The sequence below is a fragment of the Sciurus vulgaris genome (assembly GCF_902686455.1).
Source record: "Sciurus vulgaris genome assembly, chromosome: 3".
NCBI classification, from domain to species: Eukaryota; Metazoa; Chordata; class Mammalia; order Rodentia; family Sciuridae; genus Sciurus; species Sciurus vulgaris.
The window spans coordinates 156,537,112-156,606,873 of record NC_136463.1 but is presented as its reverse complement, the minus strand read 5'-3'; the positions used below and the strand labels follow the sequence as shown (position 1 = coordinate 156,606,873).

The window sequence follows — 69,762 nt, the reverse complement described above, 5'->3', positions numbered from 1 at the left end:
GATATCCCCTCTATATACATATACACTGATACTGCCTGTTTCCTCCTGTCAAACTCCTACTCATTCTCTAAGGCTCAATTCACATATGATTCGTTAATTAGGATTCCTACTTCTCTTGTATCTCGCAGCCTGTCAACTATTTAACACTTAATTTTCACCTAGCTTAGGTACTTACTATGTTCTACATTGTCTATTTTATCTCTACTAAGCTGTAGCACCTTGAAGGTACTAATAAAGAATTACATTTTTTAGTCTCTGTAGCACCTACTGGAATGCTTTGCATGCAGTATTAAGCAGGCTTAACTTTTTTCTGGAATAAATAAGGAAATGGAAGGAAGAAGTAAGGAAGACATTATACACGGAGTTCTCCTATGGAGGAAGGTTTGTTTTGTGTTACTCTACAATGAGAATTGGAATCTAAAAGTGATCTTACAAGGAAACAAACCTCAGTTCAGTACCAATATTTGGAGGTTTTATTAATATTTGGAATGGGACCCCATATGACAGTGAGCTCTCTTTTACTAACTGTGCTCAAGCAAAAGTTAAAAAACTCTTTCAACACTACTCTAGAAAAAATTATAACATTGACCATAAGAGGTTAGACTAAACTAGATGACACATCATTTCCTTCCTATTTGAACATCCATCGACAGTCACCAGTTGACCATTGCCCTTGATTGCCCTTTATTCATGTCCATTTTTGTTTTATGCCCATCTTGCAGCAAAGCTGGAGTATATCCCAAACTGCACTGTCGGGTTCTGTCCTCCTCCTTATTTGTTCCCATATATCTAACTTTTATCTTCACCATTATCTTTCAGTTACCCAGAACAACCCAGAATATTTCATTAACAGGTGCAATATAAGCAAGTAGGCATGAAGAACAGCTATCAGGAAATAGTAAAACAGAAGTAATTATTTATGAGAAAACTATTGGTGCATTTCCACCTGGACCAGGAGCTAATTCAAACCAGTGGCCAGCCCAGAGCCTGAAGATGGGCCACATTACTACTGATGGTTTAGTAAGTAGATTATACCTGCTGGAGTTGTGGTGTGAGCATAAAATATAGATTCTGATAAGGATGAATTAAGATTTTGAAACTTTAGTGAATGACAAAAAGCCCTTCTTTCACTCCACACTTACCAGAAGAAACCCTAGGCTAAGGATTGTGATAATTGCATAATTATTATAGCTCTTGCTCAAGTTATGATAATTGCAAAAATCTCAGATTTTAACGAATTCAAGGAGTAGCGGAGCTATAATTAAACTCAAAGGATTTAGTCTAAAATGAAAAGGTAGGTTCATTCCCACAAACACTTTCATTAAAAAATAAAAAAAGTTGTTAGTCACAGCTTCTCATGTGTGGAGAAAAAAAAAAAAAACTTTGATTGAGGAAGGTTGTTTCACTCATGTCTCTTGGGTCAAGGCAGAGTGCAGAGTTGAAGAATATTGGTCATGTAGAACAGGGAGGCAGGGGAGGGTCAAGTTTTGGTGAAGAACAAGAAGGTTCTTCTCCCATAGTTGGTTTCCCAGACCCTTTCCCTGCTTCCTTTTTTTTTTTTTTTTTTTTTTTTTTTTTTTTTTTTTTTTTTTTTTTTTTATCCTCATCACAGTCTCTTCCTGTGGCTGAAGGAGAGAGGAGATAAAGAGAGGAGAATGGATATTTAGGGAGGATATAGGGTTATGCAGAGTTGGACTGGGTAGGAAAAAATTAGGAGAGAAAGAGATATGCAATCGTTTCTGCCCATTTCTGATTCTTACTAGGAAAGCAACCACAGGGAAATCATTCCACATCTTTGGGGCATCTATGAAGTTGGGCTGGGGAAGCTCAGGGAGTCCGTGGTTGGGAGGACTCTTTTTGGTTGAGTTTTGTAAATGTTTTTCCTTGATTGATCAGATTTGATGTCTCAGACCTTGCTTTCTCCCATGTACAACTGATGATTCTAGACAGTAAAAATTCTGAATGGTTAAATTTCTTTAGTACTTTGCTTAAAATCCAGAATTCAACATAATTATTCCTTTAGGATGAGAGAGTGGAATTAGGAAGGGAGGAGAAGCGTGGAAAGACAGTCTGATTATTTTAAATCACTCCTTTGATCCTCACATACCAAAAGGATTTGCTCTCAAAGCCTTGTTTGGGAAAAGTTAGACCGGATCCAACTTCCAACTGGAAAGCAGTCAGTGGTTCCCATATTTCTCATATTCATTCACTTGGGTTTCTTTCTGCTAAGAGTGCTTCCCAGAAAGATCTATTTTTCTTGACCATTGCAAAGAAATAAATTCAGACACCATAGCATTTAATATATACCATGGGAGAGAAAAAAAAAATAGAAGATACCCACCCTGATTTCCATTAGAAAGGAAACTCTGACCCAAAATAATTCAATTAAGTCTAGTCTACTTCCCACATTAATAAAGCAAGCAAGCATTAAAAGCTAATGTCGACTTCTCTTAGGATTTTGGCAAGCTCTGCCAGATTCAGCAAGAAAAAAACCTTACTTCAGAGAGATGGGGACCCACTGACATGCAGGGCAGGACAGGCTCCAGACTAAGGGAGGCAGTTGAGTCTTTTCTTAACAAGGGTTCAGACCATACTGACTCTTCAGTATAGTTTCATCTTCAGGGATGTGTTTTCTTTATTAACTAGCAAATAAATCACTGGGTCTGCAGCTCCTTTTGGTAAAAGTAATGAAAAAACAACTGGCATTGAAGTAGTTGAGTTCAGTGTCAGTTGCTCTGAAGCCCATACTCCCTGTCCTCCTTCTGCCCCAGCATGTGCACAATGAGCAATGGGCTTCAGTCACCCGGAAGGCTGAAGTCTAAAGCTCTGCTCATGACTGTAGGACTAGGACTCAAAGCATGGCCCCCTGGACAGGAAAAGATTCTAAAGAAGATAATAACTAGAGCTTTCCCAAGAAAGGGTGTGGAGTTTCTGAACAAGAGTCTCAGAGGAGGTAGGCAATCTTAAGAACAGAAACCCATACCAGGAGTGGGAGGAAGGTTCAGAGGTTCTCCATCCCCTCAAAAGCTCCAGTTTCCAGGTGGCTTTCTTTTGAAATTCAAGGTATAATGTGGTAGGCAATGTTATTTGTTATAAATCAAACACAGGGTAAGAAAGGCAGTACTTCCAAGGATGTTGTGACAGAATGATCTCATGTACCTGGAGCACGAGTATGTAAGACATTAATAGAGACAGCCTAATGGTTAGGTTACAGAGTAGGCTGAAAAGGGTCCTCAAAATATAACCAGATCCAAATCCCTGGAACCTGTGAATTTTAACTTCTATGGCAAAAGGGACTTTGCAGATGTGTTTGCTAAGGATGTTGAGATGGGGAGATAATTTGGGACTAGATTAAATATAATCCCAAATGCTGTTCCAAGAGGAAGATGGAAGGAGATGTGACTATGGAAGGAGAGAAAGCAATGTGTCTATGGAAGTGGAGATTGGAATGACTTGCCACACACTTGGTAGCCACCAGAAGGTGGGAAAAGGAAGAACCTCAAGAAGAACTGACCCTGCCAATCTTCAGCTCAGTAAGACTGACTTTGGACTTCTGACCTCCAGGACTGTAACAGAATAAGTGTGTATTTTTGTTAAGCAACACAAATCACCTAGTGCATAGTCATAGGTTACAACGTCATAGGAAACCAACACAGGGACAATGTGAATAGGAAAAAAAGAGTACACTAATTTATCAGCTGTTTCTAATGGGAAAATGTGGGAGGAACTGAAAGAGGCTTGCAAACTGATAAGGAAAGGTGTTAGAAGAAAACTAAGAAGGAGGTGCTTTTCAAGAGCTACCTCCAAGTTTGTAAGGGGTATTTATAATGACAAAAGGGTTTCTTTTTATTGTAAGGAGGTCTTCTGTTTTTTGTGCTCCTGGGGAATAGAGCCCAGGCATGCTAGGCAGGTGCTCTACCAAGGGGTTGCATCCCCAACCCTTTTTACTTTGTGTTTTGAGTCAGGTTCTCGTTAAATTGTAAATGCTGGCCTTGAACTTGCAGTTCTACCTCAACTACTGAGTCACTGGGATTACAGGTGTACACTGCCACCACTCCTGGTCTGTAACAGAGTCTGTTGCTGTGCTTTCAAGATGAAACCCATACCTACTTTGGCATCATTTTTAAAAATATGAAAAAATAAAGTCTTCAGTTTAATTTTATTTCTGACAAACCAAAACTCCAAATGGATTTAGAGGCACCTGGATTTCGTACTGGGGATTTTGCAGGAATTTATGTGACATTTTGAACTGTCTTAAGAAAGCATTTTCACCACACTATTGAAATAACGATGGAAAAGAAGTGCCGAGTTCATTATACATAATCTACAATTGCTTTGGATTATTACCATTCAGCCAAAAGAAAAGAATAAAAAGAGGCCATATTAGGGAGTAGTCCCATTTTAGGATTCAGGATTTTTGTCAAAGAAGCATACTTGGATGCCATTATGCTATTTATTGACCCTGAAGATGAAAGCTTCTTCCATATGAATCCAGAAATTCACTTTTAACCCTCCTCAACAGTCAGATACCCTTTTCTAAGGAGAAAGAAGGACAGACATCCATGTTTTAGCTGAAGGGTTTTCCCAATTCTACCCTCAGAGACTTTATTTCCCAGTGAAACTGCCTGACCACACTTCTACCTTCTTAAATATTAAACAAAGAAAAATCATAGGAGCACTACGCTAAGGAACCCAAGGGAGAAGAGATGGCTCAGAGTCCTTGTTAGAACATGTCCCTGAAATGACACAAGAACAGACAGAGTTTGAAAGACTGCGAAAGTCAAGTCCACAAGGACTGGTAGTAGGGGTTATTTATAGATTTGATCACAGACTGTCTCACTGTCTTGGACAGAACATATGGCAAGGTGGCGAATACTTAAAATTCATACACTGAATTCATGAGCACTAATCAACAAGGTAGAGAGAGAGATAAAACATGGCCTGGAGTGAAAGAGACGCAGGCATAGTTTTGCTTTCTTGTGACAGAAGACAGGAATTCACCATCTTTCTCATCTCACTGAGAATGCAGACCCTGGAGGAGGAGATTACATGTTGATACTGATGCCTTCCTCCTTCTGGAAAATTTCAAATTCCTCAGCTATGCTTTTCATAGAACAATGGTTGACTAACAAATAGGCTGAGTAACAGCCTGGCTTCTGTGGGACCAGGGGACTTCTCATCTACCCACTTAAAAAAGTGGGGCAAATGGAGAGGGTTGACGTGAGATGAGGACTTGAATCACACAAGGAAAAGCTAGTCCCCTTTTGTGAAGCATGTGAACTTAATGAAAGATATGACAACAATGTAGAGAACATTATTCAACAGGATTCAAGTTACTCATTAAAATACGAGGTCTCCGTGTCCCAGAGAAGTGGATGTAGGAGGGAATGGAGTAGAGGGAGCTGGCCACATTTTGGTGCCATTCAGTGATAGGTTCCACAGATACAGATGGAGTTAAAAAGCCAAATGAAAAGGGTTATTAATTAAAAGACAGTTTCCAAAAGTGTGGAAGGAGTCAGTGAAGAAAGAAGGACGAAGCACCTTTCTTCTACAAGGGTCTAAAAGCTATTTCCCCTAAGCCTGAAGGAGCAAAAGGAAGGTTTCCATTTGAGTTCCTCCAAATACAGTGAGATGAGGATTCCAGGGTAAGTTGTTCATGAGACAGGGGAAGAAAACACTGAGAGGAAAGTTAGGAAGTGAGGCAGAGAAGGAACAGCTACCAATAAAGAGGTAAGGACAGTTCTTACTGTAGGCCATGGGAACTTACACCATATGCATGCTCTGCAAGCTGGTATAAAGCTCAAGCCGTAAGACCAGACCTCTGGGTCAGGGGCTGCACTGTGTCATCCAGCAGGGCTAAGAGCCCAGGATAAGGAGGGCATCCTCATGGAGGATGGCATCCTCAGTTGAGGATGTGAGAGCCCAAACAGGGTAGAAAAGGCTTCCATGGAGCAGGGAAGCCCACTGTGGAGAGTCAGAGCCCAACAAAGAGACTAAGGAAGGATTGAACAGCCTGGAATGAAAAGTAAGAGCCTCAGTAGAGAGAGGAGGGTACTGTACTGGGTGGAGTGGGTGGGAGGGTCAGAGCCAGCTCTCAGATCAGGGATGAATCACATAAATAAATACACTAAGGATCTAAAAGTAAGGTTTCTCACTGACAGAAGGACAAGTAAAAGAGAGAGATTAATCTGGAAGAAATGGTGTGGTGTTATATTGGAATTAATGACAGGGTATGAATCATGGATTTCTAGAAGGACTCATAGATACACAGAAACATGTGTGCAAGTATATATAGATATATACACATATATATTTATATGTATATACATAGATACATATACATATTTACATCTACATTTATATTTATACCTTTATCTGTCCATCTGTATATCTACCTGGATAGCTATATATCCCCAGCTTTGTCCACTAATTGGCCTAGGAGAAAGGAAATTCTATTAGCAATGACTAACACCTCAATCTTGGATTCTAAAAATCACACTCCACTCAAGGAAATCAGGGCTTTTGGAGAAGCAACTGATCCAATGCTGCGACAAGGAAAACTCAAGCTGAGACCAGAATATATTGTTCTGAAAAAGAAGCAAGGAAGTCCTAAAAGAATGATGGACACAAGACCCAGCTTGACCTGGCTCCCACTGGTTGAGGATAAGATAATTTCAGCATCAAAGCATAATAATGATAGGAGCAAACTTTTACTCATCAAATAACATGGGAGACCATGACACCATGCAGATATAAATGAACAAATGGATAACTTGAAATTCTGATGAGGAAGAGAAGATATACGAAGGTTCAACCTACTTTCCAACAATATTTATTAACTAGAAAGGAGAAAAGGGATGCTTTACAGTGAAGAAGTTTGGCAAACATCTCTTTAGTCAAGTAATTAAAATGAACACTTACAGTCATGTAACAAATGAAAATTGTGTACTTCCTGATGAGATACAATTAAAAGAGCATCATATTATTTCTGTGTTATTTCTGACAAAGATGAATAACTTGATCTTGATCAGGAAGAACATATCAGACTGACCCAAACAAGGGACATTCTATGAAATAACTGCTTGTAATCCTAAAAAAAAAAAAAAGAAGGCCACAAAGTCTAGATGGAGGAACTGCCCAGACTGAAGGACACTACAGAGACATGGCTACTAAATGCAAATGGAAGTCCTGAGCAGGATCTTTGGCTACAAAATACATTGTGAAGACACATGGCAAATCTCAAATGCAGTCTGAGAATTAGATGGTAGCAATGAATTGATGTTAAAATTCCAATATTGATGACTGCAGTCATTGCATAATTGATGACAGTCTTGGAGGACAGTGTTCTTTTTTGCTGGAACTACATACTTTTCAGAGGTGATAAGACATTAGATCAGAAACTTAGGAAAAAGAGCAGTCTTTTAGCTGTAATTCTATTTTGTAAATTTGGATTCTTTCAAATTTTAAAAAGATGAGAAAAAGCAGCAGTCCCACTCATTGCACAAGGTCATTCAAGAACAAGGTCAAATTTGCAAGCACTAACTAAGGTCATCATTTCCCTGCCCAAACAGAATACTGTGAGGTATTTTCCAGATGCTGTGTATCCAAAGCATATTCTTTAATTCCTACTACTGCTAAGATGTACTTCTCTTAAAACCAGTTTTTATTTCACAGAAGTTTAGTCCTTTACCAACTCATTTTGAAATGTTCAATGTTGAGATGAGGATACTGTGTGGTACACCGTAGGACAGCCAAAGCCATGAAGGCTGTCCTCCCCACCCTCACCCCCCACAACCAGCTCAGGGAACACCTCTGCAAAGCCAGCCAGGTGGCCAACTAAAAACAGAGAATACCATACTTGATTCAAATTATAAGTTCAGTACTATACTGTACACATCAAGCATTACACACGCTTAACACAATATAAGTATGCATAATGACATATCAAGTCTCACTTTTAAAGTAAACCAGAAGCAGAAACAACAATGAGGTTGGAAACTCATAAAAACTACCTAATGAGGTCCTCATTTTACATAAAATTATAAATTTTGTTACATACACACTGGCTGCTTCAGAAGCCTTAGGCATGTGGGCAGAAAGTGGAAAAAAATATTCCAGCTAAGAAAAATCCCATGTTACATGTATTTAAGAACCTTTCCAGTCAAATCATATTCTAAAGAAGATTATCTTAAAGGGTCAGGGCCAGTTTCCAGGCTGAATGCATTATAAAAGGAACTGTCCCTTAACCCATGTGTACTTCTTCACAGGTTCTGGAGGTACGAAGCTGGAGGAGATCTATTCTGATTCCCAGGGTGACTTTAGTCTCTGGGGTAAAGCAGCTGGCTGTCCCTGGTTCAGAGGAGTCTCAAACCTGGAACTCTGCGCAGGTCCAGAGGGCTGCTCTAAGCTCATGGGGACCATTCTAACCTGTCAAGCCCAGAGGCAGCATGACTGCAACTTGACAGCGGCCTTCCTGAACTGCAGCTTTCAGGCTAAGTGAATTATTCAGTCTACCCCAGGAGAACACTTGCTGATTAAACATGGTTTTGTTTGTTTGTTTGCAATTTTTATATGATCCATAAAAATAGCCAAACTTGTGATTAATAGCACCATGAAAACACAGATAATGGTAGAAAACAGGGTAATAAAATGAAGTTGCTTTTGATTCTGGGCATGTTTCCTACCACTAATATTAACAAAGTAAACCATTTTAACTGAATTTGGGGAAGTAAGATGTTTTTCTAGAGAAAAAAAAATCTTCTTGTAGGGTGAATATAACACAGAATATAATTTTCCTGTATTCTCCCTACTATATATATATATATTTGTGTACATGTGTGCTTATGTGTGTATACAATTTTATTAAGCAACAGAGGAAAATATGTAGACATAGCTTCTATTCAGAATGGTGCAAGCTGTCAAGTAAGAATGTAGATATATTTTTAAAAGGAAAATTGAAGGCAAGGAAAGACATCTGAACTCTTGGTGGAGTGGTCCAACTAAGGCCCAGAAATTGGAAGAGAGCACTATGAAGGTGCTAATATATTGGAACAATATAGTATACATCAACATCCCAAAAATAAAATAGCTACAGTTGTGAAGCATCTCCCTCTACTGTCTGATTTCAAAAGGAATACTCATCCCTACAGAAAAAAAGAGGTAATCTGTTCATAAAATGAGGACAGATGCTGGCCTTTGGCTACCCATTAGCTTTGCAGATTAATACCCTTGGCATCTTGAATTTTTTTTTTTTTTTTTTAGATGCATTTGTTTTACTAGCTGGTGCATTGCTAGGAGCAGATGCAGAGAGGCAGGGACTCTATCCCAATGTGGTCTGTTTGTCGAGCACACATGAGCAGGGCCTTCTATAAGGCTAGTTGTGAGAGGGTGTTTGTTTTGAGTGAACCCAGCAATAGTGAGGCAGTCTGTTAAAATCACTCTCCACTGATAGAGTCACTGATCCAGATTGAACAAAACATCAGCAGAAGATAATATGTCATCAAAAACTGTCAGATTCTCGGTGGTCCAGGAAATGAAGGCATCTTGTACTTCAAAGTTGGTCCCCCAACCAATGTGGTTCATGCCTGGGTGCCAGAGATTATGAGGTCACATCTGTAACAAAAATTAAGTGTAAATTCTTTAAAAGCTGTGTACATGCCAAATCCCTTCAACAAGTTTTCCCCTTTCCCTCTCGTACCCAAACCCACACACATAGACACACCATCTGAATTTTTCTTTATGTTTCAAGACCGGTACCAGTTCCTCATTTTTAAGTTTTACTCTGCCCACTCTCAAGGACTATAAGACATTCTCTTAATACTTTATTCTAGCTGCTGCTGGCAGGGAGGGGGCCACTTTCTGCACATGTTCCCTACTCCGGTTCAATAGCCCCGCTCTGCATCCCTCTGCTTCCCTGCTTTCTCTGAAGACCTGAGAACAGGCTTATCCCAAGCACAGGGCACATCTCAGGGATGAGGGCAAGCTAATGTCCCCAGCAGGCAGCTCCAAACCAGTGGTGATAGAACCAGTGGATAAATGCCCCACTTGCCTTCCTTCAGGAGAACCATTCTGGGGACCTCAGTACATTTTGCAGACATCTGATGAAGTCAGGCCCTGTGGCCTAGAGCAATGCACCCCCAACTGCCCACTTGCCTTTTTTCCTTGTCTGTCTCATTCCCTATTCTGCTCTGTCACCCCTTTTCCTGGGTTCACCTCCCAAGTAAGACACTTGCAACCCAAGTACCCATTTCATATTCTGCTTTCAGGGACCCAAACTAAGACAGAACACATTATTATGAACACAATGATTGGAATAATTTTTTTTTTCAATTGCAATGTAACAAAACAAAGTTCTTTGCAACCATCAAAGCTACGGTACTGTCTAGAGAACCAAACGTGATATTGAACCCTATGGGCATCAATTTTTGTTATCTAAAAAAAGGAGGGGATGGACTAACAGTGCGTTTTTAGCTCCCTTTACTGCTAAAATTCCATGACAACAGAAGCTATCTCTGTGCCTTCAGTACAGTCCTTCACCACCAAAGGTGGCAAAAATGCAGAGGCTCCTCTTTCCTTACACACTTCGCATCATTCGAGCCTCAAAGGTGTAAGACATACAAATTTTCCACAATGGAAGCTCCAGACTTTTTGGATGCTCCTCAAAGTAGGGAGCACCCAGTTCTAACTCTCAAAAGAAAAGGTCACTTCCACCTACCTAAGATTTCTGAGGCCATTCGTGGTTCCTAGCCTTGCCCTCTCTTTGCATAGATATACCCGAATGTCTTCATTAATCTCTCCTTTCCCATCACCTGTAGGATGAGTCCAGGTCTCTTTTCCTAATCTCGGTGTAAAATTCTCAAACATCTATGCAGTCCCCACAGCACCACACTCAGAAACTCACACTTAACTCACACGTCAATGCTCCTCATATGACCTGATGAACTTTTCAACAAAGAAGATTTAGGATTTCCAGTTTTTTAAGTAACACTTGGAAAATTACCTTGACGAAGTTGTGGCTTATGAACTTTTTAATGGGTTATTTATTTTTAATAGTAATACAGATTGTGTTAAATATATTGAAAATAATATGCTGCAGAGGGCCTAGATTCTGTTAAGGTAAAAATTCACATTTTTTTTTTAACAGAAAATACTAAAATGAGACCTTAGGGATGTCTACCTTTCCTTTAAAACAACCCTCTTCTCTCCCCAAACCTCCAGGTGGAGCCGTACCTGCAAGTCTGGTTTTTTTCGCTGTGTGCACGGCTGCCATGAACATGTATTCACTGTTGGGGTCATGCACACTGGATCCGTACTTCTGAAAGAAAAAGTCAGAAATGTGGTTCGTCATCTGCTCTTTGCCATTTTCTTGCCTATTTTCTATTCTTTGTTGAAGAGATACATGACGAAAGGGTGATCATGAACTAATTCCTGGTGGTGGGTTAAGTATAACGGTACTAAAAAGACTTTAAGTACTAAGAATTTTCTGCCAAATTTCCTTCCTCATTTTTGCCCCTTATTGTTCCTTCCCCAATCAACTTGGATTGTGGCACTGCCTCAACTTAGATTGTGGCACTGTCTCTTCTTCCTTCTTTCCTCCTTTTCAAATTCTATTCTGGCACAGATACACACACCACCTGGCACGCTGTGTGTGCATTTCAGTATTAGCACACGTGCCTAATATGCAGAATGACATAGGGTCTCTGAGTCAGAACCTGCAATGTAAAAGACTAAAAAGAATGTCCTACAGACATTCTTTAGATTTTTTTTTTTATTTTGCTGTTATCTTATCTCTATGAAAAGATTTTCAGCAGTTTTCATTAAAAGCAAGGAGTCTAGTAACTTGCCAGGAAAAGAAGCTAGCAATTTCCTTCTCAGCTACTACTGGCACATTGTAAGATTTCTTGCTGGTATTCTTAATTTATCATTTACGTGAGACCTACAACTAATTGTTTCATCTTTTCCCTAACTCTTAGGAATCTTAGATTCAAAGCTATGTTTAGTAATTTCAAAAATCAGAGACATCTATTTGAATATTTTAACCTCCTTCCTAATCTTTTGTCTCCCTTGACCCCAATTTCCTATCTTTTTTGAATAATAATAATCATAACATAGCTCTATAAGACACTGAGTCTTTTTGGAATGAGGTAAGCTATAAAATGAACAAATAAACAAGCTCCATTCCAACTTATTAGTTTAATTAGTAGGTATATCTTAGAGAAAAGGAATTGTCAACCTTTTGATCAAATAACTCTGGCAAAGAGCAATGTGTATTTTTGATGAGTAAATAACTACTCAGGAAAGCACATGCAAGAAGAGATAGAAATTTCTTACCTTTTTTGTAAACCAAAAAATAAAAAAGCATCCAAAAGTGTATACAACAATAAAAACTGCACATCCAATGGGTAACCAGAACTTCAGTTGGCAACAAAGCTGTGATTCTGGGTTGCAAAAGAGACACGTTAATTAAAAAAAACAAACAAAAAACTCTGAGAATCAAATCTCTTTCAGTACTGAATCATGAGTTCTTTTATAAAATTTAAAGGAGACATTAGTCATATAAAGTTTTTCTTCATTAACATCAAGAAATTCAGTAAATGGTAGCTAATATCACCTCAGTATTATAGCAAGGATCCAGAAACTAAAACCTAAGAAATCTACCAACATATGTTTACAAATGTGGTCAATACGGTATTTTTGCAAAAGAGTAAGTAGGAAAAGTAATGGTATAAAACCATGATTTTTAATCATTCTCACTTCATTCACAAACTCAGCAGCAAAAAAACACTTTATACCTTCCATTAACTGAGGTAACCATGATTAAGCCATGAATTGGGGTATTTGCCTTAAATTGTTCTGTTTTTCATTGGCATGTGTTTTAAAGACAACATGACCTAATTCTAAGTCAACAGTGTCAACAGTCTATGTGATTAAATTACATATTATCAATAATACCAATTATGATGAATAATAAATCATCTCTTGTATATTTCATCAAAAAATGATCTGCCATCAACTACACCTAAATGAACTCTAACAGGAAAGGTACTTGTTTAATTGTTTTCATTAGTGAGAAAAGTTGTCAGAATGTATATGTACTCTTAAGCCCCAAACATAAAAGCAATGTCTTACCATAAATATGCAAATATTCTCTGCTAAGAATCTTTTCTTGAAAAGGAGGAGGATCAAAAATTGATAGGTTGCAGACGTAATAGCTGCCATGAGAACTGTCCAAGTTATTTAGAAAAAAGGAGACACTGTTGTTGGATAACTGAGATTGGCAGAATTTCATATTCCTAATGGACACCATGTTTCCACTTCCCTTTATCTTAGTGAGATCACAGAGTACTTGCCTCCCTTTCAGTAACTCCATTTTAAACTGCTGGACAGTCTCAGGGTATTTGCATAAAATTTGTACACCTCCATTGTGAAATGTAAACATATCAAACTTGGCAGAATCATTGATTTCTCCTGGATAAAAAGAAAGAAAACAAAGCAAAGTGACGTTTTGTGAATATATTGCCCTAATAATTATATTTAAACATAAAAGTAATCTCTTCATAAAGTCACCTCTATTGTACCAAAATGAAAGATTTTCATGTACAGGCTAACAAAGAAAAGAGTATAACAAAAGGTAAAACCGTGACCCAGAAAAAAACCTAATTAGAAATGTGCTTGTCTGATATGAGTATGTGATATATAAAGTATTAAGTATTCAATAATACATATAAATAGATCGAATCAAACAAATATGGGCCCTCACAATGGAGACTGATGGTAAACAAATAATTATGTAGTGATACACCATAATTTGTGCTAGGAATGGAGAACTATTCAGATATATGGTTGGGCTGGGATAGGTTATAATTTTGATCGGAGGATCAGAAAATGTCCATTGAAAGAAGTGACTTTTTCAAAAGAGAAATTGAAAGCTGCATAGCTGTTAGTTGAACAAAGAGAGATTGGGGAAAGATACTATTTAAAAGAAAAACATTTTTAAAAGTACAAAATAGCCAAAGCTAAAATTGGACAATTACATATAAATAGATATTTACATTATACCCTCCCACTGCAGAATAAAAGAACAGATCAATTATGTTCAAATAATAGGGATGGGTTTTCTCTGAACCTCACTCCCCAGAAATGAATCAAAGCCTGATAATAGAGGTAAGGTTTCAGATTTTTGCTTACTTTCTCACATTTTTAGAAAACTTTAAGCTCAAAAGAACCAAAGTTATTTTTGTGAGCTACATGGGTATCACAGGAGGAAAGAAACTGAAATGACTTTAGACTGGTTGCAGATTCTGAGCTACTAGTTTATATGTTCTTTCTTTTACTTTTTCTGATCCTTTTATTTTTTTAAATATGATAAAGTTTCATTCTGATATTGGAAAAAAATTATTAGAATGAAAAATTTTTTTACTCAAGTTTTGAAACCTTTTTTTTAAAAGAAGATTAAATAAGTATAAAGAATTTTAAGAAAAATTTCCCAATTCTCCAGGGAAATAGAAATACTGTTTGTATGTTTTTGCTCTTTATCATCCAGATACATGCTACTTTACATAGCAAATGTTATTTTGTGTTCTGCTATTGTCATTTAATGGCATATCATGAATGTTTTATCATCTTAATTTTCTTTTTAAATGATTACATAATCTGCCATCATGTTAATCTATCATAACCTATTAAAACTAATCCACTAAGGTGGGCTATCAGGGTTCTTTTCAGCATTTGGCTTTTATGTAAATATTATGGTATTTGGCCAAAATATTTAAACATTATTATAATGCTGTGTATCTTCATATTGCTTTCTTAATTAAGTGTTCCAATTTGTATTAAGACCAGTAGCATAGAAGAGGATTGAATTGCTGTGTCTCTTCTTGCATTAGTTTCCTCAATTTCATTTAAAGTTCACAGTTACTTATTTTCTTTAATACCTCTAGGCTTAAACTTATACCCCTTGTATTTCTAGGGAATAGATTTTCAGATTAGGGATTTGATTATGAAAAAAAGCACAAGTGTTCCAGTTTTCAGTTATGGCAATACAGATTGTTCGTCAGTAAAATAACCAAAAGCCCCAACAAAATGTCTAAAAATAATATTAAAAGGATTAAATAGTTGACTAAAAGAGGAGAAAGTATCAGGTTAAATTTGTAAAGAGATCCAGAACCCAGAAAAAGAAATAGAACTTAGAAGCTGCTTTTGCTCTGAAAGCATTTGTTGATCTCCCAAGTTCAAACTCTGTGTGTGTGTGTGTGTGTATGTGTGTGTGTGTGTGTGTGTGTGTGTGTGTGTGTGTGTTTTATCTCACAGAGTCTGCAAAGTAAGGAATCTAACAGACTTTCTTCTCAATCTTGGACCCCAAAGAGTTACATACTTGGAGTACAGGAAACCAGAAGTAAACCAACTCTCAAATGGAGTCTACCCCACCTTCAAATCACTTCAATATTCCAGAAAGCCTCAGTCCTTGAAGTTGATTTGAGGAGATACTAGACTTTCATTACCACCAGGTTTTTAAAGCAAAATTGCAGTCTATTCTAAGAAAAGGTTTTAAATTCTACACATAATATTAAATGCAATGATAAGAACACTATTAAAAATAGCAAAACACACAAAAATAAGGCAACAATATAAATAATAAACTACAGAAACAAACCCACAAATAATTTATAATCTTTGAATTATCAGATCTACAAAATAAGACAGTTGAGCTTATTATGTTTAAGGAAATAAATGACAAACTCATAATAACATCTGCAGAGCACAAGAAAAATTTTTAAATTAATTTTAAAAGAACCAATTAGAACTGGGAAAAATATGGCACTAGGTGAGATTAAAAACTCAATGGATAGTTTAAAGGAATTTGATGAGGCTATAGAGAGAATTGAAGAACTAAAAGATAGTTCAGAAGGCAGATGCAATCCACAGATACATGAATCCCAATGAATCATAAGCAAATTTCTTAAAGATTACATGCACACCTTACATGTATCTTAGTGAGAATCCTAAAAGAAGTTAGAGAGAAAAATACGCACTCATTACTTTCAAAGAAGCAACTATTAAAACTGGCAGGTGAAATCTCAATATCAGCAACAAAAACCATGATGCAGTGGAATTAGATATTATATCTTCAATGTGCTGAAAGAAACTACCTATCAACCTAGAACATTCTGTCTAGGAGGACAGTAAAGATATTTGCAATTTGAAACTTTGATAGCGAAGTGTGAATGTTGAGACTTCTTGCATAATCACTAAAAGAAAAAAACTAGAACTATACCCTAAGTAAGTATCATAAAACCAGCCTAATAGTTCTGTCTAGGGGTTGGGGGGTGGATTAGAATGATGAAGGAATCACACAGGGGTGAAAAGCCTTCTGTGTGTGGACAATGGTTTATTTCTTGGTCTGTGGTTATTATAGGGGGTGGGATAGTATACTCTACCATTATTTATTAAATTGTGCATTTATGCTTTGGTCACATTTCTATGTAGACATTTTGTTTTACAATTTAAAAAAGTCAAAAATAAGGGAGAAAATAATCCTTGTTTCAATTTTTTAAATGGAAGGAACAATGTAAGCAAAAAGGAAAAAACTGACAGAAGATAGATACAGTCTACATTAGATTAAAGTGAAGCACATTTTGCTTGGGGACTTACTTGTCCTAGAGTGAATTATGTTGTGCAACTCTTATTTTGATGCTTTTGTCTCCACTGTCTACTGCAGAAGATAAGATCATCGGACTGGTTCTCTTAAAATTGTTCAGAGCAAATTTCCCAAACACCTTAGGATGGCAGCAAATAAACCACAAAGAGGTCTTTGGGCAAAGGTGACTGCTGTCACTGTATACACAAACAAACATAGATGCCTTGTGTTCTGTTTTTGAAGATAACTTGGTCAGCAGCTTTTCCCCCTTTTGTGCCCACTTTGTGACCTACCACCCAACATAAGTTGAAATATAATGATGGACATGCACTACAGTGTTTCTCAAGGAAACCAAAAACAAATTCTTCTCTAGCCAGGCTCTGTGACTAGGGTACCCTCTAAATATCCATCTCCTCATCTGTGAAGTAAGAAAATAAAATGGAAACACCTTTCCAACAGTTACTTTGTCTGGATCATGATCAAAACCTACCCATCTGAGATTGCAAATAACCAAGAGAGCTAAAACATTGCAGTTGGGTGAGTCCCCCAGAGAGCAGGCCATAATCTTGTCTTTAAATGGAATATTCCAAGAAGTCAGAAAAATTAAAATGAATGCACCTAAATTTCTTTCCCACAAAAGTATTTAGGAGGGCTAGGAAAGGTTCCATTTTTCTTGGATGACAGTATCAAGTTGTGGGCCATTGATATCGACTAGGGATTCCAACTTGCTATTTCTATTGGGCATTCTTAATTATTCTTTTTATCATTTTTTGCTTCAAAACCACCTGAGTCACCTTTTCGCTATCTCTGTAGTCTGTAGTCATAAGATGGCTGATTCAGGTTTGTACATGCCCAATGCTTAATCTTTCCATCTGGAAGACATTTGATGACTCTGAGTCTGTCATTTGAGAGTTTTCAACCATGGTAATTAATTGATTACAAAATTATGTTGATGCCCATAGAGCAGATCTATTCAGATACCAAATCACAAATAATTCTTTGTGATAGTATTTTGAAAAAATAATATCAAAAGGAGAACATCCCTTACAAAATGGTTGCATTTAGTGGATACACAACTTATGGGAAATCAGAATACGTTAGTGCATTGTAACTGCAGAAACAGCTAGACTATTTTCTCCACTCCTTGTGATATTCTGAACTTCAAGTCAATTTTAATATCCAGTGTCTGCTTTGATTGGTTGGGTGTCAAATCTGTCTGACTGATTGCTCTGTCGTACCAGTAGTTAAAAATTTTTGAGTGTCCTGCCCATCGATCTCTTTCTTCTTGCTAATTTTCCTTCCTCTCATATTTACATTTTCTTCACATACAGTCTCTTAATTAAAAATTTTTCTCCAAAATATCCTCTCTTACACTGTCTTTGATATGCTCATCACTCTTCCTAAGCTCCCACCTCTATCTCCAATAAATGCTCATGCACACGGTCAGTCCATGTTCCGATCCTGAGGGCACCCTTACTTTCACTCGCCTTATTTCCCGTAATATAAGTCAACCAATTCCCAGCATCATACACAGTCAGACCTGGAGAACTTAGAAATCACACAGAAAGTCTCTGTGTACCGACAACTGAAGGCCCAGACAGAATAAATTATTTGCCTGAGGTCACACAATTTCTTGGATGCAGGAAAGATTTTTGGTTCAGTCCACAAAGTATTGTTAGTAACAATGAATAGAAGTGTAATAGAAGCAGTCAGCCATGTGAACCTAGACGTGGTCGCCATCTTAAAAGACCACTGCTAAAATCTATCAGTGGGAAGAAGGCCTAATTTTCTGTTCCTCTGTTTTACGGCCAACAAAATCTACCCACTTTTCCATCTAAGCTGCAACTGGTCAAAATCGCAGTCATCTCTCTGGTGCTAGAAGAGCTCACTAACTTTCTGTTTTCACTCTTGCCCGTTTATAATCCATTCTTCACCAAGAAGCCAGAATGATCTTCTGACATAGAGGATAAGATAGTATCACTGTCCTGCTTATAAATCTTGCAGGCCCTTCCTATATCACTTGTAATAAAACCCACCCCCGACCCTGCTTCCCAATGACCTACGGCTTCCATGCTACCTCTCTACTGCCTGTTTACACCAGTCACTCAACACACCAAAGTCACACTGCCCTTCTGTTTTTATTCCTCAAACATGTGAAGTTGGTTCTTAGAGTTTTGAACTGAAGTATTTTCTCTGATCTTCATATGATTGCTTCTCTCTCCTTATTCAAGAATAAGGATACTTCTTTAGCAACCAGTGGGCACACAACCCACCTAAGTCATTTTCTATCATATTACCTGAAATAGAAAATATTTATCACTTTCTGAAATTATGTGGTTTATTTGTTTGTTTACTTGTTTATTGTCTGACTACTCCACCATAATATAAAGCTAAAATCTGAGACTTTGTTGATCATTCATCAATCCATTCCAAGTATCTACAATAGTACCTGGTATACAGTAAGTTGCAATAAATATTTATCAGATGGAAGAATGGATGGACAGATGGATAGATGGATGAATGAATGGGCAATACAAATATAGATCTCAGAGACATCATCAACCTTGGGAGATAAAGCATGGAATATAGAATATAAGAACTAAAAGTGCTCTTAGAAATGATCAAGGTGAAACTTTTATTTTATATTTTGCATTTACATTTGTTAGGTTAAACTGGGCTCAGAACTCGGCATCTTGCCCAGGATTGCAACTCAGCTAGGATGTTACCCCAAGGTTAGCTATACCATGGTGCTTTTCTTCTGGAAACAAATACATGAAGACATACAATCACACATACAAGTCACCACCCCGACTGGGATGTCAGGTTCTAGTAAAGATTACCTATCTGAGCTTTAAAGAAAAAGGCTCTTTAACTTAAAATACCCACTAGGATCATAAAGACTTGTTTAGCTGATCAATTGTTTTCTTGGCTCTTTGATGTTTATGAGGGAGAGGACAGGTTCAAATCTAGTTGACTTTTTAGCTCCTCGGCATGCACAATATGGCCAGGACAGTGGGTCCTGGACCAGTGATTGTTCTGACACTTCCAAATGTTTATTTACAGCATGTTAGTGATTTGCAATATCAACATCACATTACATCTTTTGGGAATTGACACACTGTCAGAAACACAAATAAAAAGATGTTCTCTTATATCCTGGTAATGAGTCTGAAAACCTGACTACTACATGTAAGATATCTGTTCACTTTCGGCTATTTTTCTTAATCACATTAAGTATCATGTCCCGTGGGGTGTATTCTTCCCAAAAAAGACTCCACCTGTTGACTACTACTATGATTCTTATCATGCTGTCTTTGCTATATATAGACTAATGTTTTCAAGAGTAAAATCAGAATTGTTGTATTGGTTGAGTTTTTTAGGTTTTCAAATTTTTCAAAGATAGGAACCTTTGCATCTCTTTTTGGGGATGTCTTTGCATGTCTTTTATCTGAGAATTGCACAATGGCTCGAGAGTCTATTTGTAAGTTGATTATTTTATTATCTGAAGTATTTCTTTTCTTTCACCTACACTGCCAGGGCTCTATACACAGTTGTATTATCCTTAGTTAATCCTTTGGAGAAAACATTTGGAGAACTCGCATAAGGCGAAGGGTGCAAAACAGATCAGCAATGCGATTTTATTCTCTAACTCAGACTGCTAACCACAAACCTCTACAAAGGTCTCGGAGTGATAAAAAGATAAGATCTCCTGAGTTTGCAATTATTGATGGTGCTTATTAAACACATTTTCTGAAATCAAACAATGATAAGCCTTAGTTTGGTACAACCCAGGAATGTTAGGCAAGAGGCAAAGTTCTTAAAATGCCACGCTTATATTACATTTTGGTCACACTTGATATTTTACACAGAAATTCTGGCATTATTAGAAATGTGATTTCCACCTATTATTTCTACCTTTCATAAAAACAATATCATTTCATATGAGTTTCCTAGCTAACACTTTTAGAATCTTGGTTAGTAGATTTTTATATATGCATCATTTCTATACTTATGTTACAATTCAAAGCCATCTACATTCTGAAGAAGTGATTGAGTTCAGGAAGGTTGAGAGGGTATGCAAGATAAATTCAATATAATTTAAATTTCTAACATTTGGCGGGGGAGCCAAGAACTGTGAAGAAAAGTGAAAACAGAGACAAAAAGACAAAAGAATATACACACACATACACACACACACACACACACACACACGATGTGTAAATTGTTTTTACTCTCTAAGGAACTCTACAGGAGGCATAAAACAACTCTCAGTTCTCTAAGCATGTATAATAAGAAAAATGAAAGATCCATTTTCTCCTCCTTAAAAGTCATTTTCTTTGTGAAAATGGAAAAATCCCAAAGGTGTTATAAAACTTTGTAGCAATAGTCACAAAGTAATTAACTATGACTATTAGTTATTTCATTGCTATTGATTTGAAACAGTCATATTAGGGAAATCTCATGAGATTAAATGAACCCAGCTTCACTCCACCAAGGGGAAGGAGACAGTTTTAACCACTCTCCACAACAGCCACCTTGCTTCCCACTCCTCGGCTGCTGTGTAAAAGTCTCTGGGCACACGGACTGTGTGGACTCTTTTACAATTATGGCTCCAGCTCTTACTTTGACCACAGTAACTCAGTTCTGTTTCTCCCACTCAACCCTCCAGTCTTTGGTTTCCAATTTCTTTCAGCATCTCTATCTGGATATACAATAACACATCAAGTGTAACATTTCCAAACTGAACTCAATATTCACTCATCAAACCCAAGTCCTATCCCTTAAGGGAGTCACTACTCAGACCCTAGGCCGCTCAGAGTCTTCTTCATTTCTTTCTGTTTCTGACTCTTTTCATCTAATTGGTCACCAAGTTCAATTGACTCTATCTCCTGGAGAGCTCTTGAATTCTGTCCTTCTTTTCCATTCTCATTGCCATTCTAGACCTCTTTCATGTCTTCCCTTTTCTGTGGAAACATCTCTTTACTATTTGGTTGGCCAGTCTCTCCCTGCCTTCATGCTGCTCCCACAATTGTGTTTCTAAAGAGCATTCACTTCCCAGATTCAAAGTTTCCATTAATCTATTGCTTAACCTCCTTCACGTGACACAGTGTGCCTCCAGAACCCCTAGACCATCTGTGAAAACCACAGTGAAATTGTTGGCCATTCCTTCCACTTCAGTACTTCTTTTCATAAACTACAATATCCTGTTACCCCTTTATCTGACTAGAAACCCTTATGCATTCTTTAAGAACCATTTGAAATGCCAACTCCTCTCTCAAGGTCCTCAAAGACTCCAACTAAGCTCTCAATAATGCCTTAGTTAAACCAATATATTTACAGCACACAGCCCCTTACAGCATCACCCTTTCCTTTCTTCCTCATTTAACCATGAGTTCTACAAGGATACGGTCTGCATCATGGTTGCCTAAATAAGCCCGGGACCTGGAACACAGTAGAAGAATTGCAATATTTTTTAAATGAATGAACAGAAGAAAATGAAGGCTAAGCATGATATTGGCAAAAGTTCTTAGGCTGAAGAATAGAGGAAGAAAAATAGAGCAAGAGATTGTATTTACTAGATACTGGGGGACACTTATTTCCCAGTCCAAAAACCAAGACTCAACCCAAATGATGTCCAACCAGTTCCTGAAATCCAATAGTTTTCAGTGGCTTCCAAATAACAACAGCTGCAAGAGCAGCTTGTAAGTATTAGTGCCTTTATGCATAGGGTACCGTGTGAGGTGCATTACATGAAATATGCCATTTGCTTCTTGTAACAACTTTGAAGTCAGATTGTCCATTTTTATTTCTATTTTAGAGTTGAGGAAAATGAGACCTGACTAACTGGCCCCAGGTAAACAGCCCAATATCTGATAGAACCATAATTTGAACCTAGACAATCTGACCCCAGAGTCCACAAACTTATGAATTTCCTAGTCCAAAAATCTCATCCAAATCCTGCATTTTACAGAAACTAAAGCATAGGAGCTAAAGAAACAAAAAGAAATATTCAGCATCAGGCTAGATATGGAAATTATGTTCAGATTTTTTATATTATATTACATTTATTTTATATTAGATTTCAATATTAAAATAATATTACATAATACATTATATAATGTAGATTATATAATAAATCTTAGATATATTATTGCCCCCAAATCCTCAAAATGGTGCTACATATGTGTTCTGTGATTCAAAGAATTATCACATGGCTAAAATATATAATTTTAAAATATATAATTTCATAGATATACAATTATGTGTGCTTAATGCTTTCCTTCCCTTAGACATTCATTCACCAGCTATTTTGTTTTACATGGCTCTGCATATTTGAACCTACAGAAAAGTCTGGATCCTGACTCTGGTAGAGTTAAAATTCTTAATGATCATCCAGTAACTTATCTGCCAGTAGAAATGCACAGAAGGGAACTCACCCATACAAAAAAAAAAAAAAAAAAAACAAATCAAAACAAAACAAAACAAAAAAACTTCCACTGTCATTAAATAAGTGCAAACTGGCACTTCTTTGGGATTTTCGCTTTAGTTCTAGATAGGACGAAATAAATAGAACTTTCTTTGTGAGAGCAGCAAAGGGAGTATTGCTCATTGCATGAATGGATTCTTCCATGCTGAATCCTAGAATAACATAAACAAAGGCTGTAAAAAGTTCAATTACTTAAATTCAAAAAAGTTACTTTTAAACAGTTTTTGCTTACAGGAAGTGATGCATCTGTATCAAAATGGCTCAGATAGATTATATCAGCTCTGGGGGGTCACCCTGCTTAGAGACAATCTGCTTCTTTTTCATTTTTGCTTGAACAAAGTAGATAACAAGCATCACTATATTGTGCACGACCCACAGGAGATATTTCTGCCCAGACCTGAGAGATTGGAGAGGCTCAAAGGTCAGCTCATGTCCACAGACTTCCCTCTGAGCTCTGGAGGAAGAACCAGGTGGTGAAAGGCCCAGGACAGTCTCCCTGTGGTGGTGGAATTCAGGAATCCTCAACACCCTCAACAAAGCAGGGGTCCAGGTGGGCTCCCAGCTTCCTGACCCAACACCTCGTGAGGCAGGTGCTTTAGGCATCATCTGCCATTGGCATTCCCACACTGCTTTCGGGGTGGTCTTCCCCAAACCAGGTTCATCAGGTCACCCACAAGGTCCCTGTTGCCCAGAAAGCTGAGGAAGAAGCTCTTCTGAATGAAATAAGAGTTTTCACAACAGTAGAAGAGACTTCTACTGTTTCAGAATCACTAAAAGAATATCATGACTTGGTTAAATTTTACATCAAGATCCACCAAAGACTGGGAATGGCCAAGATTCCCAAACTTCTTAATTTACCAATCAAATAACAAAATTGACCAGAATTTCTGTCACTTAAAATCTGTGTCATGTCTGTGCCACTTCCACAGAGTGTGGAAAGAATGTGGATGTTGAAATCAGACCCCACGGAGTTCTAATCTCGGTTCTGCCACTAACTGCTGTGTAGTAATCCACTTAGCCTTTCCTGGTCTGAGCTTCAATTTTCAAGCATTGACTGAGGTAAGAAAACCTTTGTCTACGTAGCGTAAGAAAGACTTCAGTGTTGGAAGGATTAAAAAATTGCCGAGGACCTGTGGGTGTTTAGTTTACCTGAGTTTAGTCCTTTGTGTTTATTGCTTAAAATGGTAGTTGCTGAATACATCATCATAGTGGTATTGTGAATATGATGATTACTAGTGTATTTATTATCACCATTTAGCTATTTGTGCCTTAATTTTGCCACCTATCAGAAAATGGCATGCCAAAATAGTGTGGTTTTCAAGGGATGAGAGTGAACATTGGTTTTATTCATCTGGAATTGAAGGTGACTATTATTCCAAATGCACAATTTATTCATCAGCTTAGTCTGGCAGTGGTAATAATCCTACCCCAGGCTAGATCTATTCTTCCACAGAAAGAATACCAATGCCAATTCAAAGCTCTGGTTCATAGTACCAAGAAGCATAACTGCCAAAAAGGGTTTGGCATGTTGGAATGGTTTTTAGTAGTACAAATAAGCCCTGCAAAAACTCACACAAATGTTCTTGAAAGAAAATCCAAAATCTTTAACATGGCCCTATGGTCTGAATGATCAGGTCTCTGCTTTCCTTTCCAACCTCACCTTGCGACATCACCAACCTCTTCTCTCTCTGTGCAGAGGCACAGTTGCTTCCTTCCAGCTCTCTGACCACGCTTCATTCCCTCCTGCCACAGGTACTTCCTGCTTACTCTCTTCATGCTGTGGAATGGCCTTCCCCACCTTCTGACTCTCCTCCTCATTGATTCCTACTGTTGCTCAGCTCTCAACTCAAGTGCCATTTCCACAGAAAGACTTCAGTGACCCTATACGCCAAGCCCACCCATGCATCCACCCCATCTAGCCAGGCTCCTCGTTACATCTTCTCGTACAACTGTGTTTTGCTTATAACTACTGTTAATTCCTGGGACTGTTTCATTAGTGTCTCTCTCTCCCTAGCATTGGATTCGTTTCAAGAGAGCAGGAGAGACCTGGTTTTGCTCTCCTTGTACAGGTCGCAGCTAGCCCAGCACCTCCTACAGGGCAAGAGTTGGTGCTACATGAGGGGACAAATGAATGAATGGACTTCAATTCCAGAATTATCCATGTTATTTATGCTGCTAAAGGACTTTGTGAGGTTGCAGGAAAGGCAAGAACAAATGAGTAGCCACAACTGCTCTTGGGACTTGTTACAAGTAACAATTTACTCTACAGAGTATTTGAAGAACTGAAATAGGACACCATCAAACATTGGACAAATTCAGTTTGGGTTTTGAACTTTTTTTTTTTTTAAAGAAAAGTAATATGTATTTCTTTGTACCATTGGAATAAAAGGCATTTCTAAATGGGATTAGACTTACTAAAAGTTCTGCCTTTACTTTTTCTGTTAACAGAACTTCCCCATTTAATATAATTTTTCTTGACTTTCCCCAGTCTCAAGAATAGAGCCCAAAGTTAAAAAATAAAAAAAGAAAAATGTATAGAGTAAGAAGCACATATATTAATTTACATTACATATAACATAATTAAATTGTTCATTTAGAGTCTAATGTATACCACATGAGAGAAAGAATCAAAGACTCCAAAATGATTTTTTTATGTCTACAGGAGTTAGAAAGATTTTTAATCATCCACTCTTCCTTGGCCTTTCAGGGGGACTCTCAAACTTAGTGTCAATAAAAACCCTATGACAGCTGACATATTTCAGACAACAGACCATCCAGGTAAGATTAAAATCAAAATCCTTCTTTTGAAGCACTTCTGTTTTATTTTCTACCGTAGAAGAATTCCTAGCCCAAATGCCAGGGCTATTTAATTCTCATTCTGTTGACACAAGTTATTTTTCCTTTCATCTTTCTCTGAGAACAGTAAGCCCCTCTTCTACTTTATCCTCTGACAGGTAAACCAAGCAGGTAATTTAAAAATTTAATGGTTTGTTGAAACATATTTTTCATTCTAAAGCACAGTATCAAAGGCAGCAATGCAAACCCAGTGCCATCCAAGTGACCTGGGGACATGGTACCCCCATCCATGTGGTCAGGCTGCTCTGAACAGTTGCTGGTTTCAAAAAGCAAGACCACTTTCTATTTGGTGCCTCATTTTTATACTTTTGATTTTTCCTAATGCTCACCTGAATTATAACTTAGTAAAAAATAGTCAAAAGGCCACTCACCTGTTAGAAGTTCGATTTGGGAGCAGAAAACAAAGAAATACCAGAGGTCTGACTTCATGTTTGCCAGAAATAGGTCTGGTCCTCTCCTTCTGTGTTCAGAGCTGACAGTTCATGTTCTTAATTGTTTTCTATTTCCTGAAGGAGGAAGTGGGTTCTGTGGGAGTTGATGTAGTGTCACTCTTACCATCAAATCAAGGGAGTGTCTTTTCATTGATGTCAACGGCTATATGGGAAGTGTTACTGCTTATGGAGGTGAAGGATTTAACCCATGGATTACTAATGATTAAACAGAAAAAAAAAAAAAAACTTGACACTTATTCTGTCTCCAACTAAACAAATTAAAAAGACAAAGTCTACTATTTTCAGAACCACTTTATTCAGAGGTACCACTGGATCAATAGCTATTAGAGGTAACAAGATCTGCAAACACCACATGATAAATAAGACATAAGTTTTGATACATTTCTGTCTTAGGTTATTTGCTCCAGGGAAGAGAAAGCCATTGAAATAGGACAAGAAATAAATTAAATTATTGCAGAAATTGAAATGAAGACAGCTGAAAAAGAGAGCATCTCAGGTATCTTAGAAATAATATTTGCATGACATTCATTGTAGATTGTAAGTTTCCAAATGATGGGGTCAGTTTTAAATTAAATTAAACCTTGTACTGCATGGTAGAGAAATCTATAGAAAATAGGGATTCTGCACTTAAGTGCTCAGATGAAAACAAGAAAGTTGGAAAGCCTGCCATGGTTCCTTTATTCCAGCAGGGAGATAAAATAGAGATGACAACAATAATAATATAAATAATTATATTTATATATACTTAATATCCTATATGAAATACATATTAGTACAAAACATAAAATTAAAGTCATACATAATATATTTAATATGTAAAAAATATACCATGAATATAGTCCAATATTATATTTATGTTATGTCTTAAATGGATTATTATTTGTGTGCATATAGATATGTGTGTATCTCATTTAATCCCTTCTGCCACTCTATAAAATAGGAATCACTCATCTCCCCATTTCACAAATGAGGAAAACTGAGGCACAGAGAGGTAAAATGCCTGACCTGACCCAAGTCATGTAGTTAGTGTCAGTGCTGGGATTTGGAAAAGTGGCTTTGGAGTCTCACTCAACCAAAGCAGATGAAACTATTCATGCGAAGGCCTGACGATCCTGCCACCCAGAGGTTTGATTTCCCTTCCAGGATTCTGGTTCCAGGCTGGGATTTCTGGGGAGGGACTGACTCTCAAACTGCGGAGATGACATTCAAATGAGAGACTCATATCAGTCAGGCAGAGCAAGCAAGGTACAAGAGCCTATATCCAGGTTCTGAAGCAGATTCAGGTTTGGGGACACAGAGCTATAATTAGGGACACTGGATAGAGCCAAAGGGTTGGAAGGGCAAGGAGGAAGCTAACCTTGGAGTGATATCCCAAGCTTCCGAGGCTTCCCCTAGATGTCTTCTTCAGGTCTCCTGGGTTCTAGCACTAGATGTGAACAAGCTGGCCTGAGCAGTAAAGACTGGGCCACCAGGACCCCTGGGAACTTGCTACCCTCATTTCCTCCCTTTTGTCCCCCTGTGTCCTGAAACAGCATTAAGAGGAGATGCTCCCAAGATTCATTGGCATTGTGCTAGAGTCCTGTTCCAGCAAACACAGGCAGTGGAGAGGAAATAACTTTCTACCCTAGTTGTGACCCGGCTCTGGAACTAAATATGAGAGCTTTACCTGCGTGTGAACAAAACTAACCCAAGTTCCGAGCTCAGCTGCAGTTTCAGAGGAAGATATAAGGCAGGAACCAAAGAATGAACATTTGTGGAATACATACCCTCTTTCTGACATGCATTAACTCATTCATTTCTCACAATAGCTGTACCAGAAAGATCCCAGTATTATTCCCATGTTATAGAGGAAGACATGAACCGTTCTAGAAATTAAGCAATTAGCCCAGGGCCACTTAGCTGAAAAGTTATGTAACCAAGTCAAACCTGGACAACAAGACTCTGGGTTCCATACTCTTCCTTACCATGTTACTCTCTGAAGCCAGTCTCTATTTATTTGGTTATGGTAACATGACTTTTTTTAGTTCTAAATTTTCAGAGAGGAAGTGTAATTAGGTCCTAGAGGATGTTCCAAATTATTTGAATAAAAAAAATGATTTCCTTATAAAACTTAGGTGCTGTTTCTACCTCAACGGGAGAAAAGTTGTACATGTTGCAGTCGATTTCAGCTTTAGTTGGACTAGTTATGTGTGTTTTATTTGATGTGAATCTGTTTGCTTTCTCCCAGTCATCATGCTTCTTGGTTCACAGTCTATCTGATGGTAACTGGGAAGTCTGACTTGCCTCCATAACCTTGTGTTTTAGGTCAAAGTCACCTCATCTGATCTTTCTTCTTCAAAATCTCAGTTAAAGAACACAATTACTTCTGATCCGAACAGTCAGAATTACTACTGGTCTTCTACCTGGAAATAAACCAGGCAAAAATTTCCATTCACCCCACAGGAAGTATGTTTGGTTTGCTTTTATTTTGTTTCATTTCATTTCATTTTTCATTCCATGACTTAACATGGTCTTGATTTGTGTGTGCAGATGCCTGGGGTGAGGGTGGGGATGGAAAGTTTCTTACATTAAAGGCAGAGCATGTTTATCATTTCTTGCCTTGTGGGCGCCTGAGTTCCTAATGCCTGCAGCAAGCTAGCTCTTCTCACACAGGTGAGTGCCTTCTTTTTGCCTTGCTTAAAACCTGAAAGAAAATATTGCCTGAGTAAAGGAGCTCACCTATCAGGGCTATGGAACCCAAACACTGAGGTTGAAAAGCACCCCAAAAGTATCTGTGCTACTCTTAAGTTCAGTTTGCCATTTTGAAATGGACAGTCATGGAAAAAGAAGTGTCCATAAATACAATGGTCTCTCCTGCTACAATGCTTATATGGAGTGTCACTACTACCCCGCCACTTAACCAGCCCCTTCCTTTCCCCCACTAATTCTCTTATAAGTCCTCATGACTCTACTTTCTACCTATCCCCCAAGTGGTTTTGTCTTCTCTTTTGCCAGGGTCACTGCCTCAGAACAAGTTCTCTGTTTTTCCTGTCCCTACTCTTGTCTTGTTTCAGTCTGTCTCCACTCTACAACCTCAGTAATCTTTGAAAACATAAGTCTAATCCATCTACACTCCACTGTCAAGCACCCTCACCTGGTTTCCTGCGGATCTTGTATTAGGATCCAACTCTTTACAAGGCCCTTTACAAAAGGCAGCTTCTCACCCAGTTCAGCCTCATCTCCTGCCACGGTTTTTCTTCCTCCCGCACCAAGTGCTTCCATGGAACGATGCAGAGTTCTCCAAATTCCCCCAGCTAGTCTTCTTCCTGCTTCCCGGAGCCCTCTTCTTATCCTTACAACCCCTCCGCATCACCTCAGGCTCCCCTCTTTTGCAGAATCCTACTGTTCTTCAGGCCTTTGCTTAAACAGCCATCCATTTATCAAAGACTTCCCTGACCAAATGGCTAGTGTCCATTTGTTGGCTTCTCTGCATCCTCCCAACGCCCCTCAATGTCCCCCATCCTAGGACTCATCACACGACAGTAATGACCTATTTACTTTTGTCAACCTAAATTTAAAAAAAAATACATCAGAGAGAGAGATTCTCAAAAGAATAATATTTATTTGGGAAGAGAAGAACACTGCAATGGGAATATACGCATGCCATAGTAAACTGTGGACATGAGGAAAAAGGTAGTTTTAAAAGACAAAAATGAGGAGGCTTATATCAGGTATTTTGAAACAGTGATCCTTGTCTGCAATGATTAATAACAAGAGTGGCATCAGTCTGAGGTTGAACAGACATTTGCAGAGCAGATGTGTTTGTAGAAGTACTTTTTATATAAGTCAGTCGTGGTGGCCTCTGTACAGGCTTGTGGTTCTGGGTAGTCTTGTGATAGTTTCTATTAGGCAATTGTGCATAAAACTCTTCCTTCATCACTTCCTGGCTTTATTTGTCTCCTTTGGCAGGGTTGACTGGAGTGACTCCATTGTGATTCTGACAAACTGCGAGTCCTCTTCACACTTTCTCACAGCCTCTATTGTACTGTGAGCAACATCACAACAGACACTGCAGGTGCCCTCTTTGCAGCCATAGTCGCAATGCCGGGCACGGTGCCTGGGACACAGTGAATGCTTGTGACTATTTGTGGAATGAACAAGAGTTTGAAGAATCCCTCACTTTCAAAGGGACCATGATACCTGAAGAATGCTCACCAGTGACCACTTTGCCTTTTGAATCATAATGCGAGCACAGAAAATTACCAAGATGTGTTTATCTTTCACGTTGACATTGATTCCAAAATACAATTCATCGTCCTGATTCATCTCTCATCTGATCATTTGCCCATCCCTGTTCATCGAATAAGGAATATTCTATTTTAATTGCCAAATATTTTCTCATTTAAAGTTATTTATTAATCCATAAAACCCATAAAAACAATCATACATTTCCATTTAAGGTAAAAGCAATAACAGTGTGAGATGTGACATAAACAGATGTGACTGATATTTTTAACAAATACATCTGACTCAAATACGTCAGTTGGGCCTTGATTCCAATGATGGTGCCATTGCTCACGACATCTACAAGGCACCTGTCTTGATCCATTCCCCTCAGCCTCTCCAGGGCTCTGGTTCCCTCAGTCCTCTCTTTTGGCTCTGGATCACCACCCACAGCTCCTTCCTTCAGTTCATAAACAAGCTAGAATCTTTCCAGTCATGAAGAGATCACACACACACACACACACACACACACACACACACACACACACACTCTCAGACTCTGCAAACCCTGCCCTCTATTTCTGTCTCTTCTTTCTTCATAAAGAGAAGTCTACACTTGGTTTCTACTCTTTATTTTCCTACTCTTTATTTTTTCCTAATGGCCCCCAGACCTATGGAAAATTGTTTCTGTTTCTTATCACTCCCTGAAACGGCCTTTCCTAAGCTCTCTTAGGACCTCCACACTACCATCTCCAGCACCTCACTGGATCATTCAAAGATATATTTGCTTACTTTATCTTGAAAGAGTACCACCACTCCTGACGAGTTATCAGACCTAAGAACTGCTCTTCTCATTTTAGGTGACTCTGTCTGCCTCTACTCAGATTGATTCTGTGGATAATTGAAAGTGATTCTCAAAAGAGACATTCAGCCTCCTAATTCAAGTAACACTTCAGTGAAACCCTGGCATGGTCCCCTGGTGTGGTCAGAAACATTGCTGTCCTCCATCTCTCTGACCTCTCTCTCCACTTGGACTCCTTGGTCAGTTCTTCTAAGTCCTCTCTCCTTTTCAAAGTGGTTATTGATGTTCCCCAGAACTTGAGCTTCAGCCTCTGCTTCCTCATTCTGTGTACTCCTTATGGGTGATCAGGAAGATGCCACATATCAGCTGAAAGACTAAATGGACTAAAGTATTATCTCCACATTTCTTGTACTACTCCATTCTAAAAGTGTTCTGAACCATAATATCAAAGTTGAAATTAAGTACAAAATCAATCTCGAAAGACTACAATTCAAAAGACCCATGAATTTATACATGGACAGGGCCAGGCAGATAGAACAAGTGAATGAAGTAGGCCAGATAAAAGGCAATGAGCAGGGTGTGGCAAACACACAGGCAAAATGACCAGCACACAGGAGATGCAGTCATCAGCTCCAGCCACCCCGCCACAAAGGAATAGGAACCCAATGTAGCCATAGCTTCTGGTTTCTTCCAAATACACTCTGAAGTGTAGTCTTCTTGGGAAATATACCATTGAATAAGTTGCAATTATTCAAAAAATCAAAATACAATGTGAGTCCAGATTATGAGTGGCAAACAAAACATATCTAACATTCCAATTTGGTCCATGGACAGTCCACTTCTAACCTCTCCTTTAAAAGACAACACTGATTTGAAAAACAAAAATGTATTTATATATACATATACACACATCCACACTCATATAAAGTAAAGAGACCCTGACCATAGACCTGACTCTGTCATCCGCCAGCTGTGTGGCTCTGATAAAGATGCCTACCAACTGTTCTGAGTGCAAGTTCTCTCATCTGTAACCACAGAGGATTCTTGTGAGTTAATGTGTATGAAAGCTCTTGAAAACATTACATGATGCCAAAAAACCATTTAGTTATTATGCTTTAAATTTTTCATGACTTCTCAATAATTATTTACATTTTTAAACTATTGCATCACATTTTGTCTTACTTCAAAATTTTCATACATAGAATTGAGACTGCGGAAAATCATACAATAGTTACCATTGGCCTTCTTTGGGTGGCTACTCATAGTAAGATTTTAATTACCTGTCCCCAGGAGTTGATGAATTTTTAGGATCATAAAAAAGTTTAAATTTAGTGAATTCATTCCATTTCAGAAACTGCTCTTTGTGAGTACCTTAACTGGCAAAAGTAACTCCTCTAAATTCTGTTTAAAACCCAAATGCCCTTCACTTAGGGATCTTAGATAGGATAGAACATGCTATTGGAATCTGTTAGAAATTGCAGGGGTTAAGTCAAATTACATTCAGTTTCTTGGGCTGTGCTTTGTGTGAATGGATGACATCTACTGGTATAAACTGAAAATTAGCTTTCTTTTTTTGAGAAGAAAAATAGCTATTCATTTTTCAAACCAAAAAAAAAAAAGAAAAAAGAAAAAAGGAAAGAAAAAGAAAACTACATCAATCAGTCTCACTCACTTCAAAGTGTAATTTCTAAGATGTACAAGCCAAGGATTTCACAGAATGATAAGAAAATGTTCATGATACAGTAAGTGGAAAAAGCAAGTTGTATGTATAACATATACATAAGCTTGATGTTTAAAATTTTACATAAAATTTATAAAGAAAAATATGAAAACCATACAAAGAAAAAAAAGAAAAGAAAGGCACCAGAATCTTCATTTGCTAGTATTACAAATAGTTATTTCTCCTTTGTGTTTTCCTGTGCTTTTAAGATTTTCCTCTATGACCATGTATCATTCTAATAACAGAAATAAACTGTGAGACACACACTGTGTGAGATTTTTTTTCTTCTTTAAAGTTTTATAAAATTGCCTTATATATACACAGAAGCAGAACACATAAAGCACAAAAGGCAAAAATAATTAAATAGCTTAATATTGAGCTTTATATTATGGCCAGGCAGTCTTTATTTATTTTTTAAAATCCATATTCATCTAACTTTTTAAATACACCCGAGAATCATTGTTGATTTTTCACAAAGTCTCCCCACCCAACATTTCCACTCTAAATTCCATTGGGATTTTGATTCCATACAACATTGAGTGCCCAGCCTCTACATTATGACTTGGGAATCGCAGAAACATCCTATAACCTAGTAATTCATAGTTTTCATAAGCAATTTTATTTTACAAAATCAAGTGAGGTTTTAACAAGTATAATTCTGAATGCTATCAAAAGCTAATCTCATCCTTGTTATCAACGTCCACTTTTATTTCTTAAGCACTATTTCATGTCTTGAGTAGACTGGGTAGCTATAAGAAATCACCACGTAACCAGAGTTGTTCCCATTCTTAAATGCTGAACCACCTAAAAAGAGGAGCAACAAGCTTGCAAAAGCTAGTAGAGTTTGACAGAAATCATGAAGAATAACTGAGATTGGGCTCATGTTATGTCAGGAAAAATCAGAGATGGTTGAAAAGTTTAATGGAGAAGATTAGTGACAAATAGACCAAAATGCCTTGGTGATTGAGGCAGGTGAAAGAAATGATGAATGGCAGAAAATGCATATTCTTATGGTGCGCTCCAGTACACATGACACCCACACATCTTATATGCTAATATCCAAAGACTTGTGCAGAACAATCATCATCCCTATCCTCTTATCATGCAGACCCTGTCTCAAAGAAGTTAAACGTTTTGCTCAAATTAGCTAAGCCAAGGTCAGAACAAGAACTCAGACGTACTTGTTTCTAGGTTAGTGTTCTTATAATGTCTGGAAATAAAAAGAGAAACAAGGGTACTGGGCTTGTAGGAGTCTATACTGGAGGCTTGGTTCCACCTCAGTCCCTCGGAGCTTACATCTTCACATACTGAAAGAATGTAATTAGTTACGAAGAAATTTGGACACAATCTCTCTTCAGTTAATCATTATTCATTCAGTGCATCTATATATAGATATAATATATGGTAAGTGTGTGTGTGTATATATATATATATATAACATATATATATATAATATACCCATATATAATTATAATTACCTAATTATCAATGCACTGAACTCATGCCTCTCTGGCTTTTCATAAGTCATTAGATATAAAAATATAAACAAATTTTTTCAGGTGCAATTATAAGGTCATGAATATTAATGTCAAGCTTTATCATCTAATCCCCACCTTAAATCTTTAGATTTCATGACTGACAGATATACTGGGTTTATTATCAAGACACTATGAGCCCAGCTTAGATCCCCAGATCAGTAGATGGGCAGTTTTCCCAAATGGCACATTGAATCAAAATTCTTAAGGAACGTGGGTCAAAGTAGAGTGAGGACTATGAGGAAATTATCGAAGCAATATTAAAGTTCTTCCAAAAGAATACATTTTTTAATATAAAGGAGTAGAGATGATTAGTAGACCTGACACATGTGGCACCATATTATAAAGTTATAATAATTAGATTATTTTGTACTGGCAAAAACATAGGCAAGTCAATGTAATAGAATATATGTCTAATACTAGGCACCTCTGTACATCAAAAGGATTTGTGACCAAATATTACAAAAACGGGAAGAGCTGGAGAAACAGATTCTGGGCTTAGCTTCCAGAAATAACTCCCATTCTTCCATTATTTTATCATAACCATAAAAGGTGCCATGACTACCACAGGCCCAGGTCACCTCTGCAAAACAGATGTCTTCCACTTATGTCATTTCAAAAGCAGGTGTTGTGTTGGAACATCTAGTTGATAGAAAATATTTTTTACTATTAAAAAAAAAAAATGAGGGCTGGGGTTGCGGCTCAGTGGTAGAGCACTTGCCTAGCACGTGTGAGGCACTGGGTTCGATTCTCAGCACCACATAAAAAAATAAAGATATTAAAAAATAAGACAATAATGAGCTAATTAGTTAAACTGAGATATGAAAATAACTAAATAGCCTTTCTAAATCAGAAACAATATCTATTTTAAAACAGAAAAATATTGAATTAAGAAACAGAAAATGTAAAAAAACAAAAGTATTATTTTTATTTTAAGAAATCAATATAAGCAAGATTCTCAGCATAAGGCAAAAAAATAACTTAGATACTAATGAGAGTGTTTTTAGCTTATTTAGGAATCAATAAATGGGATAGATTCAAACTAAAAAGCTTCTTCTCGGCAAAGGAAACAATCAGCAATGTGAAGAGAGAGCCTACAGAGTGGGAGAAAAATCTTTGCCACATGCACTTCAGATACAGTACTAATCTCCAGAATTTATAAAGAACTTTAAAAACTTTACACAAAATTTACAAATAACCCAGTCAATAAGTGGGTTAAGGAAATGAGCAGATACTTCACAGAAGAAGATCTGCAAGCAATCAACAGATATATGAAAAAATGTTCAACATCTCTAGTAATAAGAGAAATGCAAATCAAATCTATCCTAATATTTCATCTCACCCCAATTAGAACGTGTATTTTCAAGAATATAAGCAACAACAGGTGTTGGCAAGGATGTGGGGAGAAACGTACACTCACACATTGCTGGTGGAATTGCAAATTGGTACATCCACTCTGGAAAGCAGTACAGAGATTTCCTACAAAACTTGAAATGGAATCATCATTTGACCCAGTTATCCCAGTCCTACGCCTATACCCAAAGGACTTAAAATTATCATACTACAGTGATGCAACTGCATCAATGTTTATAGCTAATCAATTCACAATAGCTAGATTGTGGGACCAACCTAGATGCCCTTCAATTGATGAATGGATAAAGAAACTGTGGTATATATATACAATGGAATATTACTCAGCCATAAAGAAGAATAAAATTATGGCATCTGTAGGTAAATGGATGGAGTTGGAGAATATCATGCTAAGTGAAATAAGTAAATCCCAAAAAACCAAAGGCCGAATGATTTCTCTGATAAGTGGATAATGATACATAACGGGGGGGGGGGGGGAGGCAAGAATGGAGGAAGGATGGATTGTATAGAGGAAAATGAGGGATGGGGAGGAGGCAGGGGGAAGGAAAGATAATAGACAATAGAATAATAGAAAGATAATAGAATGAGACAAACATTATTACCCTATGTACGTGTATGATTACACAAACGGTGTGACTCTACTTTGTGTACAACCAGAGAAACAAATGTTGTACCCCATTTGTATATAATGAATCTAAATTTAAAACAATTTAAAAAATAAAATACAATAACTAATTACTATGTAACTTTTTAAAGTGTGGTTTAAATAGATATTTTCTGGGTCTCAGAAAGTTTACAAAGGAAAAAAAAATGAAGAGAATAAAACCCTGGAAGAAAATAGAAATGAAAGTAAGAAACTATCCCACACAAAAGAACTGAACCTAAAATATTCCACAGTGAGTTTTTTAATGACCTTCAAAAAGTAGATCATTTGCAGTCTGGAGCCCTGGAGACAACATCCAAAGTGTTCCAGTGTATTCTGTGGAGTTCGACATAGAGCTTACATAATAAAATCTAATAAAGTTAACTCGAAAAAGATGCACAGACCAATCTCACTTACGATTACAAATACAAACATATTTATTAAACACAAAAAAGTGTAACCCAGTAGCTCATTAAGGGAATAATCCACCAAACAGAATTTATTCCCAAAATGCAAGGCTTGCTTAATAGTAAGAAATTCATATGTCATTAACTTAAAGAGAAAAAATGAGCAGTCATCTCTGTAGATACCTTCAATATATTCAACATCCTTGCATGATTTTTAAGAAGAAAAATCTGTTGATAAGGAGAACTAGATGGCTGCTTCTGAACCAGATGAAGTCACTACTTCATATTATTGGACATTATTGTGCTTAATTATGAAACATGGAAGAGGTTGCCTAAAGCTAAGAGGAGACACCGCCCTTCTTGTTTTTCAGTATTCAAAAAGATATTTAAAAGAAATAATTGCTATATGCTTTTTCTTTCCTTTTTTTTTTTCATTTTTTGGTACAGGGGATTGAACTCAGGGGCACTCAACCACTGAGCCACATCCCCAGACCTATTTTGAATTTTACTTAGAGACAGGGTCTCACTGAGTTGCTTCGCACCTTGCTTTTGCTGAGGCTGGCTTTGAACTCAGGATCCTCCTGCCTCAGCCTCCTGAGCCACTGGGATTACAGACATGCACCACCCAGCCCCACTGCTATGTGCTTTTAAAAGGAGGGGAAACCAGTATCAGATACGTGCTCTGATATTCTTGATTATCTAGAGAATAAACTGAAAAGGTATGATGATTAGTAAGGCCACCAGGAACAAAATAAATATGAGAATAGCCTGTAGTTTGATAGACATCAGGATGAAATGAATGACTGAAAAACTATAAAGAAAATTACAATAAATATACACTGTATCAAGAAGGCTATGAAACTAGGGGAGGGATATAAAAAAGACTGAAAAAAGATGGAAAGGTCACAGTTCCTCTAAATGGAAAGACACAGCGTTACTATAATATTAATTCTCCCAATTAATTTATAAATTAAATATATAATTTATAAATAATTTTCTAACTGAAATAACCAACTGGATTTTCATATTTGGGAATCTGAGCACGTGATCTGAGAGTTCTTTGGAAGAATGAAGTTGAGAATGACCAAGACAATGTGACTGGAAGGGGACATGACAGGAGAGCTGAGCCTAAGAACAGATGTAAGAATTTTATATTGAATACAAAAGCCGGAAGCAAAGCCAAATAGCAGGCGAACTCAATAAAATGACAGATGCACAGAATTTCAAGGCTGGAAGAGAGACATGTATTTTTCAGTGAATGAAAGGTTAAGGATAATCAGCTAGTCATTTGGGAAAAGTAGCCTTAGAGCCCTACCTCAAATAATATGATCAAATAAATGCATAATTCAAAATTAAATGTAATAAATTTAAGGCATGAAATAATTTGAAGAAAACATAAAATTTAAATTAGAAAAACATACCGTAGCCAGGCAAGTAGCACATATCTATAGTGCCAGCTACTTAGCCTGGGTGACAAAGTGAGACCTAGTCGCAAAAAAAAAAAAAAGAATAAAAAAGAAAAGAAAATTATACTCTACCAAGGATAACCTCCTCTATGTTTATTTCTCAGGCATTCTCCTTATCTGTATTATCATTTTTTCTTTTTAAAATTATAATCATGTGCTAAAAAAGAAAAGACAAAGACATGTTTTTAGAAAACAATATGGATGAATGTTTGCCCAATCTCTGGGTGAAGAAGATATTTCTTAGCCTCAAAACTTAAAGTAAAGTAAAATATAAAGTGAAAACATTGATAAATTTAATTAATAAAATCACAAATTTCTATACATCAAAAAAATATAATGAAAGGTAAAATGATGAAGGGAAAAATATTGTTGACTTTTATAACAGCAAAATCTGGACAATGTAATCAATATATAAAACTTCATACAAGTCACTAATAATAACATGAGCACCCTTATTTACATTTTTATAGTAGGTAAAAAGCCTAAGAAGGCAATTCGTCAAAAAAGGCAGCAGTCCAAAATCCACATTAAGAAAAAAAGAAAACAAAAAACCAAGATCACAAGTAAGCAAAAGCAAATGAGCTGTGAAATCATGAGATACATTTTTTCCTACCAAGTTGGCAAAGATATTTGAATGATATTTTTAAAATATCATTGAATATTAGTATTGATATTCAATGATATTTTAAAAATACTAAATAAAATCTAATGTTCAGTTTGGGTAAGAAAATTAACAGGGGGCACTGTTACAGCTGATGCGATTAAGCCTTAAGTCAACCTTCTGATGGGCAGTTAGGTAATAAATAGCAGAAGCTTTACAGCGCATCGCCTCAAGAGGTCTCAGGACCACATAGGCCTGAACTGTCACTTTATCTGACATTTCCAAGCAGGTTGGGGGCCCATTCAAGCTCAAGTTAGGACTTTAAATCAATACACATGTATGCACCTACATTATACATTAGGTCCCATCTACATAAACTTCAAACATTCAGATATTGTTTTATCTTCATTATAGCTATCTGGGATCTCCCAAATGATTGAACCAATTTTCTTCTTTTAACTGTTTCATGTTAGATGGACAAAGACTGAACAGTAATATGCCAGAATTCAGGCCTATTCCATCCTGGAAAATTTGCCCAGGAATAACCACAGAAACATATTTATAGCCTGAGAGAGAATAACAGCAAAGCAAACAGAAAATGTAAATGGAACTATTCTGTTTATCCTTCCTACATTGACTGGAGGCCCTGGAATGGGTTTAAGGTAATCTAAAGATGCATAAGCAACAGTAGAACTTCTAAATGTGCTCTACTTTTCATTGCTTCAGTAGCCTTATTCTAGTATATTAAAAACTAAAAATCAATGCTACATATTCCTGTGGATGGCCTGTGTCTTTGCCTTATTTCATGAGAGAAGGGATATTCTTTGGAATTGATAGGTGGCTACAATTGTCAAGATGCCAGCTGACAGTCTATAAAGAATTTTATTTTTCTGTTAACAAATGCAATAGCAACAGTGCTAATCTCTGTCATCTAAAATAAAAGCACAGAACTGAACCCAGAACACGTTATCATAAGCAAGATGTATAGAACCCAACATAAAGCAATACTGACTTTAAGATAACAGAGAATATATTAATTAGGAGTTTTCTTTATAAGCTACAGAAACCCAAAATGGTTTAAGAGAATAAAAGGAGTCATTGGCTCATGAAATTAAAAATAAATCCAAGAGACCTTACCTTTAGGTACAGCTAGATCCAGGAATCCATCTTTATTTGTATCTCATTCTTGCTGTATTATGTGTTCACTTCCTTCTCAAACATGTTCTTTCAAGGATTCTATGCTTTATCCTTCAAGTTCTGCAAACTTGACAGTTCACAAAGAGTATATAGCGTTAGCAAAAGTCCTAGTGTGATGGATGCATTCAGACTGATACAGGCCACTTGCTTATTGTTGAAATAACCCTGTAGCAAAGGAGATGCGGACCTCTAGCTGACTAGGCTTGGTCATGTGCCCATCCATGGAGTCCAGAAATGAGATCAGTCCTATTCCAACTGTATGAACTAAAAGCTAAGGAAAAGTGGCCCTAAGGAAAAATCAAGGTGCTATTACCAGAAAAGAGGGAAAGAATATTAGGCAGACAAGAACAGCAGAAGTCCCCACAGAGGGAAGCTGCTTCCTTTATCTTGACTGGGAGGAGAGGGTTAATGTTCAAGACACAGTATGAAAATTCCTTGTAGAAGGATTTGGAAAGAAACTTTTATAGTACGTAATCGACAATGATTAATAGAAACCGTTTCTAAATCATTGCATCATTCAAATTAGAAAATGAAAAAATAGGACCTTGTAATTAGCATTCATTGACTGTTCAAAGGTCTTATAGAGTTCTATACCCAGTTACCTCACTTTCAACAAGAAGTGAAACACTTGGAGTGAGAAGGACCCTTTCCAATCTCCTCCATGCTGGGGAGGCTGACACTTTTACAGACCTCCTTGACTTTTTCCACCACTGGCTTCCACTTGCTTTCAGCTGTGGGAGCTCTGGCAGAAGAGCAGAGAGCAGGAGGAAGGTGAAGTTGGAGAATCAAAGCTCTAGGCCACCTTCCTTCCTTCCTTCAAAGCTCTAGGCTCAGCTCCTATCAAGGAACTCATTCCCACCATGATAGCTACTCTTGCAGCTCTGTCTGGGTTCTGCCAAGCAGTCTCTCTCTCCCCTTGACCTTCAGAAGATTGAGAGGTAGTTATGGCTTCCTGTTATTGCTTACGGGGAAAATTTCTCTGTCTCTTGTTGGTTTTCTTTAACCCTGCTTACACCTTTGCAAATAGTCTTTTTACTAAACTCTCCCCAGTGAGTGACCCCTACTCCTGTTTACTGCCTATTTCCTTGGGGCAAGGGGGAATTATCCAATTGATCCAAGGATCAATTTTGTAAAGAGATGAATTTAGCAAGCGCCAGTCTGCATATTGTTATTTCAGGGGCGAAGCAAAGAAAAAGCCTGCACCTCACCCAGTCCCTCACCTATTGATCGATTCACTGATGCCTGAATTCCTTTAAGTAGAAACAAAGCCTTCATTACAGGATTGTGGAGAGGACATGACAGGTAAATGTCCCTGACTCAAAAGTACTCCACTGTATCAATGACTTACATCAGATTCTTTATTGAGAAAATCATGGAAGAAAAACATAATGGTAAGGCCGGAGAGAGATGGAAGGAGACAGAACAGGGAGGCATGAGACTGATGAAGATAAGCTAATGAGGAAAAGATCCAGGAAAAAAGAGTGTGTGCCAAAAGATAGACTTCTTGCACTCACAACCTTGAAGGCTAGCTCTACAGCTAAGCATCCTTTGTGCTCCAGCCTAACTCCCTGCTACAAGCTGTTTTCAGTCCACCTCAGCATTCATGTCTTGAAGTCCTAACCTGCAGTACTTCAGAATATGACTATTTGAAAATAGGGTCTGAAAATGGTCAGATGGGTAGGCCCTAATTCAAAAAGATTGGTGTTCCCATAAGAAAAGATGAGGACACATACATACACAGAGGAAAGACTTTGTGAAGACAGAAGAAGGCCACCCGTAAGCCAAGAGAGTTCCTCAGAAAAACATAGCCCTGACAACACTTTACCTTGGGACTTGTTGCCTCCAGAATTATGAAAAATTTCTGTTGTTTAAGTCACCCAGTCTTTGGTACTTTGTTGTGGCAACCTTAGAAAATTAATACACCCATTCCCAAGGTCCCTAAGGTAAAAACTTCCCATCTGAAAAAGAAGAAAAGAGAAAAAATGTTTCCTCTCTTCATCATAACAAGAAACCCAGATCAATCCATTGTTTGAGTATATACCATCAGATCCATCACTTGGGGGGGAAAGGAAGAAAAAGAAAAAATATCAATAGTGCATGTATTTGGTAGTCACTTCTGGGAATTAACCTGTGGTTGAACTATCGCCTACTATCTTGCCAAATATTAGAACTAAACTTCATTTCTAAGAAAGGACTTGGCATTTGAAGACTTGATATGTCACTTTTTCGCACACAAGGACCACTGGGTGAAAATATATGAAAAGTCCCCAATAAAGTCAACTGATATTAAAGAATACGAAACAAAGCAATGACCTCTGGATTGTAAAGGTCAACTCCCTATCCCACTCCTAGGTGTTTTCACTCCAACAAGGATTATAGAGCCTTTTCCAAGACTGCTGGACCTCCTGGAACCCATACCCTAACCTAAGGCAACCACCTTAATTTGTACTTACTAGATTAAGTACTCAGTTTGCTGTTGATCACTACCCCCTATGAACAGAAAGTTCAAACAGCAGCAGAAAGCAAGGCAAAGAAAGAGCACCAGACAATCACATTTATTTATTTATTATTTTCTTCCCATAGAAATAAATACTACTGGGATATTCCCTATTTCTATTGCAATTATTAAAAGGTAATAGAATTCTCTTCCAAAAGTTGTACTTGAGAACCCACTCCCTTAGAATAAATGTAAAAGCATCAAGTAGGTTTGGGACTGATTAAAAAGCAAACTTAAAGAAAATTGAAACCAAATTGCTAAAATGGAACATCATAGGTAACAGAAACACCATGAATGTAGTCATTTGCTTTAGACTGTCTCATTTTAGTTTCAAGTTCCAGAATTTTTCATTTTTCCTGATTTGCTACGGCATCATATTCTAGCCCTACTTTGTATGAGTTTTTCCTTCAACTATGTAAGAGCAGAAGTTCTTTTCAGTCTTAAATGTGAAGTTTATTACATCTAGTGGCCACTAATTTTTTTCCACTGAAATATAACTTGATTTTTTTTAAAAATTAAAACAAAAAAACTGGATTCCCCTCCGACTTGCCAGGCTACAGACTGTCAGAGCAAATGTGCTTCTTTGAGAGAGGCTGGTTGACTGGTGCAGAGATGCAGGGCAGCTTCCAGAGCCAGGCCTTCTGGACTGGAACCCAGGCTTCACCAGCTCACTTGCTGCACGTACTTGGGCAAGCGACAGACACTCTCAGACCAAGTTTCTCATCTGTAAATGAAGGTAATGGCAGTTCCTCCCTCCTTAGTTTGTTGAGGGAATTACACAAGTGAGGCACTTCATCTAGTTATCTGGGTTTTTTTTTGTTTTTTGTTTTTTTTGTTTTTTGTTTTTTTTTTCTTAATAAGTATTAGCCAAGAATAATAAGTATTAGCAGAGAAATGACACTCAAATTCTCACCCCTTATCTGTCTTCAAGTCAGCCAGGCTGCCTAGCCATTCCAACAGCCAATAAACAGCCTGGGTGTTTCAATGAATCAAAGGGTGACCTCTGTGGTTAGCTGGCCAACAGCTAGAGCTGTCTCTGGGGACTCTGAGTTGGGCTGCGGTGATGGTGGTAAGGTTTTGTGGCATAAATTTTCTTGGTGGGTTTTGCTTTAAAGATGCAAAAGTTGTTGTTTACTTAACAACTTGTCTTGCTCTACCTATAAGATTTAGTAAAATCTTAAAGGTATTTCTTGATTAGATGAGTCCTAAAAACTGAATACAGAAAGAAGACAACTAATGTGAAACGTGAGAAAGGAGAAGGGACGTGAATGAAGCTAACTGCAGAACTTGACATGATTTTCAGGTCTGAAGTCAAAAAGTTTTCTTGTATGGCCTCATAGTAGGAAAAGTTCCTTTAAACATTTTCATCCTATCAAATTCCATCCATAACCATGATGGAAGAGAAGAAAATGGTGGTTATCTTTCCCCTCATAGTTTCCAAATCGCTGTGTTGGGTGTATTTATTTAGAGTTTCATGTTGGCACTGTTTTCCCTAAAGGCCCGCAGAATTTAATACAATAATATTACTCTTTCAAGGATATAGCTACGTCGGCGAGGTTTTAGAAGTTCCATTTGCTATCCCATCTGTGCATAAACTTGGGGTCTCTGAGCTGGGCTGTGGTGTGTGGTGGTGAGATTTTGTGGTATAAATATGATGTATCTAGAAAGCCCATCTGTCATGTCCAAGGGAGTTAAGCGTAAAAAATGTCACAGTAAATGTTTCCCTCTATGGAAATAGTGCCCTCCAATTGCCCAGAATTTGAACCCAGAAATTGTTAGCCTTTTAAAGGGATTTAAAATACCCAGGGGGGATAGTGGGTCCTCTTTTAAAGATAACATTGGAGAGCGCAAGGTGTCAGATGCTGCACTCTGATTGGTCAGATGGCAGCACGCCCACTATCAGAGGCCAGCAGTGATTGGTGGGTGAAGACCCCCAGAACTTGTCCAGAAGATGGGAGATGAAAGAGGAAACAGTGAGAGGGAGCAGAGAAAGGAAGGAAAGCCAAAGGGGAGAGAGGCACAAGCAGGCAGAGGAAGAGAACCAGAGGAAGGCTGTGAAAAGAAAAGCAATCTCTCTAGGGAAAGATTTAACAAGGGAGTTGATTTATTGAGAACACAGCACCCACGTACCCACGTCTGTGTTCTTAGAAGCGTTTGTAAGTGAGCACTTCAGAAATCAAGAACTGATCTCCCTATATTTCAAACATTCTTTTTCTCCCTGGGTGACTTTTATTTTTTATTTTATTTATTTCATTTTGCTAGTTCCTGCTGCCACTTGAGCTATGATTATCTCAATATTTGTATTTTTAGTAAATTTGTCCTTATGTTTATATATTTACATATAAATTTTATGAAGTTATAGAAATTTCATATCGGGAATTAAATAAAAAGGTGGCATTATTTGCATAAATAAAAGGTGTCGATAAAAAAAATAAAGAAAATAGAAACAAATCATGCATTAAATTCTAGCCAGATGCTGGAGAAGAGAGGAGTAGAATAATGGAGAAAGAGAAAGAGGGATTAAGAAGTGGTGGGGGGCATTAATGATATAAGGACACTAAATTAGTCTTGTTCACTGATAAAATCAAAAGAAATGAAAGAGAATCAGAATGAGGGAAAATACTCTCACCTCATAAGGAACATTATTTAATGTCATGTATAGGCACCAGCTGAAGTTATTGTTACTTATATGTCTGAAAACTGATGGTATCTATTCCACACTTTAGAAAGCACTGGGGCTATGAGCATTTCACTCCCTAGAAATGGCCACGCTTTTTATAAATTCAGACATTTTTTTCCCTTACACTACCCACCAATGTTATGAATTTACTTGAGCCACCCTCCAAGAAACACATCATTTCTGAGAGTACTTAGTATTAGTAAGGGTTTATAGAGGGAGACCCAGGACCATAACTGGAAAAAGACCAGACACCAGAAAAGGGCTGCCAAGAAGTCACTGGGCCCCTAAATAACATCCCAGTCACTCTTTCTACCTGTGCTGGTCATTATGACAGCCCAGGACACATACGGCTATGGAAGAGAAAGGAAAAATGCCTATCAAACCAAAATGCACAATGTAAAATAGACACCAGATTCACAAAAAATAATATAAAATTGTTTTAATTCTCAATTTCATGCTGATATGTTGAAACAATATTTTATGTATATTGAATAAAAATCATAACTAAAATGATAGTTTTATGTATATTGAATAAAAATCATAACTAAAATGATTAGTTTTTCATAACTAAAATCATAACTAAAATCATAACTAAAATGAAATTCACTTATCCCTTTTTAATTTTCATATTACTTTATTTTAAACCAAATTTAAACTAACAGAAAAGGTGCAAAATTTACTCATCTAGCTTCCTCGCAAGTCAATGTTATATAACCCTAATATAATCATCAAAACCAAGAAATTAACATCAATATGATACAAAAGTGCAAACTACACTCAACTTGTATCAATCCCTCCACCCCAGAATTCAATCTAATACCCCACTTGGAATTTAGTTGTCATTTCCCTCTAACCTCCAATCTGTCTTCCTCATTCATCATTTTTTTTAATTTTTTAAATTTTTTTATTGGTTCTAATCAGTTATACATGACAGTACAATGCATTTTGACACATCATACATAGATGGAGTATAACTTCTCATTCTTCTGGTTGTACATGATGTACAGTTATACCAGTTGTTCAATCATATATGAATATAGGGTAATGTCTGATTCATTCTACTATCATTTCTAACCCTAAACCCTCTCCCCTCCCTTTATTCCCTTCTGTCTAGTTCAAAGTACCTCTATTCTTCCCTAGCATCTCCCCCCCCAATTTTGAATTAGCATCCACAGATCAGAGAAAACATTTGGCTTTGGTTTTTTGGAATTGGCTTATTTCACTTAGCATGACATTCTCCAGTTCCATTCATTTACTGGAAAATGCCATAATTTCATTCTTCTTTAAGACTGAGTAATATTCCATTGTGCATATACACCACAATTTCTTTATCCATTCATCTGTTGAAGGACACCTTGGTTAGTTCCATAGTTTAGCTATTGTGTATTGGGCTGCTATAAACATTGATGTGGCTGCCTCGCTGTAGTGTACTGATTTTAAGTCCTTTGGGTATAAACTGAGGAGTGGGACAGCTAGATCAAATAGTGGTTTCATTCCAAGATTTCTGAGGAATCTCCATACTGCTTTCCATAGTGGTTGCACCAATTTGCAGTCCCACCAGCAATGTATGAGTGTACCTTTTTCCCCACATCCTCGCCAACACCTATTGTTGCTTGTATTCTTGATAATAGACATTTCTAATTAGGGTTAACAATCTTAGGGTTGTTTTGATTTACATTTCTCTTATTATTACTAAAGATGTTGAACATTTTTTCATATATCTGTTGATTGCTTGTAGATCTATGAAGTGTCTGCTCTGTTCCTTAGACCATTTATTGATTGGGTTATTTAGTTTTTTGTGTTAAGTTTTGTGAGCTCTTCATGGTAGAGATTTGAGCCTACTTTTTCATCTGTTAGGTTAGGGTCTCTGGTCTAGTGCCTAAGTCCTTGATCCACTTTGAGTTGAATTTTGTGCAGGGTGAGAGACAGGGGTTTAATTTCAGTTTACTGGATATGGATTTCCAGTTTTCCCAGCACCATTTGTTGAAGAGGTTATCTTTTCTCCATCATATGTTTTTGGCACCTTTGTCTAGTAATGAGATAACTGTATTTATGTGGGTTTGTCTCTGTGTCTTTTATTCTGTACCATTGGTCTATGTATCTGTTTTGGTGCCTCTATCATGCCATTTCTGTTACTATGGCCTTGTCGTATAATTTCAGATCTGGTATTGTGATGCTTTCTGCTTTATTTTTTTAGTTTTTGTTTTGTTTTGTTTTTGTTTTTTGTTTGTTTGTTTGTTTGTTTGTTTTTTGGTACCAGGGATTGAACTCAGGGGCACTCAAACACTACGTCACATCCCCAGCCCTATTTTATATTTTATCTAGAGACAGAATCTCACTGAGTTGCTTAGTGCCTGCTTTTGCTGAGCTGGCTTTGAACTTTGATGCTCCTACTTCAGCTTCCCAAGCTGCTGGGATTACAGGCCTATGCCACTGTGACCGGCTCTGCTTCACTTTTCTTGCTTAGGATTGCTTTGGCTATTCTGGGTTTTTTATTTTTCCAAATGAATCTCATGATTGCTTTTTCTAGTTCTATGAAGAATGTCATTGGAATTTTAATAGGAATTGCATTAAATCTGTATAATGCTTTTGGAAGTTTGACCATTTTGACAATATTAATTCTACCTACCCAGGAGCGTGGGAGATCTCTCCATCTTCTAAGATTTTCTTTAATTTCTTTCTTTAGTGTTCTCTAGTTTTCATTGCAGAGGTCTTTCACCTCTTTTGTTAGATTGATTCCCAAGGTTTTGTTTGTTTGTTTTGATTTGTTGTGTTTTTTTTTTTTTGTTTTTTTTTGTTTTTTTTTTTTTTGGCTATTGTGAATGGGTTACTTTTCCCGACTTTCTCTTTCAGTGGATTCATCACTGATATATAAAAATGCATTTGGGACTCCCATAGCACAAGAAATAAGAGCAAGAATCAACCACTGGGATAGATTCAAACTAAAAAGCTTTCTCTCAGCAAAGGAAACTATCAGTAATGTGAAGAGAGAGCCTACAGAGTGGGAGAATATCTTTGCCACTCATACTTCAGATAGAGCGCTAATTTCCAGAATCTATAAAGAACTCAAAAAACTCTACACCAAGAATACAAACAATTCAATCAATAAATGGGCTAAGGAAATGAACAGACACTTCACAGAAGATGTACAAGCAATCAACAGATATATGAAAAAATGTTCAACATCTCTAGTAATAAGAGAAATGCAAATCAAAACCACCCTAAGATTCCATCTCACCCCAATTAGAATGGCGATTATCAAGAAGACAAGCAACAATAGGTGTTGGTGAGGATGTGGGGAAAAAGGTACACTCATACATTGCTGGTGGGGTTGCAAATTAGTGCAGCCAATCTAGAAAGCAGTATGGAGATTCCTCAGAAATCTTGGAATGGAACCACCATTTGACCCAGCTACCCCACTCCTTGGCCTATACCCAAAGGACTTAAAATCAGCATACTACAGAGATACAGCCACATCAATGTTCATAGCTGCTCAATTCACAATAGCCAGATTGTGGAACCAACCTAGATGCCCTTCAGTTGATGAATGGATAAAGAAACTGTGGCATATATATACAATGGAATATTACTCCACCATGAAGAATGATAAAATTATGGCATTTGCAGGCAAATGGATGAAATTGGAGGATATCATGCTAAGTGAGATAAGCCAATCTCAAAAAACTAAAGGACGAATGATCTCACTGATAAGCGGATGAGGACATATAATGGGGGGTAGGAGGGGTTAGCGTTAGGGTTAGGGTTATGTTTAGGATTAGGATTAAGGAGGGTGTTAAGAATGGAGGAAGGAAGGACTGTATAGAGGGAAAAGAGGGATGGGAGGGGTGGGGGGGAAGGGAAAAAATAACAGAATGAATCAAACAACATTGCCCTATGTAAATTTATGATTACACAAATGGTAGGCCTTGACTCCATGTACAAATAGAGAAACAACATGTATCCCATTTGTTTAAATAATTTTAAAAATTTTTAAAAATTCATTTGATTTATGGATATTGATTTTATATCCTGCTACTTGACTGAATTCATTTATTAGTTCTAGAAGTTTTCTGGTCAATGTTTTGGATCTTCTAAATATAGAATCATGTCATCAGCAAATAGTGATAGTTGTGTTCTTCTTTTCCTTTTTGTATCCCTTTAAATTATTTCAACTGTCTAATTGCTCTGGCTAGAGTTTCAGGGACTCTGTTGAATAGAAATGGTGAAAGATGGCACCTTGTCCTGTTCCAATTTTTAGAGGAAATACTTTCAATTTTTCTCCATTTAGAATGATGTTTTACTTGGGCTTAGCATAGATAGCTTTTACAATGTTGAGTTATATTCCTACTACCCCTAGTTTTTTCAGTGTCTTGAACATGAAGAGATGCTGAATTTTGTCAAATGCTTTTTCTGCATCTATTGAGATGATCATTTGATTATTGTCTTTAAGCTATTGATGTGATGAATTACATTTATTGATTTCCATATGTTGAACCAACCTTGCATCCCTGGGATGAACCCCACTTGATCATGGAGCACTATCTTTTAAATATGTTTTTGTATGTGAATTGCCAGAATTTTTTTGAGAATTTCTGCATCTATATTCATCAGGTCTGAAGACTTCTTTCATTGATGTTTGTTTTTCTGATTTTGGTATCAGGGTGATACTAACCTCATAGAGTGTGTTTGGAAGGGTTCCCTCCTTTTGTATTTTATGGAATAATTTGAGAAGTATTGTTATTAAATTGTTTTTTGAAGGTCTTGTAGAACTTGGCTGAGGATCTGTCTGGTCCTGGATTTTTCTTGGTTGGTAGGCTTTTGGTGGCACCTTCTATTTCATTGCTTGAAATTCATCTGTTTAAATTGTGTATGCCTTTCTGATTCAGTTTGGGTAGAACATATGTCACTAGAAATTTGTCCATGTCTTTGAGATTTTCTATTTTATTGGAGTATAGATTTTCAAATAGTTTCTGATTATCTTCTGTATCTGTAGTGTCCATTATTTCCTTTTTCATCACGCATTTTAGTAATATGAGTTTTCTCTCTCTCTTCATTAGTGTAGCTAATGGTTTATCAATTTCATTTATTTTTTCAAAGAATCAACTTTTTGTTTTGTCAATTTTTCAAATTGTTTCTTTTGTTTCTATTTCATTGATTTCAGCTCTGATTTTAATATTTTCTGTCTTTTCTTGCTTTTTGTGTTTATTTGTTCTTCCTTTTTCTATGGATTTAAGATGTAATGTTAGGTCATTTTATTGACTTTTTATTCTTTTAATGAATAAGTTCAATGAAATGAACTTTCCTGTTTAGCACTGACTTCATAGTGTCCCAGAGATTTTGATACATTGTATCAGTGTTCTCATTTACCTCTAAGTATTTTATTTCATCCCTGATTTCCTCTGCTATCGATTCATCATTCAATAGCATGTTATTTAGTCTCCAGGTATTGGAGTATCTTCTATTTTTCATTTTATCATTGATTTATAGTTTCATTCCGTATGATCTGAAATAATTCAGGGTAGTATTTCTATTTTTTGTATTTGCTAAGAGTTGGTTTGTGGCATAACATGTGGTCTATTTAAGAGAAGGATCCATGTGCTGCTGAGAAGAAAGTGTATTCGCTCCTATGGATGAAATACTCTATATATGTCTGTTAAGTCTAAATTATTGATCGTAGTCTTTAGTTCTATAGTTTCTTTGTTTAGTTTTGTTTGTTTGTTTGTTTGTTTGTTTGCTTTTTCTTGGAAGATCTATCCAGTGGTAGAAGGGATAGGTTAAAGTCATCCTGTATTATTTTGTTGTGGTCCGTTTGACTCTTAAAATTTAGAAGGGTTTGTTTGATGTATGTAGATGCTCCATTGTTTGGGGCATAAGTATTTACAATTATATCTTGTTGATATAGGATTCCCTTAAGCAGTGTGAAATGAGCTTCTTTATCCCTTCTGACTAACTTTGGCTTGAAGTCCACGTCATCTGATATGAAGATGGAAACCTGCTTGTTTACACAGTCTATGTAAGTGATTTGTTTTTTTTACCAAACTTTCACCTTCAGTCTATGGGTGTCTTTTCCTAGGAGGTGAATCTCTTGAAGACAGCATATTATCGGATCTTTTTTTTCTAATCCAATCCACTAGTCTATGTCTTCTGATTGATGAGTTTAGACCATTAACATTCAGGGTTATTATTGAGATATGATTTGTATTCCCGGTCATTTTGGTTTATTTTTGGTTTTAAATTTGACCTAATTTCTCCTTTGACTGACTTTTCCTTTAGTGTAGTTCCTCTGTTTGCTGGTTTTCATTATTTTTTTTTCATTTCCTCCTTATAAAATATTTTGCTGATTATGTTCTACAGACATTCTAGTTGTGAATTATTTTAACTTTTGTTTATCATGGAAGGTTTTTATTTCATCTTCAAGTTTGAAGTTTAGTTTTGCTGGATATAAAATTCTTAGTTGGCATCCATTTTCTTTCAGATCTTGATATATATTATTCCAAGACGTCTTGGCTTTGAGGGTCTGGGTTGAGAAGTCAGCTGAGATCCAAATTGGTTTCCCTCATATGTGTTGATTTTTTTTCTCTCACAGCCATTAAAATTCTATCCTTATTTTGAATGTTAGTCATTCTAATTATAATGTGCCTTGGTGCGGGTCTACTATAATTTTGTACATTCAGTGTCCTGCAAGCCTCTTGTAGTTGATTTTCTGTTTCATTCTTTAGATTCGGGAAATTTTCTGATATTATTTCATTGAAAATATTGTGCATTCCTTTGGTTTGTACACCTTCCTTTATCCTGATAATTCTTAAATTTGGTCTTTTCATGATGTCCCATAGTTCTTGGAAGTTTTTTTTTTTTTTTTTAATTTATTTATTTATTTATTTTTATTGTAAACAAATGGGATACATGTTGTTTCTCTGTTTGTACATGGCGTAAAGGCATACCATTTGTGTAATCATAAATTTACATAGAGCAATGTTGTTTGATTCATTCTGTTATTTTTTCCCTTCCCCCCACCCCTCCCACCCCTCTTTACCCTCTATACAGTAGTTCCTTCCTCCATACTTGCCCCCCTCCCTAACCCTAACTCTAACCCTTCCCTCCCCCCCATTATGTGTCATCCTCCACTTATCAGCGATATCATTCGTTCTTTGGCTTTTTGAGATCGGCCTATCTCACTTAGCATGATATTCTCCAATTTCATCCATTTGCCTGCAAATGTCATAATTTTGTCATTCTTTATGGCTGAGTAATATTCCATTGTATATATATACCACAGTTTCTTTATCCACTCATCAATTGAAGGGCATCTAGGTTGGTTCCACAGTCTGGCTATTGTGAATTGAGCAGCTATGAACATTGATGTGGCTGTATTTCTGTAGTATGCAGATTTTAAGTCCTTTGGGTATAGGCCAAGGAGTGGGATAGCTGGGTCAAATGGTGGTTCCATTCCAAGTTTTCTAAGGAATCTCCACACTGCTTTCCATAGTGGCTGCACTAATTTGCAGCCCCACCAGCAGTGTATGAGTGTACCTTTCTCCCCACATCCTCGCCAACACCTGTTGTTGCTCGTATTCTTGATAATCGCCATTCTAATTGGGGTGAGATGGAATCTTAGGGTGGTTTTGATTTGCATTTCTCTTATTACTAGAGATGTTGAACATTTTTCCATATGTTTGTTGATTGCTTGTAGATCTTCTTCTGTGAAGTGTCTATTCATTTCCTTAGCCCATTTGTTGACTGGACTATTTGAATTCTTGGAGTAGAGTTTTTTGAGTTCTTTATAGATTCTGGAGATTAGTGCTCTATCTGAAGTATGATTGGCAAAGATATTCTCCCACTCTGTAGGCTCTTTCTTCGCATTGCTGATAGTTTCCTTTGCTGAGAGAAAGCTTTTTAGTTTGAATCTATCCCAGTGGTTGATTCTAGCTTTTATTTCTTGTGCTATGGGAGTCCTGTTAAGGAAGTCTGGTCCTAGACCAACAAGGTGAAGATTTGGACCTACTTTTTCTTCTATAATCTGCAGGGTCTCTGGTCTGATTCCGAGGTCCTTAATCCATTTTGATTTTAGTTTCGTGCATGGTGAGAGATATGGGTTTAGTTTCATTCTGTTGCATATGGATTTCCAATTCTCCCAGCACCATTTGTTGAAGAGGCTATCTTTTCTCCATTGCATATTTTTGGCCCCTTTGTCTAGTATGAGAAAATTGTATTTATTTGGGTTTGTGTCCGTGTCCTCTATTCTGTACCATTGATCTACCTTTCTATTTTGGTACCAATACCATGCTGTTTTTGTTACTATTGCTTTGTAGTAGAGTTGAAGATCTGGTATTGCAATACCCCCTGTTTCACTCTTCCTGCTAAGGATTGCTTTAGCTATTCTGGGTTTCTTATTCTTCCAGATGAATTTCATAATTGCTTGCTCTATTTCTGTAAGGTACACAATTGGGATTTTAATTGGAATTGCATTGAATTTGTATAGCACTTTAGGTAGTATGGCCATTTTGACAATATTAATTCTTCCTATCCAAGAACATGGAAGATCTTTCCATCTTCTAAGGTGTTCTTTAATTTCTCTCTTTAGTGTTGTATAGTTCTCATTGTAGAGGTCTTTCACCTCTTTTGTGAGATTGATTCCCAAGTATTTTATTTTTTTCGAGGCTATTGTGAATGGGGTAGTTGTCCTAATTTCTCTTTCTGAAGATTCATCACTTATGTATAAAAATGCGTTGGATTTATGGGCATTGATCTTGTAACCTGCTACTTTACTGAAATCACTTATGAGTTCTAAGAGTTTTCTGGTGGAATTTCCTGGTTCCTCTAAATATATAATCATGTCATCAGCGAACAGGGATAGTTTGAGTTCTTCTTTTCCAATTCATATCCCTTTAATTTCTTTGGTTTGTCTAATTGCTCTGGCCAGAGTCTCAAGAACGATGTTGAATAGAAGTGGTGAAAGAGGGCATCCCTGCCTTGTTCCAGTTTTAGGGGGAATGCTTTCAGTTTTTCACCATTTAGAATGATATTAGCCATGGGCTTAGCATAAATGGCCTTTACAATGTTAAGGAATGTTCCCACTATCCCTATTTTTTCTAGTGTTTTGAGCATGAAGGGGTGCTGTATTTTATCAAATGCTTTTTCTGCATCTATTGAAATAATCATGTGATTCTTGACTTTAAGTCTATTGATATGGTGAATTACGTTTATTGATTTCCTGATGTTGAACCAACCTTGCATCCCTGGGATGAAACCCACTTGATCATGGTGCACTATCTTTTTAATATGTTTTTGTATGCGATTTGCTAAAATTTTGTTGAGAATTTTTGCGTCGATGTTCATTAAGGATATTGGTCTGAAATTTTCTTTCCTTGATGAGTCTCTGTCTGGTTTAGGTATCAGTGTGATATTGGCTTCATAGAATGAGTTTGGGAGGGTTCCCTCCTCTTCTATTTTATGGAATACTTTGAGAAGTATTGGAATGAGCTCTTCCTTAAAGGTTTTGTAGAACTCGGCTGAGAACCCATCTGGTCCCGGACTTTTCTTTGTTGGTAAGCTTTTGATGACTTCCTCTATTTCAGTACTTGAAATTGGTCTATTTAAATTGTTTATGTCCTCCTCATTCAGTTTAGGCAATTCATATGTCTCTAGAAACCTGTTGATGTCTTCGAAATTTTCTATTTTGTTGGAGTATAGATTTTCAAAATAGCTTCTAATTATGTTTTGTATTTCCATCCTGTCTGTTGTGATATTTCCTTGTTCATTCCGAATTTTAGTGATTTGGGTTTTCTCTCGTCTTCTCTTTGTTAGTGTGGCTAAAGGTTTATCAATTTTGTTTATTTTTTCGAAGAACCAACTATTTATTTTGTCAATTTTTTGTATTGTTTCTTTTGTTTCAATTTCATTGATTTCAGCTCTGAGTTTAACTATTTCCTGTCTTCTACTACTTTTGGTGCTGTTCTGTTCTTCTTTTTCTAGGGCTTTGAGCTGTAGTGTTAGGTTGTTTATTTGTTGAGTTTTACTTCTTTTATTAAATGCGCTCCATGAAATAAATTTCCCTCTAAGTACTGCTTTCATCGTGTCCCAGAGATTTTGATATGATGTTTCTTTGTTCTCATTTACCTCTAAGAATTTTTTAATTTCCTTCCTAATATCTTCTGTTATCCATTCATCATATAATAGCATATTGTTTAATCTCCAGATGTTGGAATAGTTTCTGTGTTTTACTCTTTCATTTATTTCTAACTTCAATCCATTATGATCTGATAGAATACATGCTAGTATCTCTATCTTCTTGTATTTGCTAACATTAGCTTTGTGGCATAATATATGGTCTATTTTAGAGAAGGATCCATGTGCTGCTGAGAAGAAAGTGTATTCACTCTTGGTTGGATGGTATATTCTATAAATGTCCGTTAAGTCTAAATTATTGATTGTGTTGTTGAGATCTATGGTTTCTTTGTTCAATTTTTGTCTGGAAGATCTGTCCAGTGGTGAGAGCAGCGTGTTAAAATCACCTAGTATTATTGTGTTGTGGTCTATTTGGTTTCTGAAATTGAGAAGGATTTGTTTGACATACATAGATGAGCCACTGTTTGGGGCATAGTTGTTTATGATTGTTATATCTTGTTGATTTATGCTTCCTTTAAGCAGTATGAAATGACCTTCTTTATCCCTTCTGACTAACTTTGGCTTGAAGTCCACATTATCGGAAATGAGGATGGATACTCCAGCTTTTTTGCTGAGTCCATGTGCATGGTATGTTTTTCCCCATCCTTTCACCTTTAATCTATGGGTATCTTTTTCTATGAGGTGAGTCTCTTGCAGGCAACATATTGTTGGATCTTTCTTTTTAATCCAGTCTGCCAGTCTATGTCTTTTGATTGATGAATTCAGGCCATTAACATTCAGGGTTATTATAGAGAAATGATTTGGTTTCCCGGTCATTTGGTTCATTTTTAAAATTTTGTTTATTTATTTGTTTGACACAACTTGTTTCCTCCTTTATTTGACAATGCCTTTAGGATAATTCCTCCCTTTGCTGATTTGCTTCTTTGTTTTTCATCTCTTCCTCATGGAATATTTTGTTGAGAATGTTCTGTAATGCTGGCTTTCTTTTTGTAAATTCTTTTAGCTTTTGTTTATCATGGAAGGATTTTATTTCATCGTCAAATTTGAAGGTAAGTTTTGCTGGGTATAAGATTCTTGGTTGGCATCCATTTTCTTTCAGGGCTTGAAAAATGTTGTTCCAGGACCTTCTAGCTTTTAGGGTCTGGATTGAAAAATCTGCTGATATGCGTATTGGTTTCCCCCTGAATGTAATTTGGTTCTTTTCTCTCACAGCCTTTAAAATTCTGTCTTTATTTTGTATGTTAGGTATTTTCATTATAATGTGCCTTGGTGTGGGTCTGTTGTAATTTTGTGTATTTGGAGTCCTGTAAGCCTCTTGAACTTGATTTTCCATTTCATTCTTCAGATTTGGGAAATTTTCTGATATTATTTCATTGAATAGGTTGTTCATTCCTTTGGCTTGTTTCTCTAGACCTTCCTCAATCCCAATAATTCTTAAATTTGGCCTTTTCATGATATCCCATAGTTCTTGTAGATTCTGTTCATGATTTCTTACCATCTTCTCTGTTTGTTCAACTTTGTTTTCAAGGTTAAATATTTTGTCTTCAATGTCTGAGGTTCTGTCTTCCAGGTGTTCTATCCTATTGGATATGCTTTCTATGGAGTTCTTAGTTTGGTTTATTGTTTCCTTCATGTCAAGGATTTCTGTTTGGTTTTTTTTCAATATCTCTAACTCTTTATTGAAATGATCTTTTGCTTCCTGTATTTGCTCTTTTAACTGTCGATTGGTGCGATCATTCAATGCTTGCATTTGCTCTTTCATCTCACCGTTTGCTTCTCTGATCATTTTAATTATGTACATTCTGAACTCCTTTTCTGTCATTTCTTCTGCCATGCTGTCACTGGGTTTTATTGATGTAACATCTAGATTTGTTTGCAGCATTTTCTTTCCTTGTTTTCTCATATTGTTCAGATATCAGTGGACCGCTGAGATATTGCAGTTTTCCTCTGTTGATTTACAATGTCCCTGAAGATTTCTATATATATCCCCTCTTAGCCTTCAGTAGGCTGAAGTCTTGGAGGAAGTTGATAATGCGGTGTTCCACAAGGAAGCTGCCTCTCTAGGAGTGGTGGCCTTCAGGTGGGGTATATTCCCTGCTAGTGGGCAGAGGTGCCTCCACTTGTTGACCAATGGTCATCCAAAGCGGACCTAGGCTGTGGGCTGAGGCAAGGCCTGTTTGGGCCTGTGTCTCTGGTTTTACCGTCCTTGTGGGGAAACCTCACCAGGCAGGGAAGACTCACCCAGTGGGGAGGTCTCGCTGGTCAGTTTCCTCCTAGAGGTTCCCCTCAATTACATCTACCGCCTGGGCTGGGCTGCCTTCCTCTGCAAAGTTTCCAGGGGCCCGGCCCTACCTCCTGGGCCTGGGAGCCTCACCCTTCGCAGATGAATCTCCTTAGGCTGCCCCTCCTCAGAGAATTTGCCCACAGGCCTGGAACCTTCGCTCCGCCCTAAGCCTATCTCTGTGCAGCTCTTCCACCCAGAAGCCTCCTAGATCCTGGGACCCTGTTCTGCACCTAATCGCCTGGCTGCGTGGCCCCTCCTCTGAGCAGCCACCCGTGGCCCCGAACAATCACTCTGAGTCCCAGAGACCCGCCACAGGCCTCTTCCTCCAGACAGCCGCCCAGTATGCCGGTGCGGTCACTAGGAGTCCAAGAAACTCACTTCGTGCCTCCTCCTCCCACCAAGCACCCGTAGCCCTGGGCAATCAATCACTCCGAGTCGAAGTGACCCTCCCCGTTCCTCCTCCTTCTCCAGATAACCCCCCGGGTGTTCAGGAGCAGTCCCTCTGAGTGGCTCTGAATCCACGTGACCCGCTGCACGGGTCCTCTGGGCACCGCCCGGAGCTCAAGTGCGGCCACTCAAGACCAAGCGTCCCACCACGCTTCTCCTCCAGGCAGCCCCCCTGTGTTCAGGAGCTGTCACTTTAAGACCAAACAACTCACCACTCGCCTTCTCCTCTGAGCAGCCGCCTGGAGCGCTAATGCAGTCACTGCGAGTCCAAAGGACCCGCCGTGCTCCTCCTCCTCCTTCTCCTACTCCTCCGGGCAGGCCCCGGGGTTCAGAAGTGGTCAGAGTCCAAACAGCTCGCCACGCAGCCCCTTCTCTGGCAACCGCCTGTAGCTCCCGTGTGGTCACCCGAATCCAAGCGGCCGCTCCTCTTCCTCCTCGTCCTCAGGGCAGGCCCCGGTGTTCAGAAGCGTCGTTCTGATTCCAAACAGCTCGCCGCGCAGCTTCTCCTCTGGCAACTGCCTGCAGCTCTGGTGCCGTCTCTCCGAATCCAAGTGGCCACGCTCCTCTCCTCCTCCTCAGGGCAGGCCCCGGTGTCCTGAGTCCACACAGTTCTCCTCGCCTCTCTTCCCCTGGGCAGCCGCCGGAGCCCCAGTGGCTGCTCCGAGTCCCAGTGCTGTGCCGAGCGGCCTCCTTTACGGCGCTCCCAGCTGTCCGAGTTCACTGCTCCAGCGGGGGGAGGGGCGTCTCGCCGGCAGTTCTACTTCACAAAGTTTCCTGCGTTCCGGGACCCCCGTCCCATCCGGGATGCCCCCCCAGGGGGTGAGAGTCACCCGGCTGCTTTGAGTTGGTCCCAAGCGTCTCAATATCTCCTCTTTTGAATCCTGAGTCCTGGAGCAACATGAAATGCAGCCACCCTCTAGGCCGCCATCTTGAAAAACCAGTTCTTGGAAGTTCTATTCATGGTTTCTTATCATCTTCTGTGTATGGTCAACTTCATTTTCAAGAGTATATATTTTGTCTTCATTGTCTGAGGTTCTGTCTTCCAATGATCTAGTCTGTTGGTAATTCTTTCCATTGAATTTTTAATATGGATTATTATTTCCTTCATTTTGAGGACTCTTGCTTGATTCCTTTTTATAATTTAAGTGAAAGTGATCCTGTATTTTCTCTCTGATACCATCCTTTATTTCAAAGGTCAGTCTAACTGTGGACCGTCTAAACTCCTTCTGTGACATTTCTTCTACTGTATTGTCAATGGATTCTATTGTTGGAACTTCTTGGTTTGTTTGAGGCACTTTGTTCCCTTTTTTGTTTCATGTTGTTTGTGTGTCTTCCCATATTGCAGTATGGATCTGAGGCAGTACTGTTTGTATCCTGTACTTTTACAGTGTCCCTGAAGGCTTCCAGTACCTCACCTTTAGGTGGGAGAAACCAGTATTAACAGCATCCATTGCAAACAATATACAGCATTAAACCAAATAGCTACTATTAAAGCATCTATGGTTTTGTCACAATAAACAAAAATGATGTATTCAGTTATTGTCTACAATATAAAGAGTAAATTTGCTAAAGGGATTTACCATTTCAAGTGATGAACAAAAAGGGAAAAAAAGTAGTATAGGATGTGATATTTATGAGGGAGGAGAGAATATAGTGGTAAAAATTTATAGTAAGAGCAAAGGAGGAATTAATAGACATTGACTGTTAGCATGAGAAAAGTGAGAAAGAGAATCCAGGGATACAGATAAGTGAGAGAAAAAATATAGAGAGATTTTTTTTTTAAAGTAAAAATTTAAGAACACACAACAAAACTGTAATATACTATCAGACATCCCATTTCTCAATAAATTGATGCATGAAAAATATATGTATCCAAAAATGGTAGAGATATGAGAGGTGGGGGGAAGGAGAGTCTCAATGGAAAATTGAACAATTGTTTCTTGGCTTTCAAAAATTTTCTCAGCTTTCTTTCTTCACCACATGGAGGTGGCCACACCCTAAAATGACAGTGGTGGCAGTGGCAAACATACAGTCCCCTCGGCCTTGGACTTCCAGGCCTTGGCGGGTGTCCCAAGATGGTGGTGGCTACATGTAACCAAACTTGTGGGTACCTTGACAATGGACTTTCAGGCAGCAGTAGGCAGCGGACAATGGGCAGGTGAAACACAGGCGATGGACAGGCAAAAGGAGGACAAACAGTTAAATGGCAGGCAGTCAGCAGCAATCAGTGGGTGCTCTTGATATTGGACTTCCAGGTCCTGGCCAGCGTCCCAAGACAGAGATGGCTATGGCAGCAGCTTTCATGTCCCAAGATGGAGGCAACCACTAAGGCAGTGACTGAGGGCAGCACAGTGTTGATGGGTGGCCACATTCATAGATGGGGAGTACACAGCATGGGAGGTCTGCACAATGCAGGAGGTCAGTCTGTCTTTTGATGGATGAAATTAGGCCATTAACATTCAGGATTATTATTGAGATATGATTTGTATTCCTAGTGATTTTGGATTATTTCTAGTTTTTAATTTGAATTAGATTCTCCTTTGATTGACTATTCCTTTAGTGTAGCCCCTACCTTTTCTAGTTTTCACTTTTTTTGTTTCATCTTCATGAAATATTTTGTTGAGAATATTTTATTGTGTAGGCCTTCTAGTTGTGAATTCCTTTAACTTTTACTTACCATGGAAGGTTTTTCTTTCACCTTCAAATCTGAAGCTGAGTTTTGCTGGATATAAAATTCTTGGTTGGAGTCTATTTTCCCTCAGAGTTTGGTATATATTGTTCAGCACCTCCTAGCTTTGAGGGTCTGGGTTGAGAAATCAGTTGAGATCCAAATTGGTTTCCCTTATGTGTAATCTGATACTTTTCTCTTGTGACCTTTAAAATTCTATCCTTATCTCATATGATAGTCATTCTCATTATAATGGGCCTCTGTTGTAATTTTGTACATTTGGGGTCCTATAAGCATCTTGTACTTGATTTTCCATTTCATTCTTTAGATTTGGAAAATTTTCTGATATTATTTCATTGAAAAGATCGTGCAAAACCTTTGGTTTGTATCTCCATGCTTTCATCTCTCCTGATAATTCTTAAATTTGGTCTTTTCATGTTATCCCATAGTTCTTGGAAGTTCTGTTCATGGTTTTTAACATCCTCCCTTCATGCTCAACTCTATTTTCAAGAGTATATATTTTGTCTTCATTGTCTGAGGTTCTGTCCTCCAAGTAATCTAGTCTGTTGATGATGCTTTCTATTACATTTTTAACTTGGTTTATTGTTTCCTTTGTTTTAAGAATTTCTGTTTGGTTTGTTTTTTTCCAGAATCTCTGCCTCTTTATTGAAGTAATCTTTCACTTCCTGTGTTTTCTCTCTGATTTCATTCCCTATACCATCCTTTACTTTGCAGATCAGTTTAACTATGTACATTCTGAACTCCTTCTCTGACTTTTTTTTCCACTGTGGTGTCAATGGATTCTGTTATTGGAGTATCTTGGTTTGTTTGGGGTCATTTGTTTCCTTGCTTTTTCATGTTGTTTGTGTGTCTTCCCATCTAATAGTATGGATCTGAGTCTACCCTGTGGACTTACAGTGTCCCTGAAAGTTTCCAGTTTTCACTATTTAGGGGGAGAAAAATAATAACAACCAATACAAACAATTTACAGCTTTAAACCAAATAGTTCCTACTATGATGTCTACAATGTTAACTATCACAATAAACAGAAATGATATGATCAGTTATTACCGATAATAAAAACAGCACATTTTCAAAAGCATTTACAATTTCAAATGGTGGACAGGGAGAGAAGTGATATAGGATGTGATGGCTGTGAGGGAGAGGAGAGAAGATAGAAGTAAAAAATTAATGGAAGAGTGAAGAGTGAATGAGAGAACTATAGACACTGGCTGTTAGTGGAAGAAAAGAGAATCAAGGAAAACAGGAGAAAAAAATATATATATATATAAAGTAAATTTTTTTAAAAAAATTAAAAAAGAAATAAGAGGATATAAGCAGAACTAAAATATACAAATCAAACATCCTAGTTCACAAAAAATAATGAAAAATAACTGGTGTCAAAAATGCTAAAAGTGAGAAAACAAATATGAAAATGTATTAATGTCCACATACCATTGAGGTCACAATTAAACAGAGAAAAATAATTTTTAAAAAAAGGAGAAAAAAAAAACACCCTGATGAAAAGTTAAATAATTTTTTCCATTGCAGTTCAAAATATTCTCAGCTTCTCTTCTCCGCAGTTCTAGGTGGGTCCATCTGCAGCACATGCTCCGCCCTCTGGATTGCTGGTGTGAGAGTGGTAATCCCGTAGGCGGAGTTCCGAGAGGCAGGGTTTAGGCTTAGGCCGGCTCCAAGCTCTTCACTGAATGCTAATTGGTCTGGAGATTTTAAATCTATGTACCTCCAGTGCCCAGTACTTGCTGGTCCATACTGGAAGACTGTACCCTAGGGGTCTCCCCTAAGTTCCACTCATGTGGTGTGAGAGCCAATTCTTAGTTCCCTATGTCACCTGTGGACCCCAAGTTTCCTGGCCTCAAATTCAGTCTCCAAACAATCTCTCCCGCCCCTGACCTTCCAAGTTCCCTCCCACTTCTGCAAGCAGTAGGACTGGAGGGAAAGGGGTAGAGCAAGGTGGGTTTCCAGGACCAGTTTTCCACTGTGTTAACCTCTCTCCATGTCTTATTTTCTCCTGCTCACTTAAGCACACTCTGTCATGCAGTGTGTGTTTACTGGGCCTGTATTTCTGGTCCAAACTCAGGTTTGCCAGGAATCTAGTCCCTTAGCTGCCAGCCCACAAAGACTCCTTCCTTTGTCCTCTGCATGCTGCCTGAAGAGATGGCAGCTTCTTTCACCACACATGGATATTATGCAGCATGTCTTTCAGGTTTGGGCAGTGTCCTTGATCTCTAAGCACTCTACCCAAACACACTTTGGGCCTCCCAAAAATACAGGTTCTTTTAATTCCTTTATCCCTCCACTATGCTCATGGAGGGACCTCTCTGGCTGGTGCTTCTGGCCCAGCAGTGGCAGCAGCTATGCCACTGAGGATTTTTTTCTTATTTTATTTTATCCAACCTCATGTGTCCCCAGTCTGCTTTGAATATTCAGTTTTAAATTCCAATAAAGTACCCACCCCCCCCTTTTTTTTTTTTTTTTTTTTTTTGTTCACCCACCTTGCGGAGAAGCTGCCTGTCTGCTTTCTTGGTTTCACACCACAGAGTAGCTAGGAAAGTGACCTCCTCTATTCTGCCATCTCGAAAAGCCCTCACCTTGTTCATGATCTTGACATGTTTTAAGAGCATTGAGCTGTTTGTAGAATGTCCCCGATTTACATTTGTCTAATGTTTTCTCTTGTTGGCAATCAGGTTATAACTTTTGGAAAAGAAAAATCGCAGGCATAAATGTCCTTCTCAATGCATCCTATCAAAAGTTTCAGTGTCTGTATGTCTTGTTATTGGTGAATATTACCTAAATTACTACGAAAAAATTTAATTTTATAGTTCTGTTGGACAGTGCTCATTGACACCATACACAAGTGAAATCACAAGTTTGTGACTTGAAAGAACATGTTCATAATGGAAATGTATGGGTTTAATTATCTATATTTTCCTAAATTCTTTTGACATATTCTACCTTCTGATACTAATAACACCAAATGTTTATGAGAACTACTGTATATTAAACTCTTTGCCAAACACTTACATATTAGATCTTTTAATCCTCACAGGGCCTGTTAAGGTAGATGCTCCCATTATTCTTGCTTTGCCAAGAGGTTGTAAGTTGCATAAAGTCCTCATTCAGCTTATTAAGTGACAGATCCAGAATTAGAACACAGGGAGAGAATTCAAGATCCTGGGCTTATTGTCAATATACATTTTTAAAGTTATAGTATCAGTTAGTTCACAATCCACATCTCAAGCTTTACCAACTGTAAACCGTTTTAACTTTTTTTCCTGCGTGACAGAGTGGGAGAAGTGGTGGTCATTAACTCAGCTTCCATACACTGGGCTAAATTTTCAACTCACATTATCTCATTTAATCCTCACAGCAGCTACATTTTATAGATATGAAAATACAAAAAAAAAAAAAAAAAAAAAAAAAAAAAAAAGAAACCTGAAGCTCAAAACTAACAAGTGGTAGAGACTGGGATTCACATATTTGACTCCCTAACTTTCCATTATACAGGTAGTATTTCTCATGTTCACTAATTTTGAAAAGTCAGTGCTCTTTATAGGAATTCTATTCATCAGCACTTAAGTATATCAGTTTTCAAATGAAAATTGATCATAGTGACCCCGTACTAAGGAACTCAGTGGAAAAGAAAATGGTGTCACTTTAGTACAAAGCACAAAATTTGCTAGATTCCAGGCACAGAAGGCTGTTCATATAAGGTTAGGCATATAAGATAACTCTCGGTTTTCCAGAATGTCTGAAGGAGAAAATAGGACATTTGGCCTATTTTAAATTAGCTAATTTCTCTTACGAGTAGTACAAATACTTGGTACCCATGACATAGAAAGTGGTATCAAAATGGAAGTGCCTGTAGGTGAATACAGAATCCATTATGTCAATCAATACTCACTTCCATGGCTAAATGGCAGAATCTTCTTTAATAAAAGAGTAGAGATGGGCACTACTTCCTGGAGCTGTGGCATAGACAGAAGTGTGGCTCAAATGCAATGTCCCAATGGCTCTTGAGACCAAAGCACAGAAATGCAACTGTTTATTTATACAACTGGGTTTCCGAAAAACATAATGAAGTTTTTGAAAAATTGAACTGATTTCCATGTAACTAAACATACTTGCATAAAGTGCAGAGGATGTCTTATATTATTTTGTATTAAAAAGAAAATATGTGGCTGTTTCTAATTGCTTTGAAATCTCAAGATTCCTTCTCACCTGAGCATCTTTCTACAGTTCCCAAACAGAGCCACTAGAGGGTACTGCTGAATCACACTTAACTCCCGAACCCACAGCTGTACAAATGCTTTGTGTTCCTTTTTTGCAGGGGAATGAACTGACTCCATAGACATACTCACAATGCAATGTGAGAAACAAGATTTTTTTTTATTCTTTTTTTTTAATCGCCCAAAGAGCAAACGTAGTAAATTCCTGTATTGCTTTGAGAAAAAAAGAAAGTATCGGCAAAAAAGACAAATTGTCTGTTGTAATGATACCTGTCCCTAGAATTGCTTTCTTAGGAGAATTTTGTATTTACATTGAAAAAGATGACTGCATGAAAAACTGCCTATTTTGTTTTTGCTTTGCTTTGGGGGCGGGAGGTATAGAAGAGCTTTCTTGCAGAGATTTAAGAAGGAAACTGAGATGCCTGTGGAGGACTGCAAAATCCCAATGAGAGCAAGAAAGCCAGCTGAGAGTGCTATGCATCATCTCATCTTGATCTCATTCCCATGTCCTCTCACTGCAAACACTGAACAGCCATCTTGCCAAGCCTGCCTGATCAGTAATAGATGGGTGTCCCAGAGAGCAAGAGGAGTAACTTAAAATAAAATATGTACCCACACACAGGGGGAAGAAATAAAACAGGATGCTGCTGGCTGCTGAGAACAAAGCATGATCCAGCATGCTCTGGGATTTGTCATGACCACCTGAAGAGAATGGACAGTCAAGAAACAGGCTTGCCCCAGTTCACTGCCAACTCACCAACTCATATCCTGAAAGTTCGTTGGCAGGACCATGTTTGGAATTAAGAGAACTAAAAAAAAAAAAAAAAAAAAAAAAAAAAAAAAAAAAAAAAAAAAAAAAAAGAATGGCTAAAGTCCAGGGAGCCAGTCAAGGCACACGCCACCCACAGACTGGACTATAACCCTGGCAGAGGGAACCAGACTGCACTGACCACCTACTATACACCACCCCTCTCTTTATAAGTTACCCTATTTTGCTCTCAAAGCAATGCTTAAAAGTGAATATTCTATTTTGCAGAACAAGACTGGGATCTAGATAGCTTATACTAACTTGCTCAAAGTCCAACAGCCAATAAATGGCAGAGCAGGGGGCAATTAAATTCAAAGCCCTTTCACTATACTTGCCTGTACTTATTGAGTACCTTCAGTGTATCAAGCACTCTTCCAAGCACATCACAAGTGTCATTTCTTGACACCCATAATAGGTGTAACAGGTGCTTGTATGATTTCTGTTTTAAAGAGCAGCAATGTAGATACAGGGTGGTTAAGAAACCTCTTCCAAGGTAACACAGAAAGTGATGGAGGATGGGTTTATAACCAGGCCATGGCTCCAAAACTGTTGTTCTGAACAAAACCACTTCCCCAGGGTACCCCGTGGCCCCTCAATAAGTGCTCAGGCATTGACTGAGTTAGTCCCTGGACCAAAGTCCATAAGTGCTAAAAGGTGGAGGAAAAGGTTTGCTTTCTAGTACTGGGCATAAAATTAGGCAGCACTTGCTTAGAACCTACTATTTACCAGGTTCCATGCTTAGAGCCTTATATGTATGATATCATTTTGTTCTCACCATAGTCCTGGGAGAAAGCAGTAATTGTTCTCATGTTTAGATGGGAATACCTGTGCCAGAAAATTTATTTAATCTACCCAAGGACACACAATTAATCAACAGCAGAGGGAGGACTAAAATGTAACATCTGTTTAACTTGGAGGGATTTCCATGGAATATTGTTGAATGACAAAAAGCAAAATGCAAAAATGTGTGTTAAATATACATATGTAAAGAATTACAGTATTATGGAAAAAATTAAAGATATATCTTAGTGTGTTAATCTGGGTTATAGGGGAAGGTGTGGCAAGGATGTAAAAAGTACACATATCACACATACATCTGTGAAAACTATGCATGTATGTAAATATACATACAAATAAAAAGTTATGAAATTTATACAAAAGTTATAATAAATAAAAATAAATTAGTTGAAATTAACAGATGTTTGATAAAATTCAATATCTTTTTTTTTTTTTTTTTTTAAAGAAATGAACTTTGGGAAGCTTTCCCACTGAGCTACACCAGTTGGCACTGGTCATTGAACTTAGGAGTGCTTAACCACTGAGCCATTTCTCAGCTCTTTTTTTTTTTCTTTTCTTTTTTTTTTTTTTTTAATTTTGAGACAGAATCTCAGTAAGTTGCTGAGGCTGGCTTAGAACTTGCAATCTTTCTGCCTCATCTTCTTGAGTTGCTGGGATTACAGATATGTACCACCAGAGCCAACTCAATATTCATTCCTAATAAACCCCTTGGTATACTTCATTATTATGATTGCATTCTTCTAAACCCAGATTATTAACAGAAATAAAAAGTAAGCATGACAGTTGAAATTAAAACTGTGGGGATGTTCAAATTAAACTCAAGAACAAGGAATGGAATTCAACTAGCATTCTCTGTAATCAGCATTATTCTAGAAGTCTGAATAGTCCAATGAAATAAGAAAAAGAAGTGAGAAGTGAAATCTTCAGAAAATAAGATAAAGAATTACACATGCAGATGATCATGTTATAAAAAAATAAGTAAACATAATGTACACTAACACATTCATACAACAGGACTGACGCCAGTGTATTTGGGCTCACTGGAGAAACAGAACAAATAGGAAGGATGTATGAATTCTTGGATGGATCACTAGCTGGATAATAAGAAAGAAGAAGAAAGAAGACAAGAAAGAAAAGAAAGAAAGAAAGAAAGAAAGAAAGAAAGAAAGAAAGAAAGAAAGAAGAAAGAAGAAGAAGAGAGAGAGAGAGAGAGAAGAGAAAGAAGAAAGAAAGAAAGAAAGAAAGAAAGAAAGAAAGAAAGAAAGAAAGAAAGAAAGAAAGAAAGAAAAGAAAGAGAGAAAGAGGAGAGATCAACTTATTCATATATGGAAAATGAGAAAGCCCATAATTTGTCATCTGCATGCAGAAGGTCCAGGGAAGCTGGTGTGATATAACTCCAACCCAAAACCAAAGACTTGAGAATCAGTGAAACCAATGGAGTAAGTCTCTATCCAAGTCCAAAAGTACTAGAATCAGGAGCACAGGTGTCTGAAGGGAGGAGATGAATGTCCCAGCTCAAGAAGAAAGAGTAAATCCACCCTACCTCTACCATGTTCTATTCAGGCCCTCAACTGATTGACTGATTCCACAACTGATTCAAATGCTAATCTCTTCTGGAAGCACCCTCACTGATACAAAACAAAATGATATTTTACCAGCTATCTGGGCATCCCTTAGCCCACTCCAGTTGATGCATAAAATTAATCATGACACTTGGATACCATCTTTAAATTGGCAAGAAATACTGGCATCATTTTGCCTCCTGTATTATCTACCACCTGCTAGTTTCTTCCTTCCCAAGTGTCAGGACATTGCCCTAAACCCTAAAATTACCATCTTCCTCTTTTCTCTATCCATCTCTCAACTTTCCCCCTTGGTAGAGAAAAATCAAACTCCCTTGACCTAATTCCCACCAAACTGTGAATGATTATTAAATTCCCTTGTTATCATAAATGTTTCTCTTTGTTCATTTTATTATTAATAAGCATTATTTTTAGAGAAGTTTTAATTTCATAATAAAATTAATCAGAAAGCACAGATTTGCCTTTTACTATTGTCCCTACATATGCACAACTTCATCCACTATCAATATCCTGCACCAGATTCGCACATTTGTTACAATCAATGAACCTACATTGACCCATCATTATCACCCAAAGTCCAGAGTTTGCATTAGGGCTCACTGTTAATGTTACATTCTAAGGATTTGGACAAATGTATAATGACATGCATCTACCATTGTAGTACTGTATAGGATAGTTTCACTATCCTAAAAATCCTCTATCCTCCTCTTGCAAATTCCTCCCCCTGCCTTAAGTCCTGGAAAAAACTAATGATTTTATTGTCCATACAGTTTTACCTTTTCCAGAATGTCATATGTAGTTGGAACCATACAGTAAGTGGGCTTTTCAGTTTGGCTTCTTTTCCTTAATAATATTCATTTAAGATTTATCCATGCTTTTTAATGGGTTAAGAGTTCTTTTTTTTTTTTTTTTTTTTCATGCAGAATAATACCCCATTTTCTGGATATACCACAGTTTGTTTATCTACTCACCTTTGAAGGACATCTTGATTGCTTTCAAGTTTTGGAAATTATGATAAAAGTTTCTATAAACATCCATGTGCACATTTTTGCATAGATATGTTATCAATTTATTTGAGTAAATACCAAGGATCATGATTACCAGTTATTATGTTTAGTTTTGTAAGAAATTGCTGAACTATCTTCCAAAGAAATTATACTATTTTTTTACTTGCTCTGAATTTAATTTGATCTTATTTTTCTAGTTTTCTTAGATGAAAGCTTAGATTATTGATTTTAGATCTTTC

At 37.5% G+C, this 69,762-nt stretch overlaps 1 protein-coding gene across 1 annotated transcript; it reads right to left on the bottom strand.

The window, feature by feature from the left end:
• Positions 1 to 9,179: 9,179 nt before the first annotated feature.
• ICOS (inducible T cell costimulator) lies at positions 9,180 to 26,483 on the bottom strand. Its single transcript, XM_079132986.1, has 5 exons — positions 26,351 to 26,483; positions 13,129 to 13,467; positions 12,331 to 12,437; positions 11,230 to 11,314; positions 9,180 to 9,612 (listed from the first exon to the last, which is right to left on the bottom strand). Exons 1-5 carry the CDS (start codon positions 26,406 to 26,408, stop codon positions 9,599 to 9,601), a joined length of 603 nt encoding a protein of 200 aa, XP_078989112.1. The 5' UTR covers positions 26,409 to 26,483; the 3' UTR covers positions 9,180 to 9,598.
• Positions 26,484 to 69,762: the final 43,279 nt, after the last annotated feature.

Bases quoted from the DNA above. Each gene is read 5' to 3' on its own strand.
- ICOS (XM_079132986.1), bottom strand. From the start codon at position 26,408: ATGAAGTCAGACCTCTGGTATTTCTTTGTTTTCTGCTCCCAAATCGAA. The intron at 12,438-13,128 runs GTAAGACATTGC...TTTGCAACCCAG, and splicing joins AGAATATTTGCATATTTATG to AATCACAGCTTTGTTGCCAA. The intron at 11,315-12,330 runs GTAAGAAATTTC...TTTTTCTTTCAG, and splicing joins TTTTTTGGTTTACAAAAAAG to AAGTACGGATCCAGTGTGCA.